Source organism: Bufo bufo, chromosome 11 (assembly GCF_905171765.1).
Source record: "Bufo bufo chromosome 11, aBufBuf1.1, whole genome shotgun sequence".
In the NCBI taxonomy this organism is placed as follows: Eukaryota; Metazoa; Chordata; class Amphibia; order Anura; family Bufonidae; genus Bufo; species Bufo bufo.
In genome coordinates, this window is record NC_053399.1 from 85,025,308 (window position 1) to 85,097,396 (window position 72,089).

The following is a 72,089-nucleotide window of genomic DNA, read 5'->3' on the forward strand; positions in this document are numbered from 1 at the left end:
TCAGGTGATCTCGTTAACTTATCCTGGATCTCCTGCAGGTACTTTAGTAGCTCAGCCCTCTACCCAGATGCCTTAGAGTCAAGGTCCTTATCTTGTGCTAAAGAGCTTGCTTACCACTCGTGTTCCTGACTTCGTGCTTTGTTCCTTGACTTTGTTTATCTCCTATCCCAGCCTGCTTGCATCGCCTCTCCTGTTACCGACCCGGATTGTCTGACCTTTCTCCTGTGCCACCTTCCCTGACCCTTTGCTCGTCCTGACTACGTCTCTGCATCATCCTCCGGTTCCTGTCTTGTTCCTCCTGGTAACGACCCTGTCTGGCTTACTAAGTCTGTACTGGTAGTACCTTTGCAGGTACCTCCTGGTCTGTCTGGACCAGCTGTCACTGACTGGTTTACGCTCGAGAGTAGCCCCTGGCAACTACCAACGGTCAAGCCTATCCTCACCATCAGGGGCCCTAGTGAAATCCTGGTAGTCGCTTAGTCATGCCCCTCTGGAGTATTGCTAGTCAGTGGCACAGTGGGTCCACATCCGTTGTTCCGTGATAATAACTGCACCGCTGAATGGCAAATAGCCCTTATTTTTTCCCACCTATACATGCCACAATAGGCTTTAGAACATATAACTGCACCACTGAACGGCAAATATATTTTTCTTTTGGCACTAATATACGACAAAAAGGGCCGTAATTTTCACACTTTACCACACAACGGCTAACAAGCCTTTTTTTCCCCACTAATACAAGCCAAAAAAATGCTTTAGAACATAACTGCACAGCACAAGAGCAAAATTTCCTTGTAATAAACCCTGTTAATGGCTGTATCAAACAGCACTAGCCCCCCAATAACAAGTACGGTACTGTTTGCTGGAATTACAGAGCTGTATAATGTTAAGTCAGTGCAGCAATGCAGCAAGTTGTGATAGGATTGTTCCTATTACCAAGGCTGTAACCTCCCCTTCTGAACCCTTTTCAACATAAATGCTGTGGAATGATTCCTCCCAGTCCCTATCCTTTCACTGCACTTGTAAATAGTTTTTTTTAGCACAATGACATTTTTCCTAGCACTGTCCCTAGCGCCTGCTGATGTCTCTCCCTGCACTAAGTACACTGGAAAATGTCAGAATCCAAGATGGCTGAGGCTGTTTATAGGGCTGTGACATCACAGGGCTGGCTGGCTGCTGATTGGCTGCATGCATGGCATTATGGGTGATCCCGCCTTCCCAGAGTTCCTTTCTCCAAGTCCTCACATGTGCAGCAGCCATTTTAGGAAAAAAAGTGATTCATTACTACAATGCGTGAGGAAATTCGGCTTCGGTGCAAAATCAAATTTTTCCTGAAATTCGAATCAAATTCCACTTCGATTCGCTCATCTCTAATAATGACCTATCCTCAGAAAAGTCTATCCCTGGCCATACTGCAAAAGTCTGACACCCCACACACCCAGCCATTCAAGCACCAGAAGTAGACAGCTCTGTCTAATTTGTAGTGGACTCTGCTTATTATTCTAGCGCAACTCCCTTTTGACATCAATGGGAGGAGCACTGCAGTGACCAGCTCAGTCCACTGCAAAGTAGGCAGAGGCATTTTATCCTATAAGAAGAACTTTTCATTTAAAATGAAATAATTATTGCTATTTTTCAAACTGAGGTATGTATGAAACTCATCATATAATATAAAATAAGCATATCTACAGGGAATCTAGGGCGATTTGCTAATCAGAGATATTACATTTCTCCAGAAGCTAGTCACTGCAATTATATTTACGGTACTGTGATAATATACTTTACAATTCTGCCATATTAATGGTTGTACACTTGCTCCTATGGGCTTTTTAAGGGTACTTTCACACTAGCGTTTTTCTTTTCCGGCGCCGAGTTCCGTCCTAGGGGCTCAAATCCGGAAAATAATTATCAGTTTTATCCTAATGCATTCTGAATGGAGAGTAATCCGTTCAGGATATCTTCAGTTCAGTCTTTTGGACTGATCAGGCTTTTCAGAAAAACATAGCATGTTGTATTTTTACCTCCGGCCAAAAGTCCTGAACACTTTGACTGAACGACGGATCCGGTCTTTTTCCCATTGACTTGCATTAACGCCGGATCCAGCGCTGTGTGTTCAGTCAAACCGGATCCGGCTTTTGCATGTTAAACCCGAAAAATGTGAAAAAGAAAGTTAAAGTCCATAAATGGCGGATCCGTTTTTTCCAATGCATTTTTTCATTGTGATCAAAATCCTGATCAGGATTCAAATGTAATCCGTTTTCACATGTTTTTCCGGATCCGGCGGGCAGTTCCGGTGTCGGAATTGAACGCCAGATTAAAACAACGCTAGTGTGAAAGTAGCCTAACTGAAAGTTTTTGTCCTCTGGGAAAAGAAATTGGCAAATAAAAAAACCTGAGGAGTGCCAGGTGCAAAATATGTGCATTGCAAAATTCAGCTTCGTACGGAAAAACATGAAAACAACTAAAGTAGACTATGGAAGCGTATTGTAGTCATATAAGACTGTAATTTATTTACAGTTCATTATGATATACTGTATAATATATCCATGATGATATAATAATAGTACAAAATAAAATTACTGTATATGTATGATATATTAAAATGATTTTGAGTAGGGATGAGGGAACTTCTGTTTTAGAGGTCCGCATTCCGGTTGCTACAGAATTGCATTATGGATCCCGTGACCATGGACCATAACTTATGGTCTTTACTCACGGGATCCATAGCGCGATTCTGCTGTAACCGGAACCTGAACGTGAACTTCTAAAATAGAAGTTCGCTCATCCCTAGCCATGAGACAAACACTTTAAATCCAAAAGCTTTTAATTCAGAGGATTAGTCTTCAAGGAGCATTATCTTGCTGAAAAATGCCAGTTGGAAGCCCTGCCATGAAAAACACTTGGGGTGGCAGGATGTGTCATTCCACGACAATGGTAAGATTGAAGCACTCACCATGAGGACTCCATACTCAAGCCCAACCATAAAATGATCCCAAACAGAACCTGGATTCCTCGCAAAAGACTGTGGTGGAGATTTATCAATATGGTGTAAAGAAAAAGTGGCTTAGTTGTCCATAGCAACCAATCAGATTTCACCTTTCATTTTCCAGAGAAGCTCTGTAAAATGAAAGGTGGAATCTGGTTGGTCACTATGGGCAACTAAGCCAGTTTTCCTTTACACCAATTTTGATAACTCTACCCCTACAGGTTTCCAGTTCGCAGCAGTCCGGGTTTATCGTTCAAAACACCATTGCAAACAAAGGTGATAGTGGCTGTTTGTCAACAGCAGGACACATAATGGGCTACATCACACCAAATGTCCTACAACTAAGCACCTGAAAATGGTCTGGGCAGAGATTAGAGTGTGTAATGAAAGTGCCACCTGTTTATGGATGATGTACCAATGAAACTGTGGTAGCTGTAGCTAACTTGGGATTGATTAAGTTGGAAGTGTCTGGACACTGTTAGAAATGAGCACCTGCCCTTGGGCTCTTTTCAACTAATTTGCATACAAATCAAACAAAGTTTTCTGGGGCTTAGAATATCAAGAAGGTATTTTTGAGTATGCCAACTGCAGGGCACCAGGATCAGTTCAATTTGTAAATTTAGGGGCGTAGCTATAGGGAGTGCAGTCGCTACCAGGCCCAGGAGCCTGAATGGCTCTAAAGACCTTTGTGCCACAAGAAGGCACCAGTATTATAAAAAGTGCATGCTGGGAAGGCTCTGTCATAGATTTTTCACTGGGGCCCGGAATCTTCAAGTTACACCTTTGGCTGGAAGGAGGGGTTAGGTCTAGAATTTAGCACTTGGAAGGTGTCGTTTCAATTTTTGCCTCAGGCAGAAGGTAGGGTCAAAGCCACAAAGCACTGCGGGATGGGGCCCAAGGTGAACTCTTGCACCAGGGCCCATGAGCCTTTAGCTAAGCCCCATGTGTAAATTGATGGTTACCGACTCCTTGTAATGCATTTTATTTAGGGGTAGAAAGAAAACAGGAATTCTACTATTATTTTTTGCAGTTTTTATTTTATTTGTACACCATCAACCATGCAAATTACATGTTAACTTTACTCTGCTGATTCACCTTGATACTAAATTGATATAATTTTTTTTTTATGTTTTAGAATTTTTGATGAATGAAATAATTTTTTTCCTGGACTACTCATGCACAGTGTTTATCAGGGAGTCTGAGAAGTTATGTGGCCATCTTGGATGCCAGGATAGAAGCTCGGGGATTAGAAACTAATAAGATGAAAATGAGGCCACCAGGCAAATATTCTGTTACCCGGTTAATTTGACTTTTTCCTTGAATTGGAGGGTTGATTTAGGCTTCATTCACACGTCCGCAAAATGGGCCCGCATCCGTTCCGCAATTTTGCGGAACGGTTGCGGACCCATTCACTCTCTATGGGGACGAAATGGATGCGGACAGCACACAGTGTGCTGTCCGCATCCGCATTTGCGGTGCGCGGCCCCGATCTTTAGGTCCGCAACTCCGCAAAAAGATAGAGCATGTCCTATTCTTGTCCGCAGCTTGCGGACAAGAATAGGCATTTCTATGGGGGTGCCGGGCTGGTGTGTTGCGGACCCGCAATTTGCGGGTCCACAACACACCACGGACGTGTGAATGCAGCCTTAGGGTAATTGAAAAAAAAATGCTTGATGGACATGTAAATGACAACAAATTGCAAAGACGCTCATCCATGCTTCTAAAGTGAAAAAAAAAAACTCATGTACATGATGATGATGATAATGATTTTGGTCAATAATTTATGGATTTTTTAAATGTAATTTTTAGCTTACCTCCATATTTCTCAGCATTTGTAATTGATTTCAGTCATTCACAATGGTAGGGCCAGACGTTTATCAGTATACTATTCCTGCATGTTGCTTTGTAATTCTCAAAGGAAAAAATAAAATAAAATAGCCTGATTGGTGTTAAATGCTGGCTTAGGGTCAGACCACTTTCCCTAGCTCTGTGTGGTCATGACCATATGTTCTATGTCAGGCATACTCAACCTTCGGTCCTCCAGCTGTTGCAAAACTAGAACTCCCAGCATGCCCTAATAGCTGTAGGCTTTCAAGGCATGCTGTGAAATAGAGAAACCGATTATAAAATCATTGAGATTTAAAAGGGGTTTTAATGGAGATAATTTTTGAGGACTAAAAAATAAATAATAATAGATAAAAATAAATAAAAGGATTAAAAATAAAAACAAAGCATTATTCACTTCACCAATCCCCCGTCACTGCCTTACAGCTCTGGCCCCACTGCCCTCCCGTTAACAGTCCCAGCTCAATACAAAGGAAATTGCTTCAAATATGTGCTCCACCAGTCACTGTATGCAGCAGTGATTCTCCTCAGCCAGTGATTGGCTGAGCAAGTACGTAAAGCAATTTCCTGCATGTTGATCTGGGACCAAGAAGCGAACACCAGGAAGATGTGGAGCATGATTGGAATGGTAGCAGTGGAAGTTTAGTGAGAGGAGTAATGCCTGTTTTGTTTTTTTGTTTTTTTTTAACCTTTTTGGCTCTAGAAATAGCTCTAATGCAATATTAAAATAATGTGGATTTAACCCTAAAGAGAGATAAATGAATTAGAAATCAAGAAAAAAGTGAGAACCTAGAGAAAAAAATCTGAGACCTAGGAGACCTCAGAGTGTCATCTAAAATTTTTCTGAACAATTGGAGTGCTATCGATACAGGTAGAATCAATTTAGACCCAAATCAAAATCGGTCGACAGATTCAGGCTCATCGAACCTGAATGAAATTTGTGTACTCATTACCATTGGCGATAACCAATCACATGACATATATTTGGGTGTGGCTTATCTTGGACTTCTAACAGTGTCCATACACCTTCAATAGCTGTCAGTCAAATGCTCATTTGGCCATCAACCTTCTCTTCCAAATCCCCACAAGCAAACATCTTCAAGTATTTGTGTTTCAAATGAGAAGAGAGGAAAAGGCCACTGCTAGTTACCTCCGATGGTGGCTCATCTCACAGAAATAAAATGGATCAGGCGCTGAAATTCAGTGAACTTATTAATTATCTCCTAACTATATCATCTGTGTAGAGGGGAATAAGGAACTCTGCATACACATTTGATTGTCCTTTGATTGGATTCAGTCAGTAATAGTATAATGTGTATGGAGGCCTTCCATTTTTTGTCCAGGGTTTTTATTTTTAAATTTTTTCCATAGCCAATACTACCTGTGAAGAAATCCATACTTATCTGCTTCCCACCCCTCAGTTTTGGCTGCCTGGCTCTTGGGCTGTTTTCACTGGAACTTTTGGTCCTCCATCTGCCAACTTCCTGTAGGGTTATGTCTGCCAGTTCAGGAAATTAGTGACCTCAGCAGTGATGTATCCCCAAAAAGCATTTCAAGGACTGGCAGTGGAATTTTTAGTAAAGACAGTTCAGAAGCCAAAAGAGGGAGTGCAGGTAAGTATGGATTTTTTTTTTACAGGTACCGCGGCGGAGGGATTTAAAAAATAAACTTGTACAACCTTTGAGACTGAACTGTTTATAAACATTCAGTACAGAAGAAAAACAAATATTTTAAACACACTAAAAACCTGTCATTATAACATCACTATATGATCATCTGTCCATAGAAACAATAAGCCTTGAATCAAAAACAGGTTTATTATTTTAAAAAAATCTACAATGTAAATTGAAATTTGTATGCCAAGGTCATACATGTCATGATGGTTTCATTATAGCAGTTTTATTGGAGGCATAAATATCGTATTAAATCTTTTCAGAAGCTTTTTAAAGGTGCGTTTAATTTCTTTGTTTCGGAAACTGTAGATTATGGGGTTCAAGAACGGGATGATCACAGAATAATTTATTGCCACTAATTTATCATACTCTTGGGTATATTCTACTTTGGGCCTGATATAAATAAAAGCTAGACTGCCATAGAAGAGAAGAACCATGGTAAGATGAGAAGCACATGTAGAAAAGGCCTTCTGACGTCCATCCGTCGAGCTCATCCTCAGAATAGTGAATATTATCTTTATGTATGTGACAATAATAAAGAAAAAGGTGGAACTTATAATACAGAGACTAATCAAGAAGTTCAGGATGAAGGTGAAATGAATATCTGTACAAGCCATCTTCAAAAGCGGAGCTAAATCACAAAATACATGGTTGATTGTGTTAGGACCACAGAAGGGCAACTGTAAGACTGATAGAAGATGGACGATAGGACTTGTGAACCCAAGAAGACAACAACTGGAAAGCAAAATTGTGCAACGCTTAGGAGTCATTATGGTGTGATACCGAAGTGGGTTGCAGATAGCTACCATACGATCATAAGCCATGACATTCAGCAAATAGTTCTGTGTAATGCCCAACGAGTGCAAAAGGTACATTTGTAGCACACAATGATTGAACAGGATTTGTACCTGGCCCCTCCACAGGCACGTTAGCATAAAAGGAATGGTGACAGTGGTGTAAAATATTTCAAGGAAGGACAACATAGAGATGAACAGATACATTGGTGTGTGGAGATGTCTATCAGCCAGAATTAATATTGATATGGACACATTTCCAGAAATGGTAAGAAAATAAATCATTAACAAGAAAAAGAAGAACAAAGGCCAAAAATGGCCCACCTTAGAAAAACCTATCATTGTTAATTCAAATACAGTTGTATTAACAGTCATACTTTCCATTCGACTGGTAAATATCAAACATACAGTGGACGTAGAATGATTAGATTACTGCTGGATACTACCTGTTTGGTATTTTATGAAATAATGGATGTTTTGCTTACTGAGTTTCCAAAATTCCAACAAGTCTTGAAGAAGTTTACTGGTCCATCATATCATCAGTCAATACATATCCTGGATATGTTTAATTATTTTTGGATCTATCTAGATACTTCATGTGATACCTTCTGAAGACAGGTCTTCTTAATAAGCTTTAGAAAATATGTGTAGACCTTACCATATCTGAAACAAATAAATGGTATAAAATGCATGAAATATAGTAATTACTGGTATAAAAAACGAAAGCAAAGCAAATAAAATATACGGTAGTTAGAGAAGATGAGCGAATCGAAGTTGACATAGTGGAATTCAATCCGAATTTCAGGAAAAATTTGATTCGCACCGAATCAAAATTTCCTCATGCTTCGTGGTAATAAATCGCATTTTTTCCTAAAATGTCTGCTGCATGTGTGAGGACATGGAGCAAAGAACTCTGGGAAGGCGGGATAATCCATAATGCCATGAATGCAGCCAATCAGCAGCCAGCCAGCCCTGTGATGTCACAGCCCTTCAAATAGCCTCAGCCATCTTGGATTCTGCCATTTTCCAGTGTACTTAGTGCAGGGAGAGACATCTGCAGGCGCTAGGGACAGTGAAAGAAAAAAACTTCATTGTGCTAAAAAAACGATTTACACGTGCAGGGAAAGATTATTCAAGTTGTAGGGAAAAGATAGGGAGGAATCATTCCACAGCATTTATGTAGAACAGGGTTCAGTAGGGGAGGTTACAGCCTGGGTAAGGCTCCATTCACACGTCCGCAAAATGGGTCTGCATCCTTTCCGCAATTTTGCGGAATGGGTGCGGACCCATTCATTCTCCATGGGGACGGAATGGATGCGGACAGCACACAGTGTGCTGTCTGCAGCCGCAATTGCGGAGCGCAGCCCCGATTTTGGGTCCGCAGCTCCGCAAAAAGATAGAGCATGTCCTATTCTTGTCCGCAGCTTGCGGACAAGAATAGGCATTTCAATGGGGGTGCCGGGCTGGTGTGTTGCGGACCCGCAATTTGCGGGTCCGCAACACACCACGGACGTGTGAATGCAGCCTAATAGGAACAATCCTATTACACCTTGTTGAACTGACTGGGGATCCAAATTGCCATTATACAGCTCTGTAATTCCAGCCAACCGTTCTTGTTATTGGGGTGCAAGTGTTGTGTGATACAGCCATTAACAGGGTTTATTATAAGGAAATATTATCTTATTTGCCCTTATGCGGTGCAGTTATATGTTCTACAGCATTTTTTGGCTTGTATTAGTGGGGAAAAAAGGGCTTATTAGCCATTGTGTGGTGAAGTGTGGAAATTACAGCCCTTTTTGTCGTGTATTAGTGGCAAAAGTAAAATATATTTGCCGTTCAGTGGTGCAGTTATATGTTCTAAAGTCTTCTGTGGCGTGTATAAGTGGAAAAAAATAAGGGCCCATTTGCCATTCAGCAGTGTAGTTATATGTTCTAAAGCCCTTTTTGTCGTGTATTAGTGGCAAAGGAAAAATATATTTGCCGTTCAGCAGTGCAGTTATATATTCTAAAGCCATTTTTGCCGTGTATTAGTAGCAAAAAAAATATATTATTTGCCGTTCAGCGGTGCAGTTATATGTTCTAAAGCCCTTTTTGGCATATATTAGTGCCACAAAAAAAGTATTTGTCATTGTGTGGTAAAGTGAGAAAATTACAGCCTTTTTTGGTGTGTATTAGTGGCAAAAAAATATATATTTGCCATTCAGCGGTGCAGTTATATGTTCTAAAGCTCTTTTTGCCGTGTATTAGTGGCAAAAGTAAAATATATTTGCCGTTTAGCGGTGCAGTTATATGTTCAGTGACGTCAGCACAAACTTACTGCTGACACCCTTTCCACTCTGTTGGGGTGTTGGGGGGCTCTACTTGTATAAGCGTTTAATAGAACAGATTCATTGACCTGTAAGGCTGAGTTCAGACTTAGAGATGGCCTTGAGGTTCGCCCGGCGGTCGTTTAGCGGCGAACTTTGAGCGTTCGCAATTCGTCGAACATGCGAACATATGGTGATGTCCATCGATGCCATATTATTTTGCATTGCGCCGAACTTTGACCCATGACACATCCATCAGGTGGGACAGGACAGCCAATTGATACATTTCAGCAGATGGACACACCCCCACCCTATAACAGAACCCGATCTGGCAGCCATTTTACATTCTGTGTTTTGCCAGTGAAGGGAGAGGTTGCTTTGTGGAGCAGGACAGGAACAGGCTGTTAGGGACACCAATCGCTAGCTAAGAGGGAGACAAAAGTCCTTTTAAGGACTGGTATAGGTGTGCTATTGATAGGTGTGATATACTGAGGGGTGTGATATACTTATAATATACTTTATAACATGGAAAGTATATTATAGTGCATTTGAATTGTGCAGCAGTTGTGTGCGGTTCTGCTGCGATACCGCTGCTATAAAGAGGGACAAGCACTATTGGAATAACTAATTGCAACAGGTGTGATATACCTGTTGCCACCAAAAAAACTGATTGAGGGGTGCGATATACCTATAATATATTTTCTAACATAGAAAGTATATAGAGCATTTTTATTGTGCAGCAGTTGTATGCGGTTCTGCTTTGATACCGCAGCTATATAGAAGAACAAGTGCTATTGGAACAACTATTTGCAACATGCGTGATATACCTGTTGCCCCCAAAAAAACGGATTGAGGGGTGTGATATACCTTCTTCCACAAAACACTGATTGAGGGCTGCGATATACATGTTACCCCAAATAAACAGGGTGGTGGCAAAAAAATAATTGAGGGGTGTGACACACCTGCTTCCACAAAATACTGATTAAGAGATTCTATATACCTGCTTACAACAAATATTGATTGAGGGGTGTGATATACCTGCTTCCACAAAATACTGATTAAGGGGATTGATATACCTGCTTTCACAAAATACTGATTAACGGGATTTATATACCTTTTTCCAGCAAATATTGATTGAGGCCTACGATATACCTGCTTCCTCAAAATACTGATTAAGGGGATTGATATCCCTGATTCCACAAAATATTTATTGAGGCCTACAAGATACCTGCTTCCACAAAATACTGATTAAGGGGTTTGATATACCTGTTTTCACCAAATATTGATTGAGGCCTGTGATATACCTGCTTCCACAAAATACTGATTAAAGGGTGTTATGCAAGTGGGTCCGGACCCACTGCGCCACTGACTGGGTGTACTCCGGTGGGGCGTAGCTAAGCAGCTACCTGGTATTCACTAGAGCCCCTGATGGTGTGGATAAGCTTGGGCCATAGGGTAGCTGCGAGGTGCCACTCCAGAGTAGTCCCCAAGTCAGTGGCAGCTGACCAGGGGGTCAGAGTGCTCAGTGCAAGCACCAAGGGGACTTACAAGGCCTGGAGGTACGGGTCAGGACAGGCGGCAATCAAGCGAAGTCAGCAAACAAGATCCGAGGTCAGGGGCAGGCGGCAAACAGGCAAAGTCCATAAACGAAGTCCGAGGTCAGAGGCAGGTGGCAGAAAGCGAAGTCCAGGAGTACAATAGCAGGATTCGGTACACAGGAAGGCAGACAAGATAAACACCTTTGCACAGGAACTAGGCAGGCTAGACACTGAGGTTGCTCAGGCAACTTCCTGTAGTAGGAAGTGCCTTTAAATACCTGCTGCAATCCAGCCATTGGCTGCTGAGACAGAGGGCGTGTATGTGTTGCCACATAGGAAGGAGAGATACACCCAAGCAAGATTCAGCACCAGTGCAAGTCTCCAGCAGCAAGGAAACACTGGCATGGATCACATGTAGCAGAGTTAAGTTAGTTGCTGCCCGTGTTTGTCAGTTGAGCGGCAGGAGGGAAAAGAGGGAGCCCGATGCCCGTGCCTACTGATAGGGGCAGCGGCGCCGGAACAGGCCGCTGGGCTAACAAAGGGATTGATATACCTGCTTCCACAAACTATTGATTGAGGCCTGCGATATACCTGCTTCCACAAAATACTGATTAAGGGGATTGATATACCAGCTACTAACAGATATTGATTAAAGCCTGCGATATACCTGCTTCCACAAATGCTGCTCTTCTATCGGGACTTTGTCAAAGGGTCATTTTGAAAATGACAGGCAGAGGAAAAGGCAGGCCATTCTGCAGGGGTGGTAGGGGTCGGGCAGGTGCACCAGGCCGGAGCCTAAGTGGGAAGTTGGAGAAGGCGCGTGCGATTACTTCAAAGGACGCACCAGAGTTGGTTGAGTGGCTCATTCAGCCTTCTGCTTCTGCACCCTCCTCATCCTTCATATCTGCACCCTTCTCACTCTCTGCTGTGTGCATCCCCAAAGACACCACCACCACCATAGCCCCTCCAGTCGAATCAGAGGAATTATTTTCCCATCCATTCCCAGACCTTACGGATGCGCAGCCATTCTTGACATCGGATGAGGAAGAGGAGGTAGGAATGGCCGCCACCCAGCAGTCTGACGACAGTACCCAGATCAGCCCAAGGAGAGAGGTCCCAGCTGTTGCTGCCTACTCCGAGATCTCAAATGTCAGTGGTGGTGAAGGTGACGATTAGTGTTGATCGAGCACCATAGTGCTCAGATGCTCGGCGGCTCGGACCGAACACATCTACCGAGCACCCGAGTATAATGGACGTCACTGGGAGAACCCGAGCATTGAACCAGGAACCCCCTGCTCTGAAGAGGGGAGGGTGCCTGGTTCATAGGAAAAGGTCAGAAATTTATGGAAACACCACCAAAATGGTTCGGGAACAGCATGGGGATGATGTTGTCCGAGTAGTACGCCACTTTTACAGACTGACAATAATACGCACAAAACCAAAGATAAAATCGTTTTTAGAGGAAGCATTGTTAGGAAACATTCTTTCCTATATATTTACTTGTATATAAGTGCAAGTGCTGCCAAAAATTACAAGGAAGAGGCACTCCGATACAACCTGTATATCACATAAAGGAGGGTCTCATTCACATTGTGGTACAATTGTTCATGTAGTGGGACTCCTACACTCATAAAGCCTATGCACTAAGTGAAAGGAATTGCAAGGAACTGCCACTCCAATACATCCTTCGTTACACATAAAGGAGGGCATCATACACAGCCTTGAAAAATTATGATTGATGGCCTGATGGGGACCCTCAAAAACATTTGGAGCAAGTGCCTTCTGAACTGACCATCTAAAACATTATGGGTGAGGGCCTGCTGCCACTTTAGTGACTCTAGATAAACTGGGGCCGATCGCACGTCCCCGAGACGGCGACGATCCATTCGAATGTCTGCTCTATCAACTTTCGATATTATTTTCAGCGCCAACCACGGTGACCTCGGGTAAGGGGGAATCAGTGTTCAATTCCGGAGAGGGAGCCTGAGAAAGGGCTACGGCTACCACATTCAGGCAAGGCAGCATGCGCGCAAATTACCTATTAGGAATAATTAGGTGAGGGCCTGCAGGTGAGCTGACCCTGTTAAAGATTGTAGGTTAGTGCATTCTGGTGAGCTGACCCTCTAAAAGATTGTAGGTGAGGGCCTGCTACTGAGCTGACTATTTAAAAAATTATGGGAGAGTGCCTGCTGCTTAGCTGACCATTCCCGTTATTCCCATGACCTGCCGAGCTGCTTCCGGGAAACTAAAGTCTTTGGGTTCCGGGGGGAGCATGGTTTCAAAGCTGACAAAGTACACTGTATATCAAAGATACATTTTTGAAGCGCACACGTTACACTGTAGATGTTGTTCTGGTAAGGTCACTGTCAGAAGCGGACACCGTCTATGGAAAAAGTACAATGTATGTCACAGAAAAATATTTGAAGTGCACACGTTACACTGCAGATGTGGCCCTGGTATGGTCACTGTAAGAAGTGGACACCGTCTACGGAAAAATTACACATGTATGTCACAGATAAATTTTTCAGGCGCACACGTTACACTACAGATGTTGCCCTGGTAAGGTCCCTGTCAGAAGCGGACACCGTCTACGGAAAAAGTACACTGGATTTTAACTGATATTTTAGGGATGCGCACACTTTACACAGGAGATGTGGCGCAACTAATCTCACTGTCCGCAGCGGACACTGTCTATTGAAAAAGTAGACTGGATGTCACAGACATTTTTTGGATGCACACACTTTACACTGGAGATGTGGCGCAGCTAATCTTGCTGTCTGCAGCGGACACCATCTACTGAAAAAGTACACTGGATTTCACAGATATTTTAGGGATGCGCACACTTTACACAGGAGATGTGGCGCGAATGATTTAACTGTCCGCAGCGGCCTATTACACGGTTTTTAGCGCAGGTTGCGCTAAAAATATATATTTCTGGTGTCACACACACAATAGTCCTTAAAAGGACTTTTGGGTCTCTGAAAAGTTTTTGTATACAAATCTTCCTATTACACTCCCTATACTGTCTGTCCCTTCCTATGCACAGCTCTCCCTAACACTGAGCAATTTAGCACAGGTTGAGCTACAAACATATATTGCTGCTGTCCTCACAAGGACTTTTGGGTCTCCGAAACGTTTTTGTACAAAAAAAATATTCAATTACACATCCTACACTTAATGTCCCTTCCTATGCTCAGCTCTCCCTGACTACGAATTTTTATCCAGTAACCGCCTAATGTACCTCCAGCCACATTATCACAAGTTCTTTTCTGTCAGGTGAATGCCTAATTTTGTGGCCTGTACTCCCATGGCCTAAAATAAAAAATTTCTAGGCTCCAGCAGGGCACATTTTTGAGAGTTTACCTTTAAGACGCATAAAAATGGCCCCTGATTAAAATGTCACTGTCCATGTTGTGGGACTATTTGTGTACTTCTAGTAAGTATTTGGTGGCTGCAAATATGACCTGAAGGTTTTTCAGGTACGCCAGCAATTAAAGTCAATGAGGCCCGCTACGAATGCGCGGTTTGCGAACATTTAATCGCAAACGCGCATTCGCGAAATGCCCTGGCCGATGTTCGGCCATCACTATTCATACATGAGTTATTTGGTCAGTTTTGGCCCCATGACTGCCCAAATAAGTGAAGTGTGCAGTGATTCTAAGAGCGACGCCTGTCATCTGCAAGGCACAGTCTTCTACGCCACTATAAAGGCTCTCTGCACCCAGAAATTTGACGTTTTTTTAAATCGATTTGCCGTGAATAAATTTGGATTGAACCAGCCGAATCGAATTTTTGAAAAATTTGCTTATCTCTAAATATAGTATTTTATGGTCTAATACTTGGCTTGAAAATGTACATGCCTTTGACTACTTTCAGAATTTAATATAGTCCATTGAGCTTTTATATTAGAAACACAATATGTGGGATTTGTAACTTGTGTTTTTCTTTATAGTAAAACTATAGCCTTAAGAAACCACATACAACACAAGCCTAAATACGTGTAAAAAAGTATCTCCCAAGTAGGAAAAAAATCTTGCTAATGCCACCTTGTGGAAGTGGCTCTCTATGAGTTGAAATCTAACTTTTTAGCAAGCCTTGGAATTTGACAAAGGAATATACCGAAGCCAGATATCCATCTGTAGACAGCTATGTCGGGGTGCTTAGCTCGCGTCAGGGTAGAGTAGGATTCTGACTGGCTGGAGGTGATGCCTTAATTGTGGCTTAGGTGGGGTGATGTAAGGAGATCTAGCACCATGCCTAAGTCTAAATACAGTATGTTAACAAATCTGAGATAATGTTCACATATTAAAAAATGTCCATTAGAACCTAAGACATGATAGGAATCCCTATCTTTGACAAGGCTATTGTAGTGGATCCCATGTTTGCATGCCAAGGTGGAAAAGATTATCTGCAGGGGTTTTTCTTGGACTGAGATATTCATGACCTATTCTCAGGATAAGTAAGCAATATCATATAAGTGGGTATCCAACACCCAGCACCCCAACCGATTAGCTGTTTTAGAAAGCCACAGGCTCCAAAATCTATATGTTCATAGGAAACATATACTGTGCATTAACTGTGCTGTCCTACTGCAACTCAGCTCCCATTCAAATGAATCAGAGCTGGCCCATAGTAGACTATCACTGGAAATTACACAGAACCTTCTGTACACTGTATAGTTTCCAGGAGTGGCGACTGCCAAAACAGCTGATCTGTGGTGGTGCTAGCTGTCGTACCTCATTGATCTGTTATTGAGGAACTTTCCTGAGGAAGATCATAAAAAACTAAGTCCTAGAGAATGCCTAGTAAACATGACTGTAGTTTTTTTTGTTGTTGCAGGATATGCTTTCTGTTCCCCCACTCACGTCTCCACTTTTTACGCCTAGTTCACATGACGAATTTAGATAATGTCAACAATCTGTTGCAGTTTTTCAATTTCAATACTACGGACCATCTCAGAGTTTAGCACCACTGAATGGAGCTAAACCACAAATCACCATCAAAGTTCTGCCAGGAAAAAAACCTTGTGTGAAAGGGGCCTTAGAATTTTCTCAGTTCTATTTCTAATAATACTTTCATGTTAAGACCTCATGCACACAACCATAGTTTTGGTCTGTGTCCGATCTGTATATTCTTTTTCCCATCGCACTTGGACCAATTCATTTCTATGGGTCCGCAAAAATGAGCAAATGCAGGATATCATAGAACATGTCCTATTCTTGTCCATTACACAAACACAAATAGACAGCTCTAGTGAAGAGGGTGAGGAAAATCTGGCATGCTCATGGCCGGTAACAGTATTTTGAGGGTCCATGGTTTGCAGACTGTACAATGTATAAGGTCATGTGCATGAGGCCTTAAAAGGACAATTATTACTGTGCTTACCTTTTAGTATTATGTTTTTATTGAAGTTTTGTAAACCAGTCAATGTCCACGAAGAAGCAGAAGCACCAGTAGTTATATAGATTCCAATAAGTCTTGCATTGAATTTCTGGAGGTGGATCTTCTCCTGAAACAAAGAACTCCAGATATTAGTGATGCAGAGCACTTCAGTAATACATGGGCCATATCCTAGAGTCTCTTTTAATAATCTCTGAAGCAAACTCCTTAACCCCCTAGAGAAGAGAAGAAATGAGAAAAGAAATCTCTTGAGATAGCGACAGGTGCTGAAAGTTTGTATCTTTCTTATTAATAGCATAATTAGTGAGGACAATACAAAAAAAACATACAAACAAGGTAAATCTGTATACAGGTCCTTCTCAAAAAATTAGCATATTGTGATAAAGTTCATTAATTTCTGTAATGTACTGATAAACATTAGACTTTCATATATTTTAGATTCATTACACACAACTGAAGTAGTTCAAGCCTTTTCTTGTTTTAATATTGATGATTTTGGCATACAGCTCATGAAAACCCAAAATTCCTATCTCAAAAAATTAGCATATTTCATCCGACCAATAAAAGAAAAGTGTTTTTAATACAAAAAAAGTCAACCTTCAAATAATTAAGTTCAGTTATGCACTCAATACTTGGTCGGGAATCCTTTTGCAGAAATGACTGCTTCAATGCGGCGTGGCATAGAGGCAATCAGCCTGTGGCACTGCTGAGGTGTTATGGAGGCCCAGGATGCTTTGATAGTGGCCTTAAGCTCATCCAGAGTGTTGGGTCTTGCGTCTCTCAACTTTCTCTTCCCAATATTCCACAGATTCTCTATGGGGTTCAGGTCAGGAGAGTTGGCAGGCCAATTGAGCACAGTAATACCATGGTCAGTAAACCATTTACCAGTGGTTTAGGCACTGTGAGCAGGTGCCAGGTCGTGCTGAAAAATGAAATCTTCATCTCTATAAAGCTTTTCAGCAGATGGAAGCATGAAATGCTCCAAAATCTCCTGATAGATAGCTGCATTGACCCTGCCCTTGATAAAACACAGTGGACCAACACCAGCAGCTGACATGGCACCCCAGACCATCACTGACTGTGGGTACTTGACACTGGACTTCAGGAATTTTGGCATTTCCCTCTCCCCAGTCTTCCTCCAGACTCTGGCACCTTGATTTCCGAATGACATGCAAAATTTGCTTTCATCCGAAAAAAGTACTTTGGACCACTGAGCACAGTCCAGTGCTGCTTCTCTGTAGCCCAGGTCAGGCGCTTCTGCCGCTGTTTCTGGTTCAAAAGTGGCTTGACCTGGGGAATGCGGCACCTGTAGCCCATTTCCTGCACATGCCTGTACACGGTGGCTCTGGATGTTTCTACTCCAGACTCAGTCCACTGCTTCCGTAGGTCCCCCAAGGTCTGGAATTGGTCCTTCTCCACAATCTTCCTCAGGGTCCGGTCACCTCTTCTCGTTGTGCAGCGTTTTCTGCCACACTTTTTCCTTCCCACAGACTTCCCACTGAGGTGCCTTGATACAGAACTCTGGAAAAGCCTATTCGTTCAGAAATTTCTTTCTGTGTCTTACCCTCTTGCTTGAGGGTGTCAATGATGGCCTTCTGGACAGCAGTCAGGTCGGCAGTCTTACCCATGATTTTGAGTAATGAATCAGGCTGGGAGTTTTTAAAAGCCTCAGGAATCTTTTGCAGGTGTTTAGAGTTAATTAGTTGATTCAGATGATTAGGTTAATAGCTCGTTTAGAGAACCTTTTCATGATATGCTAATTTTTTGAGATAGGAATTTGGGGTTTTCATGAGCTGTATGCCAAAATCATCAATATTAAAACAAGAAAAGGCTTGAACTACTTCAGTTGTGTGTAATGAATCTAAAATATATGAAAGTCTAATGTTTATCAGTACATTACAGAAAATAATGAACTTTATCACAATATGCTAATTTTTTTAGAAGGACCTGTATGTCTATTTATAGTAGATTTCAAAAAGGTTGCAATGAGTTCAATTTATGAGAAATGAAAGGGATTGTCTGAGATTATGATATCTGATCAGTCAGGTCTGACTCATGGCAACCCTCTGATCAGCTGTTTGAAGAGGTTGTGGAGCTCTGGACTGCACTGTGTACTCTTCCTAGGCCGGTGACATCATGTTCATCGGTCACATGTGCAGCATCCTGCTCCATCCCGACACAGGATACTGCAAAAGAAAGTGCATGAATATGTTTCTGTGTGATGTATACCTTTACTGTATATGTATGCACGTGGTTCTAATAGCTCATATTCATAGCCACCACTAGGTGGGGCTGATGTCACCCTATATAAAAACAGAGCAGTTGGAACATCGTGAGGATAAGTAATCAATATCATAATCTTGGAAAACCCTTTTAATTCTTAATTATAGTGGCCAGTTGTTTTATATAAGTTAAGCTGCCCATACACATTAAATGTGTATTGTCCAAGCCACCGATTTCGGCTGACCATCCAATGTGTATGGAGGTCTGCCAATTGTACCTCAGTGGCTGATGTCAGGGGAGATAAGGATTGGGTAAAGGTTCCCATACACATGTGTATTGTCAGCCGAATCGACTAACTAGTTCAGAGTGATGTGTATGGGGAGCTCCCGACTCTCCCCAACAGATGATATCAGTGGAAAGAAGGATTGGGTGAAGCAAATATTTTCGCCTGATCGTTTTTTCTCCTTAGAAATAAGCTGCCACGGGAGCTGTCTGGCAACGTCTTCTTCTCCCATCTTCCTATTGCATACATATACACGTGTAGCTAAACCTAACGTGAATGTGTAGGGGAGAGCCAGGCGGGAGTCAGGAGACATAGTTGTTTGCCGAATGACCCATTGAATGTGTGTGGCCTCCCTAAGTTGGACTCAATTGCTCAATATTTTTGTTAAATAAGATAAGCCTCTGCCAGAGGTGTCTCCCTTCTCCCCCTTCCCTAAATATTCATGCTTGAGTGAGCCAAGTCAACATCGGAGATGAGTGTTTGGCCAGCAGCTATCTAATGCCTGTGGTCTGCTTTATATGACTTATCCTTATGTTTATTCTTGAAAATTTTGCTTAGCTGTGGTACCGTTGGACAGGGAGGGAACATTCACGCTGTGGTATGGTTCTATTGGGCACTGTGCACAGTTGACATTACAAGCATACTGAGTGAAGCTAAGGCCTAGTTCACACATCAGTGTTTGGTCAGTGATTTTCAATCATTTCAACTCTATGGCAGGGCACCTGTCATTCAAAATATGGAACAGACATGCAGTAGTCTGGTGAGGAAGATAGTGTGCCAATAGATGACTTTTCAGTAACATGTCTGTGACTCTTATATTTCCCCGCTTACTGTAAAATTGGTTATGTCTCCATTTAAAGTTTACAGTTGTCCGGCTTGTTGTGCCTCCATTGTTGACTGTACGTATGTACCAAACACTAATGGCAGGTGGTTCTCATGAGCTTATCTTCTGCCACAGTTCTGGTGATGCTAGTGGAGCATCTGTAACACTTGCACAGTTGTGTTGCTACATGATTTTTATGGCCCATTGTACTCCACTGTTCTTCCCTTGCTATAGAGACTCTGCTGTGTCGTCACACACAGTGTCATGAGGGAGGACGCATGCCAGTAATTGACTTTTCAAGTCTGAAATTTCAATCCTTACATTAAAATTGTATGTGTTCCCCTTGAATTTTTATATTTGCCCTGTTTGTTGTGTCTCCATTGCTGCCCAGATGTTCTTTCTACAATGTACTGTTTACTGTATTACTTTGTGTAACTAATGGATGGTGGGTATCTTCCTCCACTGCTCTGGCAATACTGGTGGAATGTCTGCGAAAGTTGCTACTCCATTGTTCCTCCCTCACTGTCATCTGCTGTTGCTGCTATGTAAAGCTATCTGCATTTTAGCATTACGGTACTCTGTTCTGAGCAGAATTGCACCAAATTTGAAACAGAATTTCCAGACATCTCCTGAGACCTGGTGTCACTATAATGGGATTTAGCTGGTGCCAGGAAAAAAATACTAGATTTTTGAGGGGAGAAAAAAAATTGCTGCAGGAGATTGCCCCATCATTTTGTACTTTTATTACTCTTATTTTCATGATTGTCTTGGGCAGAACTTGAACCCAGGACCTGCTGTACAGAAGGCAGAAACCTTACCAGTTAAACCACAGGTTTAATCACAGCCAGTTAAAGGATTTTCCCTGACTAAAAACCTAAATAGTATTTTTTCCATGAATAATGTACTCCTATCTACAGTACAGACCAAAAGTTTGGACACACCTTCTCATTCAAAGAGTTTTCTTTATTTTCATGACTATGAAAATTGTAGATTCACACTGAAGGCATCAAAACTATGAATTAACACATGTGGAATTATATACATAACAAACAAGTGTGAAACAACTGAAAATATGTCATATTCTAGGTTGTTCAAAGTAGCCACCTTTTGCTTTGATTGGCATTCTCTTGATGACCTTCAAGAGGTAGTCCCCTGAAATGGTCTTCCAACAGTCTTGAAAGAGTTCCCAGAGATGCTTAGCACTTGTTGGCCCTTTTGCCTTCACTCTGCGGTCCAGCTCACCCCAAACCATCTCGATTGGGTTCAGGTCCGGTGACTGTGGAGGCCAGGTCATCTGGCGCAGCACCCCATCCCTCTCCTTCATGGTCAAATAGCCCTTACTTTCAAAGTTTTCCCAATTTTTCGGCTGACTGACTGACCTTCATTTCTTAAAGTAATGATGGCCACTCATTTTTCTTTACTTAGATGCTTTTTTTCTTGCCATAATACAAATTCTAACAGTCTATTCAGTAGGACTATCAGCTGTGTATCCACCTGACTTCTCCTCAACGCCACTGATGGTCACAACCCCATTTATAAGGCAAGAAATCCCACTTATTAAACCTGACAGGGCACACCTGTGAAGTGAAAACCATTTCAGGGGACTACCTCTTGAAGCTCATCAAGAGAATGCCAAGAGTGTGCAAAGCAGTAATCAAAGCAAAAGGTGGCTACTTTGAAGAACCTAGAATATGACATATTTTCAGTTGTTTCACACTTGTTTGTTATGTATATAATTCCACATGTGTTAATTCATAGTTTTGATGCCTTCATAGTCATGAAAATAAAGAAAACTCTTTGAATGAGAAGGTGTGTCCAAACTTTTGGTCTGTACTGTATATATATATATATATATATATATATATATATTATTTTTATTTATTTTTTAAAGGAAAACAGCTAAAGTAAAATTTTGTAATTATAACAAAATGGATGGTGCAAACACATATATATATATATATATATATATATATATATATATATATATAGCATTTGTGATGTGTGTTGCTTATGTCTGTGGGGTGGTCATATGTGGCCCCTGACATCAGAATAACCTTTATTTGTGTTTCCCTGGTCATATTGTTTCACCTTGTCCTACAGTCAGCCTCTCTCCAGCCTCAAATGGCTGATTACAGCTAGCAATAGCTTGCGTCCCCCTGTCCGGGTTAAGTATGTTGAGGTCTCCTTGCACCCCTTCTCCACTCCTGCAGGATCCCTGTGTACAGATCACATTACTCTCTGCACTTCATTCCTCCCTTGAGGCTGTGGCCCCAGTCATGGAATTATGTGATTGGCTTCAGGACCCCAATGTCTCTGTATAATGAGGAGGGAGGACAGAGCTAACAGAGGAAGGAAAATGAAACTCTTCAGCCTCTGACCTACAAAACGGCTCTATCCCCCTCCTGTGCTCGCGGTATGCAGCTCCCCATGCTGGTCGCTGTAAGGGGGAAACTAAGACCGGTGTAAAAAGCTGGTATTAGTAAATCTGCCCCACTTTTTTTGGTGCAGCACACTTGATAAATTTCCATTAAAGACTGGTGTACAAGATACTTATGGCACTATTATGGTACCCCTTTTGGAATGTGGTCAGGTCCCCTGGCTGCCATGGTTGGACCCAGCAAGGATATTTACTGTATTTAGCTAAGCCTCTATGGCACTACTATTTGGACATGTTACATTTCACTGTTTTATAGTACTATATGAACATGACTGGCACTATGTGGCACTGTTATATGGACACAGATTATAGCTGTATATTAGGAAATTTTTGCGCTTGTTTTCTGCATGGGTTCATGTGCCGCTTATCAAATACCAAACAGAGGAAGATTCAGGATCCTGGAGTGTCAGCCCCAATTCCCACTAGCTTCTGGAGATTCTACATCTTTAATCTGCTCTAATCCTCTCGGTTTGATGTGTTGCTCGGAAAATATCTTCCTACCGAATGCTGCAAGATGTTCATATATGAAACCTAACAGGAAGGTTCCCTTTTCAAGGTGTCATCAATTCAATTCTTAGTGATATCTGTTCCTGGAAAAACTGAGTGACAACCAGTAAGGTTGTCCGTTTGGTGCCACTGGAGTCCTGAATAGCACAAGTGTCTATCTATAAATGCTGGTTGACCATCACTGTGATCTTGTCTGACATTGAAGTTTTCACTCAGCTTTTCTACAGTCCTGAACATCAAAAGGTCATGTTCTGCAGTGATAGGGGGTGTACAGGTACTGTATATAACAAGCAGAATTGCTTGTCTGGGCTGTAGAAAATCTGGGTGAATGCTCATTAGCAGCTCCCATAGTAGGGGTTTCACCCATCTTTTCTAGAACCCTGAATGATGAATCTATCTTATGTATCAATACATCTCCTGTATCACTGCATAACTAGGACCTCTATGCTGTAGAAAAGTTGGGTGAAAATCTCTGTGGGAGCTGTTGTCACCCAGCTTTTCTAGAGCCCTGAATGATAAATATGCCTCATTATATATCAGTACATCCCTGTCACGGTAGGGAGTAGTGAGCCCTAGAAACCACCTACACCACCACCACTATCTACTTGGTGGACCATGACTGGACAGCAGTCTCTGCTTAACTAAGTGCTGGGGCTTAGAGGGAGACACCAAGGAGAAAACAATAAACGTACTGAAAGGCAGGCACAAGGGGTAAACAAGATCCAAGAACCAGGGAACACAATCCAATACGCCAGCTAATGAGGTATAATGGCTTTATTCAGAGGCAACTGTGGCCAGCAGTTCAAATAGGCCACACTTGCTGGTCTCATGGAGAGTCTAAACGCCATCACCTATTGGCTGGAGCCAATGGGTTGCCGGCTGTGATGCCTGCTGCCGCATGTACCCACCGGTGTCCTGATCCTGACAATACCCATCACAACATAACTAGGTCCTTTTCTAAATCAGTGCTCTATAAAAAGCAGAGTAAAAAAAAAAACAATGCCAGTCAGGACCATATTGGTAGTCACACAACTTTCATGGAGCCCAGAATGGCAAATCTGCCTAATTGTGTAGTTATAGGGGTGGATGATTGATAACAAGGAAGCTTGGTCAATCAAAACTGTAAGAAATTTAGGCAGTCAATTTAAAATGAGGAAATGTCTTCAGAATTCAGCCATGTCATTCAGGAGTCCTGGAAAGTTAATTAACTCAAATTAAAGTAAATTTCTCCCATTGTTCTCTAAAGCCAGAATATCATAGGGGAAGAGTGGAACTAAGCATCAATATCCCATTCCAGGGATCAGCAATATCCGGTGCTTCAGTTATTCCAAATCCCAGTATTCTTTTATTTCTATGGGAGTTACAGGAACAGGTCGAGCAATCTCAATATCTATAATATCCAATGACTTTTAAATACCTTAAAATATCATCTCTGCTGAGCTTTTTTGACTATTGCAGTAGAAGGTGTAGCCCACAAGAGATTTTCCGATATGTGTTCACCTAAGAACTTGCCATGTATCCCAAAGAAGAAACCACAGGTTTTCATTTTAAATGGTGCAGTCCTACTCCTGGTTTAGCTCCAGTGAAAAGAGCTAAACCACAAGCAGGCTCTCACTGCGGCTTTTAGTGTTGAACGAAGAGAGCTTTGGATGCTTTATCTGAAGTCGCTTCGTTCAAAATTTCTGAATAATACTGTACTAGGGTTTCCACTTTAAAAATCAACTGCCGAAGCTATTCACGACTTTGCGAATACCTTTCTTCGGCTCATTGGAGCCCATACATTCTAATACTGTATGGAGACGAATTTCCATACAGTAATTTTCTGAAGTTTTGAATGAAGCAACTTCAGATGCTTCATCCGAAGCTCGCTTCGCTCAACACTAGCGGCTTTTTAAGGAGTCAGAGCAGTTGCAGCTCCTAAGAATGGATAGGCACATCTTTAGCACAATAAAAAAAAAAAAAAAAAGCCTTCCACCAACTTTTTTTTTTCCATCTAAAATAAGGGATCTCGGAATGTAGTGTCTGAGGGCTAGTTCACGTGGATGTCAGGACTGAGTAGAAATCAATAGATATCAGTACTCTATTGATAGTTTAGTTTCTATGCTATCAGGGTTCTTTATAGTTGGGTAGATTGATCACATTGCACTGGAAATAATATACTTTATTGGTAGGGTGGCATAGTATGGAGACTGGTATGGTAGAGTCAGAATTCATCTGTATTCATGAGTGCATGCTCCTCATGCCCAACACACCATTGATTTATGGCTGTTATGTATACATTCACGGCACCCAGAAGCAGATGTAGGAAGAGGAGGAAGTAGAAGCAATCCCCTCTTAAGTGTTGGAGTTTTTTTTTTGGTTCCCACTAGAGGAAAATCTTTAATTATCCAAGTTTTGATAAAAAAATGTAAAATAAAATAAACCCTACAAGCAAGTGATTGGTTCCAAAGATAGTTCCAAATGGGGATTTTTTTGTTTTTTTTAATCCTGGACCTTTTGGGCACACTATGGTATCAGAGGCTTGGTCTAACAGTTTCCTCTGGTACCCTTGTGGGACAGTCGTTTAGTCAAACATTCCAATATTTCTTGTTTTGCTCTGACTCAAGGATCACAGGACCTGACTTCTTACCACAATGGCCTTGAATGATGGATTCACTTAAAGACATGCATTTTTTGGGTCTCTTTCTTAAGCATAAGTTTGAACCTTGACTTGGCCGGTTTAATCATAAGTAGACTTAAAATAAATATGTCACCAGTTTTATGCTACTAGGTTCTAACAGCTCCAGCATCCCAATGGGTCCCCATATTTATGAGCTTTCAGCTCTCCCCGCCCACCTGCCTCTGATTGACAGTTTTTCTTCCATATGAATCAGGAGCAGGTGGTCGGGGAATGCCAGGAGCTCATGTTCAGCACAATATTTTAGCAAAATGGCTTAGTCAATTAAAGAAAGTGACCCAGCATTTTGCTTAGTGGATCTGTCATGTTTATATTGTCCTTGGTTAGGACACCATAAAACTGGTTACAGATACCCTTTAAAGGGATTGGTCATCTAGGACATTTACAGTATAGCACAGTGATAGGATAAACCATAAATGTCACATAGGTGCAAGTCCACCTTTGGGTCTTACTTGTACCTCTAGAACGGGCCTTAAAGTCAACAGAAAGCACACCATGCATGTTCACGATACATTCCCTTCACTGCTATGGGACTGGCTACTTTTGGAAGTTCCATAGCAGTGAACCAAAAACAAAGTATTGCATTTGTGGCCATCCCTCTATTCATGACTGTGGAACTTCTGAGCTACAGTTAAGCTATTTTTAGAAGTTCCGTAGCAGTGTAGCAGGGTAGCAATGCATGCCCATGATGCTTTCTGTTCACTGCAGTGCCCCATTTTAGAAATAGGTGCAAGATTGAGAGGTGAAACCCTCATCTAGCAGACATTTTGGCATATCCTATCAGTATTGCATAAATATCCCATATGAGAATATTTTTTTTAATTTTGTGTATTGGATCAATGTCCTTACTTTATAAACTTCTTCATGCGGGCATATGGCTAAATATTGTACTTTAAACATTTTAATGCTTCGGCACATGATTTATACTTCCTTCTAGAGATGAGCGAATTTCTAAAAAATTCTATTTGGTCGGTTCGCCGAATTTACCAAAAAGTTTAGATTCAAATATATTAGTGGCGAATCTCGTTAAAAAACAGCTATTTTATGGCTATAGGGAGCCTGCATAGTAGTGTAGAACACTGTACCTTGCAGAAACACGCATAGGGAGTCTGCTGTGGTAGTAAAACAATACTGTGAGTCAGTATAGTTTGGTGCTCTCATTAAGAGAACCAAAAAAAGAGTATTGCAGGTTTGATACTTTTTAATGATTAACAAAAATAGAAGTAATGATGTTACATAGCGAGCTTTCGAGACATCACCAGTCCCTTCATCAGGCGTACTACACGAATATATGAAGAAACAGCAATATACAGTATATACAATAAGAACAGAGACATGGGGGAATAAATGGACATTTCAAAAATAGCAGAACAACATATCAAAGATCTTGAGAATGAGTCCTTAATTATCTTACAGATGAGGGGTGTGAAAGTTTTATTGTCTCTAAATTAATGTTATCTCAGAGACCTGGTGCCCGGACTATGTCTATAGAAGACTCTTTAGATCTTGTAGTGTGTCATAAATCCTGGGTATAAATTCAGTCCAGTATTTAAAGTGTCAAGCAGTGTTAGAAATTTGTATTCACAAATTCTTCTAGCTCTTTGGGATTTGAAGTTACTTTTTAATAGGAGAACTTTCATGTGTTCCTCATTGTGTTACAGAAATGCTTAGCCACAGGAAAGTGTAGCTTCTCTTTAATTTTATGGCGGTGGGACCTCATCCTTGCATTGAGTTTCTGTCCTGTTTCTCCAACGTAGAGGCCTCAAACAGGACTTTTACTGCAGAGAATCAGATAAACATTAGATGTAGAATATGTGAATGTCCCAGGGATCTTATAGTCCTGCTGTGTGTTGGGGATCCGGATCTTATCTGTTGTCATTATATGGGAACAGATTTTGCATCTTCTTATATTACAGGGATGGGTTCCTTTTTCTGTGGTGCATGGCCTTGAACTTGTTATGATCAGAATATTCCTTAGATTTGGAGGTTGTCGGTAAGTTAGTAAGGGGGGATCTGGGAAGATTGTTTTTAGTCGATCATCCTTTCGTAGGACATGATGTAATTGTTTGGCAGTTTTCCTTAATACATCTAGTTGTGGGTTGTAGGTCACAACTAGGAGGTACATGCTGGTTCTGTTTCTTTTCATTGTATTGGAGAAGTTTACTTCTGGGGATCTTGGTGGCTCTTGTGATCTGATCTTCAATTGAAGCAAAATGATAGTCCTGGTGGAAAAATTTCCTTTTCAGATATTGTAAATGCTTATTCCTATCTGATGGGCTGGAACAGATTCGGTTATATCTGATGGCTTGACTATAGATGATGGACTTTTTAATGTTTGGGGTGGAAGCTGTCCCATTTGAGGCATGTAGGCCGATCAATAGGTTTTTAATACAGGGATGTCTGTATTGAGCTGTCTTGAAGTTTTATGATGGTGTCCTGTCCAGAAAGCGGACTTCTGTGTGTGAATAGTTGAGGGTCAGGTTTATGGTGGGATGGAATTTGTTGAAATGTTCATGAAATGTTATCAGTTCATTTTCAGAGTCGGTCCAGATTATTATAATGTTATCAATGAAATGGAAGTAGGCCAATAGGCAGGATACCAAAAAGTCAATTTCCCGTTTTGCCATGAAGAGATTTGCATATTGCGGTGCCATTTTAGAGCCCATGGCAGTCCCAGTGCACTGTAAATATATCTTCTTGTCAAAAGAGGAATAGGTATGGGTGAGGATGAATTTGGTCAGTTGTAGTACAGACTCTGAGGCGATCCCATTTGCCTCCAGGTATATTCGGCAAGCAGTTATTCCATCATCGTGTGGGATATTCGAATACAAGGATTCCACATCCATGGTGGCCAAGGTTGTGCCTTTAAGGAGGGAACCTATGGTTGACAGTTTGTTCAATAAGTCAGTGGTGTCCTGTATATAACTTCTTGTGTTCCTCAGTAATGGTTTGAGGATGCCCTCTATCCAACCTGAGATTTTTTCAGTGAGGGTTCCCAAACCTGAAATGATAGGCCTCCCTGGATTGCCTGCTTCGTGTATTTTGGGAAGCATGTAAAATACTCTGATCATGGGATTCTCAGGTACCAAGTCTAAAAGTTGATTGGATCCTGCAGAAAGGCCCCTGATGACCATTTTTAACTTTCTCAAATATTTCTGAGTTGGGTCTCCCTCCATTTTGATACAGTATTGTGTCTGTGAGTTGTCGGTGTGCTTCTTCTACATAGTGCAAAGTGTTCGAAAGGACTATAGCGCCACCTTTATCTACAGGTTTTATAGTGATTCATTTGTTTTTTAAGGTTTGAATCACCCTCCTTTTCTTTATGTTAATGTCGAATGTTTCTTTTATATGTTTGTCCATGTATTTGTATATGTTGTTCTGATATTTTTCAAATGTCCATTCATTCCCCCATGTCTCTGTTCATATATATATTCTTATAGTACGCCTGATGAAGGGACTGATGATGTCTCGAAAGGTCGCTATGTAACATCATTACTTCTATTTTTGTTAGCCATTAAAAGGTATCAAACCTGAAATACTCTTATTTTGTTTCTCTTAATGAGAGCACTAAACTAGTTTTTTATTGGCTAACACAATACCAGACTTTTTCCTTTTTCTTGTGAGTCAGTATGACACGCAGATGACAAGCTTCGCTCTTAGAATCACTGCACACTTCATGGGGCCAAAACTGACCAAATAACTCAAGTGTGAAGTCAGCCTTACAGGTCAATGTTAGCATCAGGTCTAAAGAACCGCGCAGAGGCCCAAGATCCTACTATAGTGTGAAAGAAAGCACTCCTTTTACCCCGTCGTCAGCTGATTCCACATAGATTTCTACAGAACCTGTTCTATTACACGCTTATACAAATAGAGCCCCCCTGACAGAGTGGAGAGGGTGTCAGCAATAAGTTTGTGTTGATGTCACTGTTTATTTTGCCCTTCCTTTAATTCTTCAGAGCGATAACCCCTTAAAAAACGGATTCTGTCTGTTGGGCATCTGCCTTCACTCAGTCAGCATTTGGTCAGTAATCCATCAGTATTGCTAAAGCCAAAAAGAAAACAGGCGTGGATCCAAAACAGAGATGACACATGAATGGAATATTTGCATGACCTCTGTGTTTTGTACCCACTCCTGCTTTTGGCTACCAAATCGCAAGCCAATTCTGATGCAAATAGAGACCATGTCATACAGGCATTACAGATGCTACATAGAAAGGATCCGTTGTGGGTCTCATTTTTCCTTCCGAGAGATCAGAAGAAGGGTCAAATAAATACAGGGAGTGCAGAATTATTAGGCAAGTTGTATTTTTGAGGATTAATTTTATTATTGAACAACAACCATGTTCTCAATGAACCCAAAAAACTCATTAATATCAAAGCTGAATATTTTTGGAAGTAGTTTTTAGTTTGTTTTTAGTTTTAGCTATTTTAGGGGGATATCTGTGTGTGCAGGTGACTATTACTGTGCATAATTATTAGGCAACTTAACAAAAAACTAATATATACCCATTTCAATTATTTATTTTTACCAGTGAAACCAATATAACATCTCAACATTCACAAATATACATTTCTGACATTCAAAAACAAAACAAAAACAAATCAGTGACCAATATAGCCACCTTTCTTTGCAAGGACACTCAAAAGACTGCCATCCATGGATTCTGTCAGTGTTTTGATCTGTTCACCATCAACATTGCGTGCAGCAGCAACCACAGCCTCCCAGACACTGTTCAGAGAGGTGTACTGTTTTCCCTCCTTGTAAATCTCACATTTGATGATGGACCACAGGTTCTCAATGGGGTTCAGATCAGGTGAACAAGGAGGCCATGTCATTAGATTTTCTTCTTTTATACCCTTTCTTGCCAGCCACGCTGTGGAGTACTTGGACGCGTGTGATGGAGCATTGTCCTGCATGAAAATCATGTTTTTCTTGAAGGATGCAGACTTCTTCCTGTACCACTGCTTGAAGAAGGAGTCTTCCAGAAACTGGCAGTAGGACTGGGAGTTGAGCTTGACTCCATCCTCAACCCGAAAAGGCCCCACAAGCTCATCTTTGATGATACCAGCCCAAACCAGTACTCCACCTCCACCTTGCTGAGTCGGACTGGAGCTCTCTGCCCTTTTCCAATCCAGCCACGGGCCCATCCATCTGGCCCATCAAGACTCACTCTCATTTCATCAGTCCATAAAACCTTAGAAAAATCAGTCTTGAGATATTTCTTGGCCCAGTCTTGACGTTTCAGCTTGTGTGTCTTGTTCAGTGGTGGTCGTCTTTCAGCCTTTCTTACCTTGGCCATGTCTCTGAGTATTGCACACCTTGTGCTTTTGGGCACTCCAGTGATGTTGCAGCTCTGAAATATGGCCAAACTGGTGGCAAGTGGCATCTTGGCAGCTGCACGCTTGACTTTTCTCAGTTCATGGGCAGTTATTTTGCGCCTTGGTTTTTCCACACGATTCTTGCGACCCTGTTGACTATTTTGAATGAAACGCTTGATTGTTCGATGATCACGCTTCAGAAGCTTTGCAATTTTAAGAGTGCTGCATCCCTCTGCAAGATATCTCACTATTTTTGACTTTTCTGAGCCTGTCATGTCCTTCTTTTGACCCATTTTGCCAAAGGAAAGGAAGTTGCCTAATAATTATGCACACCTAATATAGGGTGTTGATGTCATTAGACCACACCCCTTCTCATTACAGAGATGCACATCACCTAATATGCTTAATTGGTAGTAGGCTTTCGAGCCTATACAGCTTGGAGTAAGACAACATGCATAAAGAGGATGATGTGGTCAAAATACTCATTTGCCTAATAATTCTGCACTCCCTGTAGTGATGCCACCCAGGCCAAAACAGCAAAATAATGGCCCAGTGATGGAGTGGGGAGAGTGGGAACATCATGAGAAGTCCACAGAGTGGCCTAGTGACAGAGTGGTGAGGTAGAGGTAGCATGAGGAGACCTCAGAGTGGCCCAGTGACATAGTAGTGAATAGTGTTGAGTGTGAATATTCGAATAGCAAATTTTAATCGCAAATACAGCCACTTCACGAATATTTACAATATAGTGCTAGATATTCGTATTCGTGAATAGTTTTGATCGCAAATATTTTAATTGTGAATTTATCGCAAATTTATCGTAAATTTCGGCACTCAGCAACATCCCTAGCAACCAATAGGAAAGTTGCCTACCCCTTAGTGTTGATTGCGAATATTCTAATCACAAATTAGTGTTGATTGAGAATATTTTAATCACAAATATATTACATTGCCGATTTTCGCAATCTAGTAAATAATTACTGTAGATCACGAATTCTCGAATTTGCTAATTTATGGTGAATATTCGGCCAAAACTTTGCAAAATATCGCAAATTCGAATGTTGCATATGCTGCTCATCTCTAGTGGTGAGCTGCAGCAGCATGAGGAGACCACAGAGTGGTGAAGTAGCAGCAGCATGAGGAGACTACAGAGTGGCACAGTAACATAGTGGTGAGCTGGCAGCAACATGAGGAGACCACAGAGTGGCCCAGTGACATAGTGGTGAACTGGAAGCAGCATGAGGAGACCACAGAGTGGTGAGTTGGCAGCAGCATGAGAAGTCCACAGAGTGGCCCAGTGACAGAGTGGTGAGGTGGCAGTAGCATGAGGAGACCACAGAGTGGCCAGTGATAGAGTGTTGAAGTGACACCAGCATGAGGAGACCACAGAGTGGTGAGGTGGCAGCAGCATGAGGAGACCACAGAGTGGCCCAGTGACATAGTGTCACATCTCTCACTGCACCAAGTACACTGGAAAATGGCAGAATCCAAGATGGCTGAGGCTATTTATAGGGCTCTGACATCACAGGGGCTGGCTGCTGATTGGCTGCATGCCTGGCATTGTTGGTGATCCCTCATTCCCAGCGTTTTTTGCTCCATGTCCTAACATGTGCAGCAGCCATTTTAGGAAAAAATGTGATTCGTTACTGCGAAGTGTGCGGAAATTTGGGTTCGCTGCAAATTAATTTTTTCCTGAAATTCGATTGAATTTCACTTTGTCAACTTCGATTCGCCCATCTTTAGTTCCTTCAGAAATGTCAAGCTGCTAAACAGATGTTCCAGTACTTTAATAGTAGTCACCTTTGCTTAGGATAGGTCATCAATATAAGATTGGTGTGGATCTGACTTGTGGCATCCTCACTGAACAGCTGATTGCAGAGAACAATGCATATCTGAACTAGGTACGGCTCAGAACATCTCATAGTGATCATGCCTGGTTCCTTCAGCTCAGCCACATCCATCTGAATGGGGAAAGAGAGCTGATTGATGATCTGATATAAATGACCAATCCTAAAGCTAAATTATCAATATAAAAGTCCCCAAAAACCCTTTAAGTTCAAACAGCTAAGCATCCCAATCACAATACCACTGTTTTGTTTGACGGTTGGTATTGCGTTCATAATGTTGAACTCTGCATTTAGCTCACCACATCACATTTGCTTACGCTAATCCATTACTTGCTTTCCTATCATATACACTAGAAATGTTCATAGTTCTGAAAAAAGTTATTTTTGGATAAAATGACCTTTTTAGAAAATTCAAAATTTCCCTATTGCGGAAGCTGTAGATGAGGGGACTTAAAAATGGTGTCAATAAAGACTGGTGGATTGCTGTGGCCAAGTCATATTCCGAGGAGTAGCTGGTTTGAAGCTGTATGTACATGAAAGCAATGCTTCCATAGAAAAAAAAAGCCATTATGAGATGAGAGGCACAAATGGATAAAGCCTTTTTCCGCTCTTCTGATGTCTTCATCTTCAGTATTAATGCCAATATTTTGATGTACGTTGCAAAAATGAACAATGAGGTCAATGTGATGGTCAATGAACTTATCATGAAGTCCAATATGATGGTGGAATCATAGTTAGAACAAGCTAATGATAGCACTGGAGAAGAGTCACAAAATAAGTGTTTTATTGTGTTTGGTCCACAAAAAGACAATCTAGAAACCATAATGAGCAAAGATAAGGGGGTGATGAAGCCAAGGATACAGCAAAGAGCTATCAACAGCTTGCATATTCTGACGGTCATTATGGTATGATACTGAAGAGCCTTGCAGATTGCAATATAACGATCAAAGGCCATTGCACTTAAAAGAAAATTCTCAGTTATGACAAGGGAGTGGAAAACATACATTTGTGCAAAGCAACAGTTTAAAGAAATGTATGCATGCCCCTTTAAGACAAGAGTCAATAATGTAGGGTAAACAGTGGTGACGATACCAAACTCTGTCACAGATAAAGCAATGATAAAATAGTACATGGGTTTATGGAGGTTAAAGTCAAAAACAACAGCAAATACTGTAACCCAATTGCTAACTGTAATGATGACAAAAAGTAAAAGCAAACTTGTAAAACTGAGATACTGCAAATGGGTCATTTTAGTAAAACCGACTATTATAAATTCACTGATAGACTGGTTGTGATCCATTTCCTCACCTCCTATATTTTAGTTTGAACTCTTTTTTTATGATTTGTCCATAAGTCGTATTTATCATAGCTTCCAAAGTTAGGTTGTATTTTTTAGTATCTATTTATACATTTATTTTATATACATTTTATTTTATACAAGATAGTAGTGATGAGTTGTTTTCTCGATGAGTTTAGTTAGATCTTGAATCCAGCTGTAATAGAAATGGTAAAGAAAAATCAGCTCAATGATAAGTTATCCTTGTACAATTTTTCACAAATACTTTCTCCATTTTTATGTTTTTATAGACACAATGCAAAATGAAATGTGTACATCTGTGCCCTACTACAAAATCTATAACAGGACCACAACTTACTAGATATAGTACTTGTCCAAACATTTTTGAGCAGAAGGACCTTCTACACTATCTCTGACTTCGGGGTCGCCATCATTACATCCCTATGCTTTACTTGTTTTGTATTGATCCCAAGTTACTGTACATGATGCATTATTTAGACATTCTCAGTCTTCAGAGCTGAATACTTCTCAAAGTTGTTTTCCTTTCAAAGTGGTCCTTTATATTCTTTAGGCACTGTCCAGAAATCTAAAATTGAAAAATGAACTGTTTCATTCTGAGCTAGATGTAAGCATGTGTTTCCTTGGGCAACAGAGTCAATGTGAGCCCTTTATATTAGGTATATCACTCTAATCTTGGGCCCTCCCAAAATTTCTTGTACCATGGAAGATGTTTGCTTGATTCTAGTCCATGATAGGAGATTAGCTAAGATATGATCATAGGGACCTTCGCTAATTATGAGAATGCCCAAGACCCCATTTATGCTGCATAGTTTTGGGATTCAATTGTAGTATCTGCATTGAACCTTAATGGAAACGTTCAGAAGCTTTGGTGCTCCACAAAGAACTGCATCCTTTATTCTGCCATTTGTGGGTCATATTAGTTGGAACACCCCTAGTCAGAAAGTAACAGCATCTTCCAATGATATGTTGTCAACTGCTATGACTGGAATGTGACATTAAATGGTAATTACCAGTATATTATATTTTTATTAGCGTTTGGAGCGTCTTTTAGTTTTTTTCTTGAGTGAGAAAACGTCTATAACTACAGCATGTAAGTATTAATGCATTCTAACAAAAATTACACGCAATACCAAGTGTTGAATTACCCTAACTTTATTTTTTCCTCATCTTACTCCTAATACAGTAGGCATCAATATGAATTTACCATCTAAGGCACTTGCTTATGATATTGTAAAGATTCTGGTAGCTCAGAAGACAGCAGAATTAGACTCCAATGATAGCAGTCGGCCAATTTCCCAAGTACTAACAGTGTCTTCTGGTGCTCAGATACCCCCATGACTTACAGTAGAGCTGAACTGTGTAACAACCCGATGATTGCAAAGAACATTATGAAGCATATATCAGCACTGAAAGGCAAAAAATATACAGAAGAAACTCACTGTTATGGATCAGTGAGTGTGGAACAACTGTGCCAACTAACCGGTTTGACTTAGGGCATTATCCTGGCACTTCCGTGGTATTCATCTGTTAACCCCTATACAGGGATTTGAACATTGCAGTGGGGAAACAACCAGGCCACTACCAGTGTGTCTGGCAGCTGACCACTGAAGTTAGGTACTCCAGTACCAGCAGCTCAGGATGCAGAAAATGCACCAAAACCACAGATATGTGTGAACAAGCACTTAGACAGGTTTTTGGTAATTTGGGGTTCTGGCTGTAAAAAAAAAAAAAAAAAAAAGACAAAGGGAGAAGCTTGCATGCAGTGAATTGAGCAGATTCAGGCAAACAGGCTAGATACTGGGTAGAAGCATGGACAATACAGATGAACTAGCTAAACAGAACTTGACACTGAAAGTTAGATGTACTGGAACATATGGGTGGAGCATGTAACACTGGAGAATTCACGGGAAAACTAGTGGGGGACAATGCAGAGATAATGCAGTTAAGATGCAAGAGAATAGCAGAAGCGACAAGGGAATAAACAGGGTGTAGTCTGAAGACAAGCCAAGGTCAAGGCAGGCTGAGCACATGCGTAGTCCAGGTAGGTCAGAGCAGGTGGCAAGGAGCAGAATTGGTAGACGGGTAAGTACGGTACACAGGTCATCAAACAAAATATCACTCTTTCGCCAGCAAAGATAGATTAGAAAACTTCAAAGCTCTGATACCCTCCCTTTGAGAAGGCTGCCTTAAATACCAAGGGAACTTCAGCCATTGGCCCTATAAGATGCTACAAGTAAGCGTGCTCATGACCTTAGGAAACATAGACTGGAGCAATGGAGAAAGCAGCGTGCAGAGGTTGCCAAGTGTGATGGTAAATAGCAGGGCAGCGGTGGGCACGGACCGCTGACCTAACACTCATGGATAGATGACAGGAACTAAATTATGACAACATATAGATGGAAGAAGGAGAAAGCAGGCTCACAATAGTACAGGTGGGAGCTGGTGATGGTACACAGACTGAAAACAGATGAATGATGTTGAACAGAAATTATACCAAACTCACAAAATAGGGAATAAAGGCTAAACAACACATATCAATAATGTCACCAATAAAGGGACTAGAAGGACTAAAGGTACCAAGTTACACTGACAAGACACAAATGTACTGTAGATTAGAAATAGGAATACTGATTCTCGATACAGAGCACATGCTATACAGGCATCTAAAAAGCACAATACATGGACATTTAAAGGACAGGTCGGGACCAGTGTAGACCAAGTCTCACCCGGCCGCTGTCCTTACAATCTGTTCTAAATGACAGCATCCAACTGGTCAGCAGTCCCTATGCTAAGTGCAGGGGCAAAGTCCAAGCACCTGCAGTAAGAACTGCAGGAACCTGTTCACGCAGTCAGAACCCGAGTATACTAAACAGACAAGAACAGACCAAAGACACATAATCAGGGTCAGAGCATAAACCAGAACCCATGCAGACCAGAGTATACACAGGAATCATGGTGTTCACAGGCAGACCAGGAAATAACCAAAGACGTATCAGAAATTGCAGAACTATGCAATATCATGAACAATCTGGCTGCCCACACAAGTCAGAACAGCAAGCAGTCTGCACACAACTTTCCTTCAGACAGAAGAGAGACTGCTTCACAGGCACACAGCCCACAGATTAAGATGCCTAACCACCTGTTCAGTAATTAAGATGCCTAACCACCTGTTCAGACACAGACCAGGGAAAGATTAACTCTTACATGGACCAACCCAGAGAGCAGACAAGTCACATGGAACGGTTCACATATACAGTCTACTGACCCAGATCAGGTGTAATTCTTTAGAGTATAGACGTGCCTAGAGCTCGATAACAGAGGTGCACAATAGGGTAGTACGTTTTGAGACGTATGTGTAAAATGAACAATGAATAATGGAGGCACACCTTTTGGGGTTGTAATATATGCACAACCCTATTGTAGACTTATTAGACAAGAACTTGTCTTCGGGTGTGCTGCCGCAGGTCGGGGTTCCTTTGCAGAGGGATGTCCAGTCCTTCCAGAAAGGTGCTTTGACGAAGAATTCAGAATCCTGCTTCGGCGCTTCAAAACCCGGTCAAGAGGGTCTTGTCTTATAAAATCTTTGTTCCTGAGATATTACCAAAAAATGACCTGCAGTAGCCAATACAAGCCTGCAAGTGTTTCTCTTCATATGCCAACTCCGAAGCAGGATTCTGAATTCTTCGCCAGATCAGGTATAAGACAGTTGCTTAGCACCTTCCCCAACCAATGTTCGTAAACAGAAGACAAGACAATAGGGAAATCCCTGCTGCTTGTAATAGATATACACATTGGCACCATAAAAGCTAAACAACCAGACTGGCAGTAAATGGGGAAGATTTACTATACACAATGTGACAAAAAGAAGTACTTGATGCACTGTATGCCGCATTAGTTTTTTTTAAAACTTTTTATCTCTACTTCATAGTTTTGAAAAGTGTTGAAAAAATGGTGCATCACTACGAAATGTGCCAAATTCTTAATTCCTTCCAACTCAATAATGAAATGGTTCATGAGAAAATGTAGTACTATTACATCATGGTGCTATATCAAGGGGTCCAAACGATAATGAGCAAGTGTTACAGCTGACATGCCAAAGTAATGGCGAGGATCAGAGATAACTTTGATCCCAGACATTTAAAGTGTTTTTTCTAGGGATTACTTGTTGGTGATCTAGTCTTAGAGAGAATATGAATGAGAAGACAGGGATTTCTGGAAGAAGAAAAGGGATAAGTTTTAGCAGTGTTAGGGTCATTCTTGTGAGAATAGGTGTCAATAAGAATGGCTAGGGACATCTGCAATAGAGGAGCATTATTAATAAAGTTATAGCATACACAGAAACAGATAACCCTAATCGGTATTAACCCCAGAAGCAACCCATAGTAAAAAAGTGGAACTTTTGGCTGAAAGATCTGTGTAGTTCTGGCATCTGATTCTGATACTTAACAAAACAGCTGCCCAGAATGGGCGTTGGGAGTCAGGCTTTTGCTGATCTGATATTGGTTGCATATTCTACTGATAGGTCATCAGTAAGTCCTGGAAAACTCCTTTCACCCCTTTGATGCTGCAATCAATAGTGACTGGGTCATATAAAGTGTTTATAAGAGGGAAGGGTCCTCTCTGCTAGCACATCGGTGCGCTCGTAATGCTGCCGGGGCTTAATAAATGATTCCATGTCTGTCCTATGCATTTGCAGTATTAAGGGAATTCCTAAAATACAGGGATAAAAAATTATAATAATAAAAAAACTAAGAACATAAAAAATATAAAAGTTTGATTCCTTAAATAAAGATGAGTACCATGGTGGAACAGTAGACAAGCCAGAGATGTATCCAGTGAGTTAATGTACAATACAATATATCATGCTGCGTCAACCATTTATGTACCAATTATGATTTATGTGAATAAAATATCACATAAACTATAATCATCTCCTTTCTTCCAATTTTTGAAGACTCCAGAGGTGTCCTATGTGTCCCATATTGCATATAAACAAATAATATACCCACTGATTTTAAGTACTACAATAAGGACTAACCTGAATGTTCTTCTCTAGATAAGAACATATTGAGGGGGATCAAAATTTCTACTGAATGGCTATATATATATATATGCTGTATATATACTGTATTAAACACTAAGTCCTATGGGATGTATGTTGACGTCTAATCATATTTTAAGCCGCTAGGTACCGTATCATGCACATAAAAGTCGTTCAATTAAGCACCAATTAGGCATCAACAACATAAAAACTAATTTTTCATTTCAGAAAAATATATAATTAGTCCCTTAGGACAAATACCTATTGGTGTGCTGGATATAAGCTTAAACTGCCTTATTAGTAATGATAAATCATTAACTCCTTAGTACCAAGCCTGTTTTGGCACTAAGGTACCCAGGATTTTTTTCATTTCTGCATCACTGCATTGAGAGAGCCATACAGTATTTATTTGTCTTTTGTTAACATAGGAGGGCTTGTTTTGAGCATTGTTACATTTTTCAATGGCTCCATTTTGCTTTACCTGTAACTTATTGATCACTTGGATATGCCATCAATGTCAAAGAGGTGTGGGTCCCACCTCTGAGGCCCACTCTTATCTTCAGAACAGCTGTGCATGCACAGCGACAATCTAATGTTTTTGCTATCTCTCTGATGTTTTTTTTTCAGCCTAATGATGGCTTGCTTCACTGATAGTGACAGCTCTTTGGATCTCATCTTGAGTGTTGACAGCACATATGAAAACTGTTGTAATTCCTACAACGTTCACCTGATTTGGATGTAAATACCCTCAAATTAAAGCTGACAGTCTGCAGTTAAAGCACAACTTGTTTGTTTCATGTCAAACCCATTGTGGTGGTGTATAAAGCCAAAAATGTTAGAATTGCATCGATATCCCAATATTTATGGACCTGACTATATATATATATATATATATATATATATATATATATATATATATATGTCAGTGGAGTTGCTAGAGGGCCATATGAGGGCCATTAAAATGGTGTATCTCAACTAGAGGAAGCTGGGCGAGAACAAGTAAGTCTGGGAAAATAGCGTTTTTCCTCTGTGTGTATCAGCCAGGCTGTTAATGGGAGGTAACTAGCAGCCAGCTGATGAGCACAGGTAAAGGTGGTCTAGGCTTCTCTATCAGAGCTCCCGTCTGGGGAGGAGCGGGCTGCACCAAGGCCTGTGGGAGCCAGGACCCTCTCCTGAGAGCTAAGTGACCCCCTGAGTTGTCACAATATATATATATATATTTGTATTTTTCTGACTATAATATGCATGTTAGCCCAGCGGTCGTTCATCCTGAATCGTTTTTTCTAGAAACCTGTCTCTGCTCCTGTTGCGGTCAGTGATGAGCACATCTTTGAGGTAAAGGCCATTCTAGGGATGAAGAAGAATAGAGAGAAAACCCTATTTCTGGTGGATTGAAAGGGGTTTGGCTCTGAGGAGAGATCTTGGGAACCCAGAGAGAACATCAATGCCCCTCTTATGCAAAATTATTGTCCAGGACCAGGCCTGAGGAAAGGGGGCGTAAGGAAGGGGGTACTGTTAGTCCAGCGGTCCCTGCCAGCGCCGCTGCCCCTATTCGTGGGCACGGGCGCCGGGCTCCCTCTTTTTCCTTCTAAAACCATGCTGACAAACGCGGGCAGTAGGTAGCTTAACTATGCTATCTGTGTTCCATGCCAGAGTTTCCTTTCTGCTGGAGACTTGCACTAGTGTTTGAGCTTGCGTGGGTGTGTCTCTCTTCACCTATGAGGCAACACAAACACACCCTCTGTCTCACCAGCCTATGGCTTAATTGCAGCAGGTATGTATTTAAAGGCGCTTCCTACTACAGGAAGATGCCTGAGCAACCTCATGGTTTTAGCTTGTCTATCTCCAAGTGCTAAGGCGTCTCTCTTGTCTGCTTTGCTTTGTACCGGACCCTGCTTATTGAACTCCTGGACTTTGCCTGTTTGCCGGCTGCCCATGACCTCGGATCTCGTTTATGGACTTTATTTGTTTACTGCCTGCCTCTGAACTCAGACTTCGCTTACTGACTCCTATTGTTTGCCGCCTGTCCAGTCCCGGAACCTCCTGGCCATGCAAGTCCGCTCGATGCTTGCACCTAGTACTCTGACCCCCTGGTCAGCTGCCACTGATTCAGGGACTGCTCTGGAGTAGCCCTTGGCAACTACCCTAAAGGCCCAAGCCTATCCTCACCATCAGAAGCTCTAGTGAAGATCATGTAGTGGCTTAGTTACGCCCCTCCAGAGTATACCCAGTCAGTGGCGCAGTGGGTCCACACCCGCTTGCATAACAGTTTGCTCAGGCCATGGACCCCGCTGATCCAAACCCTGCCAGTACCACTGAGTTACACCAGGAGTTGGCCCAGCAGCGTGAGCATCAGGATCAAATTCTGTCCTACCTATGCAATGTGAATATGCGTCTAAATGACCTGATATCTGCTAACCCAGTGTCATCAAGCTTCTTTGCCGAGGGTTAATTGGGCTCCTGCTCCGTCCCCCTCCCACGTACCTGGATCTGGACCTAGTCTCTCATCTCCTCCACATTTCAACAGTGACCCTAAGCAGTACCGGAGGTTCATAAATCAATGCATCCGTCATTTTGAACTTTAGAACAAATACCCCCTTCCCCTTATTTCAGAGCTGTTTGACCACCTCAGAGGAGCTAAGATCTTCTCCAAATTAGATCTGCATGGGGCCTACAACTTGATCCAAATTAGTCAAGGGGACGAGTGGAAGTCCGCCTTCAACACCCGTGATGGTCACTAGAAATATCTGGTGATGTCCTTTGGACTAAGCAATGCTCCTGTTCCAAGAATTTGTGAATGAGATTTGCAGAGACTTGTTATACTCTTGTGTTGTGATTTATCTAGATGATATCCTTGTATTTTCTCCAGATTTAGCTACTCACCAGAAGCAGGTTCGTCTGGTCCTTCAAAGGTTAAAAAAAAGTTGTCTGTATACCAAGTTTGAAATAGGTCTCTTCGAAGAAACCTCACTTCCATTTTTGGGGTACATAATATCTGATACTGGCCTACAGATGGATACTGAAAAGCTGTCTGTGATTTTAAAGTGGCCTCATCCTTAAAGTCTATTCAACGTTTCCTGGGGTTCGCCAACTACTACCGCCAAGTTTGTACCACACTTCTCTTCTTGACAGATCCTATCTCAGCCTTGACATGTAAAAGGGCGATTCCCAAAAATTGGACTGCTGAGGCTGAATCAGCCTTACAAGCCTTGAAGCAGGCCTTCTCTGCGTCTCCAGTGCTCAATCATCCTGATGCCAGTGAGCAATTTTTCTTGGAGGTGGATGCATCGTCTATTGGAGGTGGGGCAGTGCTTTCACAAAGTTCTCCCTCAGGTAAGAGGACAATATATGACTTCTTCTCCAGGGCCTTCTCCGCTCCTGAGCACAACTACTCGATTGGGGACAGAGAGGAATGGCGATACCTTCTGGAAGGAGCCAGATCTATACTGACCACAAGAATCTCACCTACCTACAGTATGCACAGAGGCTTAATCCACGACAAGCTCAATAGTCCCTGTTCTTTGTTCGTTTTGATTTTGTTCTTTACTTTCGTACTGCAGATAAGAACATCAAAGCAGATGGTCTTTCAATATCCTTTGATTCCACTGACCAAGAGGAGAATCCCCAATTCATCATTGATCCCGCTAAAATCTCGGCCTGTCCAGTCAAGCTATCCGAAATTCCTCCTGGAAAAACCTTTGTTGCAGAATCTCTCAGAGAGCGAATCTTACTATAGGGTCATTCATCTAAAGTTGCGGGTCATGCTGGTCAGAGAAATTCCTTCAGGTTCATTGCATAGCGGTACTAGTGTCCATCCATGTGACAAGCCATCCAAGAATTTGGAGTTGCTTGTCCGTCCTGTGTGTAAAATAAAACTTCCAAACAGCATCCAGACGGCATTCTGCTTCCTCTTCCTGTTCCTGAGGTTCCCTGACAACAAATAGCCATGGACTTTATCACGGATCTACACACGTCCTTTCGGTTGTTCTGTAATTTGGGTAGTGGTTGACCGCTTCTCCAAAATAGCACATTCCATCTCTCTGCCTGGACTTCTTTCTGCTCCCTAACTGGCCAAGAAATTTATCGAACACATTCGTCTCCATTGCTTTCCACCCCGTATTGTGTCCGATAGAGGCGTATTGTTTACATCAAAGTTGTGGAGAGCTCTCTGCAAGCTATTAAATGTATCTCTGGACTTCTCATCAGCATATCATTCTCAGTCCAACGGTTAGGTGGAGCGTGTTAACCAAATTCTGACTAACTTTTTGCGCCACTTCACTAACAGTCATCACGACAACTGGGTCGAACTATTGCCTTGGGATGAGTTCTCATAGAACAATCATGTCAGTGAGTCTTCCAAGAAATCTAAATTTTTGGGGGGTTTATTGCCAACAGCTGAATATACCACTCCCGGTGTCTCCTTCTTCCAGTATCCCTGCTGCAGATGCCACCTCAAGAGAGTTATATAAAATCTGGGAGGAGACTAGGGGAGCTCTGAAAGAGACTTCTTTGCGCATGAAGGAGTCCAAGGATAAAAAATGTAGAAATTCTCCTAAATTCTGTCCTGGTTATAAAGCCTGGATCGCTTCCAAATACATCCGGCTCAAAATACTCTCCTACAAATTGGATCCAGCGCTTCATCGGTCCATTTTCCTTTTGCCGCCATGCTGACAAATGCGGGCAGCAGGTAGCTTAACTATGCTATCTGTGTTCCATGCCAGAGTTTCCTTCCTGCTAGAGACTTGCACTGGTGTGTCTCTCTTCACCTATGAGGCAACACATACACGCCCTCTGTCTCACCAGCCTATGGCTGGATTGCAGGAAGTATTTAAAGGAGCTTCCTACTACAGGAAGATGCCTGAGCAACCTCATGGTTTTAGTTTGTCTATCTCCAAGTGCTATGGTGTCTCTCTTGTCTGCTTTGCTGTGTACCGGACCCTACTTATTGAACTCCTGGACTTTGCCTGTTTGCCGCCTGCCCATGACCTTGGATCTCGTTTATGGACTTTGTTTGACCTCAGACTTCGCTTACTGACTCCTATTGATTGCAGCCTGTCCAGACCCGGAACCTCTTGGCCATGCAAGTCCCCTCGGTGCTTGCACAGAGTACTCTGACCCCCTGGTCAGCTGCCACTGACTTGGGGACTGCTCTGGAGTAGCGCCTGGCAACTACCCTAACCGCCCAAGCCTATCCTCACCATCAGAGGCTCTAGTGAAGACCAGGTAGTGGCTTAGTTACACCCCGCCAGAGTACACCTAGTCAGTTGTGCAGTGGGTCCACACCCACTTGCATAACTATGCACCTAGTATATTTTTCATCAGACCTCAGATCAGATCCCCAATTCTCATCAGACACCCAAATCAGATCACCATTCATCATCAGAACTCAGATCAGACCCCCAATTCAGCAGATCCTCAAACGCCCAAGCTCCATCAGACCTCATCAGACCCTCAAGCTACATTAGCCATCAGATCAGTAGTGATGAGCGGCAGGGGCTATATTTGAATTTGCAATATTTCATGAATATTTTGTAGAATATTCATCATATATTCGCGAATGCGAGATTATTTTATTGAATGCGAAAAATTGGCAATTTAACAATCGCGTAATGCTAATTCGTAACACGAAATACAGGCGTTGGTCACTTTGGCTACATTTTTCAAGCTGCTAGAAGTTTCATGAGTTTCTCCTGAGACTGGAGAAAATGGTTGGAACGGCAGAACACTACAATAGCTTTATATGCAGATTGAGTCAAGGTCTTTAATATATTCGCGATTGCGCTAATCTGCAGTGATTAGAATATTTTTTCGTACTACGTGCAACTTCACATTTTAGCAAGTCTGATTAAAGATTACTGATTGGTGCACTAAGTATTGTTGTGAACTTGACATTGCTTCCTTCTCATTGGCCCACAAGCAAGAAGCAGAGAGGAATCGTATTCAGATGGAAAAAAATGCTGAATATTCGATATATCGAATATATAGCACTATATTCAAAATATTCGTGAATTCTCAAAGTGGCGATATTCTCGATAAAAATTTGCAATTCGAATATTTGCGCTCAACACAGATCAGACCCCCCAACCTCCATCAGCATCAGATTGGACCCCCATTAAACCTCAGATCAGACGTTAAAAAAAATAAACTTACCTTTCTTGCTCCGGACTACGCTGGAACTCACTCATCTCTCCCTGGTCTTCTTCCAGCCCGTGCCAGCATCAGGTCATAGTGCGCCCTATGTGCGCCACGTCCTGACACTGTATTCAATCAATACTGGAAGAAGTCTGGAAGAACACCAGGAAGATAAGATGCACTGCCACTTTTCCATCACTTTTGGGGGGAAAAGGTAAATCTTGAAAAATTGATAGATATATATATATATATATATATATATATATATATATATATACACACACACACACACACCAGTATGTATACAGATATATACAGTACAGACCAAAAGTTTGGACACACCTTCTCATTCAAAGAGTTTTCTTTATTTTCATGACTATGAAGGCATCAAAACTATGAATTAACACATGTGGAATTATATACATAAACAAGTGTGAAACGACTGAAAATATGTCATATTCTAGGTTCTTCAAAGTAGCCACCTTTTGCTTTGATTACTGCTTTGCACACTCTTGGCATTCTCTTGATGAGCTTCAAGAGGTAGTCACCTGAAATGGTCTTCCAACAGTCTTGAAGGAGTTCCCAGAGATGCTTAGCACTTGTTGGCCCTTTTGCCTTCACTCTGCGGTCCGGCTCACCCCAAACCATCTCGATTGGGTTCAGGTCCGGTGACTGTGAAGGCCAGGTCATCTGGCGCAGCACCCCATCACTTTCCTTCATGGTCAAATAGCCCTTACTTTCAAAGTTTTCCCAATTTTTTGGCTGACTGACTGACCTTCATTTCTTAAAGTAATGATGGCCACTCGTTTTTCTTTACTTAGCTGCTTTTTTCTTGCCATAATACAAATTCTAACAGTCTATTCAGTAGGACTATCAGCTGTGCATCCACCTGACTTCTCCTCAACGCAACTGATGGTCCCAACCCCATTTATAAGGCAAGAAATACCACTTATTAAACCTGACAGGGCACACCTGTGAAGTGAAAACAATTTCAGGGGACTACCTCTTGAAGCTCATCAAGAAAATGCCAAGAGTGTGCAAAGCAGTAATCAAAGCAAAAGATGGCTACTTTGAAGAACCTAGAACATGACATATTTTCAGTTGTTTCACACTTGTTTGTTATGTATATAATTCCACATGTGTTAATTCATAGTTTTGATGCCTTCAGTGTGAATCTACAATTTTCATAGTCATGAAAATAAAGAAAACTCTTTGAATGAGAAGGTGTGTCCAAACTTTTGGTCTGTACTGTATATATATATATATATATATATATATATATATATATATATACACACACATATACACACACACACACACACACACACACACACACATACAACTAAAGAGTTTTTTAAATCAATACTAGAGCAAAACGATACTTTATTGGGGAAAACTGAAAACTGTAAAATTGAAAGGAGGCTCTTGTACCCAGTTTGGCTGCCTCTAGCCTGAATATAAGATGAGATATGGTTGGGCTCACCACAAGGTCTCCATGCTTGATCCTGAATGTTGGATCCTAAACACACTGTGGATTTGTTGGTAAAGGTGATATGGTTCCAGGCCGTTGCAGTCCAGGGCATAGCAGGGTTAATTATTTCTAGATGGCGGAATCACAAAACTGTGGGAGCTTCTTGTGCTTTTCAGTAGATCAAGCAATCTACTATACTGATGGTCTGACTGGGCCACACTGAGCCTGTTTGCCAAGTGTCTGTGCCCTCAAGTAACCACTGCCCCCAAAACCTCCTAACAGAAGCAGGAAGGTCATTTTGACCAGTTACCCACCATACTGTCAGTCCAGTGATGCACCCCATCTCAAAGTCTGTCTTGAGCAAGCCCCCAAAGGACAGGTGCAGAAATATTGGCCCTGATGAGATGTTAAAGTGTTGTGTCACAGTGTCTTACCTTGCAGTGAATACGTGAAGTGAAGGAACCAGGGAAAGATTCTAGAATAAAGAACATCTTTCATTACTGGATGCAAAGACAAATTACAGCTCATCCAGCAGCAATACGTACAAAGTGCAATTTCTTCTCCCAGATAATGGGGTATGGTTGCTGACAATGTTGCATAAGATAACATTCAGAGGTTTTCTAACTGACAATGTCTCTTTCCTGACATCCTTCCCTATGGCTGTACTGTGGCACCTGTGGCTGTAGGTGTCCATGGTATGATGAACCCTTCTAGCTAAGCCTGTCCTGATCTGCGGTGGTGGTGTCTTAACATGTTTTCCCACACCTTATAAAGGAGTCTGTGTAGCATGAATGCTGGAGTATTCTGCTGACACAAACATGCATTTTACAAATCTTCTGTAGCCTAAGGCCCTGCAGACTCTCTGGGGCAGTGATCATCCTAGATAGACTGCTTCTGTGGTCCTCATGGTCCAGGAGCAGGAGCTGGATCTCAAGTTCCCTTACTCCTCAATCTCTTCTAACTAGCTCTGCCCTTCCCTTATCAGGAATTTAGACCAGCTCAAAAATACCAAGAGGGGAGGAATGGGAGGGTAAGTCTCATTCCTGTTGCTGACCACTGCCAACCATACCCCATCTGCTAGTGTACAAAGTATATAGTACGACATTACATTACAAACCATTTACAATAGCAGTACAGGTCTACAGTACAATATGTCAACTGGGCAAAATGTATTTGAGTATGTCAAGGAGGCATGTCTAGAAGTCAATGATCTCTCACTAGAAGGTACACTACCCAAAGATATCATCTGAGAGCTTTTTTATAGGACAGATGAGGAAAACTCTCTCTTGTGGCAAGACCCAGTATCTAATTAGACCACACCTGTAATTTTTTAAAGGGATCCTGTCACCTTGAAAATACAATATAAGCTAATAAGCTACAGATAACATGTTATAGAGCTGGAGGAGCTGAACATTTCATATTATATTTTCTTATGGGAAAAGATGCAGTTAAACTTGCAATTTATTCATTTATATTCCTGCTCATTCTGGGCTTTGGAGTCAAGTTGGTGGTCATATCACTGACTGACATATTTCTGCATGCACAATCATGGGAAGGATGTCTGCACGATCACCGCATGGAGATTGTATGTTCTTCCATTGTTTGTGTGGGTGTCCTCCCATAATCCAAAGACATATTGATAGGGAACTTAGATTGTGAACCTTATTGGAGAAAGCGAAAAATGCTAATTTGTGTAAAGCACTGCTAATATGTGTCAGTGATACATAAATACATAAGAATAATATGAACAAACTTAAAGGGGTTCTGCACTTTGTTTAAACTGATGATCTATCCTCTGGATTGATCATCAGCTTCTGATTGGGAGGGTCCGACACCTGGGACCCCCGCCGATCAGCTGTTTGAGAAGGCAGCAGCGCTCCAGCAGCGCCGTGGCCTTCTCACTGTTTACCACTGGCTCAGTGACTTCTGAAAAAAAAAAAACATCTGTTTCATATAGTGCACATATAGGATTATAGGTGCATAAGTGAGTGTCACATTTAGGTCAGAAATACGGCTTTAGCATACTGGGGCATACTGGGTGGGAAAAAAAACAAAACTCTGTTTCATATAGTGCACATCTAGGATTATAGGTGCATAAGTTACTGTGAAATTTAGGCCACAAATACCGCTGTCATATAGATTCATAAAAATTTGAGTGCAATACCCTACATCAGGGTTTTTATTGGCGGATAATTATTTTTAACAGACTCAGCCACTTTTTACTTTGCTTGGTGAACGCTAACTATGAGGCAAACATCTAATAACATCATGGTCGTGGTGTTGGTGGAGCCTCTGGTGCAGGGAGAGGACGTGGCCGTTCTGCCACAGCTACACGTTTGGTCGAGCCTAATGCCGTTCTAAGGATGGCAGTGTGCTCTCTGAACGTGTATTTAGCACGGCAGGAGGTGTCATTACAGACAGACGCAGCCACCTGTCCACAGCCAACGTGGACAAGCTTACGTTCATTAAAATGAACCAGGCTTGGATCCCACAAGACTTGTCTGTACCTTGTGCAGAATAGAAAGTTCTAACAGCCTCAACCATCCATTCTTGTACTCAAGTGCACTTATTCCTTTTTTTATTTTTTTATTTGTCCCAATATTTTGGGGGATACCCCTATGTCAAAATGCAAAATAACACACATCTGTGTTGGCTACCTATTCCTCCTTCGCCGCCTCTTCCACCTAGACCGCCACGTAAGCCTACACCGCCACATCCACCCATTCACCGCCTCCTCAACCTCTTGCTCCTACATCATTCCTAATTTTTATTTTTTTTAAGATCTTTTATGTTTTTTTAATTCATTTCCCTATCCACATTTGTTTGCAGAGCATTTGCCATGCTCTTAAGCACATTTTGCTGCCTTTTGCAGCCCTCCAGCTCTTTCCAGGGCTATTTTAGAGCCATTTTAGTGGCCAAAAGTTCGGGTCCCCATTGACTTCAATGGGGTTCGGGTTCAAGTTCGGGTCAAGTTCGGGTCCCGAACCCGAACTTTTTTTTCAAGTTCGGCCGAACCTGCCGAATCCGAACATCCAGGTGTCCGCTCAACTCTAATCATCAGTTTAAACAAAGTACAGAACCCCTTTATGCTCTTCCCACAAAATTATATATCAGTCTGTTCAGTAGAGATGGCCTTGCGGTTCGCCCGGCGCTCGTTTCGCGGTGAACTTTGCGTGTTCGCGATTCGCCGAACATGCGAACATATGGAGATATTCGCGCTCGCCATATTCTTTTAAATTGTGAAGAACTTTGACCCATGACACATCCATCAGGTGGTACAGGACAGCCAATTGAGACGTTTCAGCACATGGACATACCCCCTACTTTATAAATAAACCTGATCTGGCCGCGATTTTACATTCAGTGTTTTGCCAGTGTAGGGAGAGGTTGCTGTGTGGAGCAGGGACAGACTGTTATGGACACCAAACGCTAGATAATAGGGCCACAAAAGTCTTTTTAAGGACTAGTATAGGTGTGCTATCGATATGTGTGATACAGAGAGGGATGTGATATACTTATAATATACTTTTATAATGAGTCAAAAACACATAGATCTATATAGTGATCACCTAGAAGTCAGGTGCCTAGAGGCTAGGGGCTTACTAGGGCCATTTTTATATAGGGTAAGGTTTCAGACCGGGTCGCTCTTATCAGGGCGGGTGGTCTGTGGATAGGCTATCTATTGGGACTCTGGCGCACATGGCTGACTTTATGTTATGCTACCTTTCCCGTGACCCTTGCGTTAAACACATTTTGGCCAACACTGATTACTGGTTGTTTACCCTTCTCGACACCAGCTACAAAGATAACTTTTCATCTCTCAATCCTTAGGTGGAGAGGACTAGCCAAATGGTGCAATACCAGAAGGTCCTTGTTGAACAATTGCTCCAAAAATTACAGCTGACAACGCTGGCAGCAGAGTACGTAGTTCCTTGAGCAACCGAGGAGGGGAGATGAGAGGAACACACAGCAGTTCCAACAGAGGCAAGGTAACACTTTACAAGGCCTGGGACAGTATCATGACAACCCGACAGCAGCCTTACCCTATTGCGCGGCCTTGTGTCACAAGGAGAGGGATGATGGTGAAGGAGTACATAGGAGACCTCAATGATCCCTCTGTGCCTTACAACAATTGGGTGTCCAAGCTGGATATGTGGCACAAACTTTACGCTTTGGAGATGCTGGCCTGCCCTGCCGCCAGCGTTTTGTCAAAGCGGATATTTAGTGCTTCTGGGGGCATAATAACTGATAAGCGCATCCGACTGTCATCTGAAAATGCTGACAGGTTGACTCTTATCAAAATGAACAAGGCTTGGATTGCCCCTGACTTCTCTACTTCACCAGAGGAAAGTGGCTGAACATGAAGGCACTTTGAATGTGATTTTATGGTGTATTGAATAAACTGTATTCCTATGCACCCCTTCAACCACAAAAAAGGGTATATGGTTCAATCTTCCTTTTCTCTTCCTCCATAATAATATCAACATGCTTTTTAGGCTGCCCTCACTCCTAATGTTTTAGAGGGTCAGCTCAGCAGCAGGCCCTGAACCATCATTTTTTCGATGTCAGCTCAGCAGCAGGCCCTCGCCCCTAAATTTTTTCCATGGTCAGATCAGCAGCAGGTCTCAGCAGCAGGTCCTCACCCCTAATGTTTTAGAGAGTCAGCTCACCAGCAGACCCTCAACCATAATTTTTTTCATGGTCAGATCAGCAGCAGGCACTCGCCCCTAATATTTTAGATGGTCAGCTCAGCAGCAAGCTCATAGAAACATAGAATGTGTCTTCAGATAAGAACCATTTGGCCCATCTAGTCTGCCCAATATACTGAATACTATGAATAGCCCCCGGACCTATCTTATATGAAGGATGGCCTTATGCCTATCCCATTCATGCTTAACCCTTTAGGGACCGGGCTCATTTTCACCTTAAGGACCAGGCCATTTTTTGCAAATCTAACCAGTGTCACTTTATGTGGTGATAACTTTAAAACGCTTTGACTTATCCAGGCCATTCTGAGACAGTTTTTTCATCACATATTGTACTTCATGACACTGGTAAAATGGAGTAAAAAAAAATATTTTTTTATTTAGAAAAAAATACCAAATTTAATATACATTTTGAAAAATTTGCAAATTTGCAAATTTCCAAGTTTCAATTTCTCTACTTCTATAATACATAGTAATACCTACAAAAATAGTTATTACTTTACATTCCCCATATGTCTACTTTATGTTTGGATCATTTTGGGAATGACATTTTATTTTTTGGAAATGTTACAAGGCTTAGAGGTTTTGAAACAAAAAATCATGTTTTAGTGTCTCCATAGTCTGAGAGCCATAGTTTTTTCAGTTTTTGGGCGATTTTCTTGGGTAGGGTATGATTTTTGTGGGATGAGATGACGGTTTGATTGGCACTATTTTGGGGGTGCGTATGACTTTTTGATTTCTTGCTATTACAATTTTTGATATGTAAGGTGACAAAAAATTGCTTTTTTTTTTACACCGTTTTTATTTTTTTACGATAGTCACCTGAGGGGTTAGGTCTTGTAAAACTTTTATAGAGCAGGTTATTACGGATGCGGCGATACCTAATATGTATACTTTTTATTTATTTATGTAAGTTGTACACAATAATATCATTTTTGAAACAAAAAAAAAAATCATGTTTTAGTGTCTCATGTTCTGAGAGCCATAGTTTTTTCGTTTTTTTGGGGATTATCTTAGGTAGGGTCTCATTTTATGCGGGATGATATGACGCTTTGATTGGCACTATTTTGGGGTGCAAATGACTTTTTGATCGCTTGCTATTACACTTTTTGTGATGTAAGGTGACAAAAAAAGGCTTTTTACACCGTTTTTATTTTTTATTTTTTACGGTGTTCATCTGAGGGGTTAGGTCATGTGATATTTTTATAGAGCAGGTTATTATGGATGCGGCGATACCTAATATGTATATTTTTTTAATTTACTTAATTAAGTTTTGCACAATAACAGCTTTTTTAAAACAAAAAAAAAAGATGTTTGAGTGTCTCCATATTCTAAGCCATAGTTTTTATTTATTTTTTGGGCGATTGTCTTAGCTAGGGGCTCATTTTTTGCGGAATGAGATGATGGTTAGATTGGTACTATTTTGGTGGGCATACGACTTTTTGATCGCTTGCTGTTGTACTTTTAGTGATGTAAGGTGACAAAAAAATTGTTTATTTATCAGTTTTTATTTTTTATGGTGTTCATCTGAGGGGTTAGCTCATGTGATATATTTATAGAGCCGGTCGATACGGATGCGGCGATACCTAATATGTCTACTTTTTTTCCCCTATTTTTTACCAATTTTTTTTTTCTTTATTTGGGGGAAATTACAATTTTTTTTTTTTACTTGAAGCTTTTACATTTTTTAAACTTTTTTTCACTTTATTTTTTGTCCCACTTCTGTATTGGAATGCATTGGCTGTATGAGTAAAACAGTGTGTATTACTCATACAGCTTCCTGCCTGTGAGATCCAGGGGGGTGGATCTCAGTCTCTTCACCGAAAGGCATTCCGCCTTCTATGCCATCAGGGTCCCCATTACAGCAGCACGGGGACCCGATGGAACCGCAAATCTCCGCCGCAATGACCCGTAAATGCCGCAAACCGCAGGTCTGAATTGACCTGCTGTTTGCGGCGATCACTGATATGGCGGGGTCACGGGATTCCCCCGCGCATTGTCCCAGGGTGCCTGCTGATTGATTTAAGCAGGCACCCAGTTCCGATCACCACCCACAGGTACGTCATGTGTCCTTAAGTACCAGGACATCATGACGTACCGGTACGTCATATGTACCCAAGAGGTTAAACTCCTTCACTGTATTTGCAGCTACCACTTCTGCAGGAAGGCTATTCCATACATCCACTACTCTCTCAGTAAAGTAATACTTCCTGATATTACTTTTAAACCTTTGCCTCTCTAATTTAAAACTATGTCCTCTTGTAGCAGTTTTTCTTCTTCTAAATATTCTCTCCTCTTTTACCGTGTTGATTCCCTTTATGTATTTAAAAGTTTCTATCATATCCCCTCTGTCTTATCTTTCTTCCAAGCTATACATGTTAAGGTCCTTTAATCTTTCCTGGTAAGTTTTATCCTGCAATCCATGTACTAGTTTAGTAGCTCTTCAAAGCCCTCGCCCCTATTGTTTTAGATGGTCAGCTCAGCAGCAGGCCCTCGCCCATAATGTTTTAGATGGTCAGATTGTCACAGCCGTGACAGATGGTAGAAGATCTGAAAGACTGGCTGCACATGAGTGATCTGACAACTTCTTTTGGTTTCACTTTGTCTATGTGTTGCTGGTATGTGCACACCTCCTTTTCAGGTGTAGGTCATGTGACCAATACTACTCCCTACTTAGTCTGGCTTTACCCATCACTCCTTGTGGTTGATAGCTCATTCTGGTTGTGGATCGTTTGGTGTCTGGATCTTGACCGAGTTCATGCTTTCCATTTACCCGGAGTTAAGTGTCTTTCCTTGTTGTATTGTGTTTATTTCCCTGTCTCTTGGTACCAGACCTGAGGCAGATTCTTGTTCCTTCAGCTGGGAACAGGTCGTCTGTGTCCCAATCCCTATCTTCAGGGCCTTCGAGGGTAAGCTGGGCTTAGGTTCCTGTGGATGAACAGTCCTACCATCGGGATCTGTTCATTCTGTTATCAGTCAGGGCTCGGTTTGGGATTTATAAGGTGGTGACCTTTCACCTTTCTCTAGTTTGCAGGCCTGGTACCTTATCCCTCCATTTTGTGTTTGGTGTGGAGTTCCCCTCCCACACCATGTCATGACACAGATCAGCAGCAGGCACTCACCCCTAATGTTTTAGATGGTAGGATCACCAGCAGGCCCTCGCTCCTAATGTTTTTGAGGCTCACGAGCAGGCCATCAATCATAATTTTTCAAGGGTGTGTATGATGCCCTCCTTTATGTGTAATAAAGGGTGTATTGGAGTGCCGGTTCATTTTCATTTTTGGCAGCCCTTTTTTACTTAGTGTATAGGCTTTTTGAGTCCCACTACCTGAACAATTGTACCATAATGTGAATGAGGCCCTCCTTTATGTGATAGACAGGTTGTATCGGAGTGCCTCTTCCTTGTAATTTTTGGCAGCACTTGCACTTCATATACAAGGAAATATAAAGGAAATAATGTTTCCTAACAATTTTTCCTCTAAAATCGATTTTATCTTCGGTTTTGTGTGTATTATTGTCAGTAAAATTGGCGTACTACTCAGACAACATCGTTCCCAGCAGCGACCTGGGAGTCCAAGATGCATCCAGACATCCTCCCCATGCTGTTCCCGAACCCTTTCAGTGGTGTTTCCATCAATTTCTGACCTTTTCATGTGAACCAGACTCCCTCCCGTCTTCAGAGCAGGGGTTGCCTGGTTTAATGCTCGGGTTCTCCCATTGACTTCCATTGTGCTCGGGTGCTCGGGTAGAGCACCCGAACATCCCGAGGTGTTCTACTCGATCGCCCGAGCACTTTGGTGCTCGATCAACACTAGTGGTAAGATTTCTGCCTCTCATACAGCAGGTCCTGAATTCAAGAATCGAGAATATAAAGGACTATATGCTTCTCTTCTCTTTGATTTAATAGCCTGCTGGAAAATATACCTCAAAATCTCCTCTGAATGCTGAAGGCCCATCCCCCTTCATATCAGAGTGCCTACTCTGGGACTCCATAGAGGGGAAAGGGACTCCCTGCATTTATCCCCCCTGTCAGGCGACCTAGTAACCAAGTGGCCTGCCTTCATTGATGTTACTCAATTACCGTGGTGGATAGGCAACCAGTGAAGTGACTGCACAGGATAGTGTAGCGGTTGGACAGAAAGATAAGTCTGGCTAATGATTTCAGAATAGATTAAAGGGTAGAAAGTTTAATGAGGTGGGTACTTGACAACTGTAACTCATTACAACTGTGATAAGATGAGAATAAATCAGAGCATATGTGTTTTGGTATTTGAAAAAGGTCATACTTCAGCCCAAAACGTTTTGTATTAATGATGTGAACCACTTATAGGTAGCTAGTGGCTGCTCTCCACAGGCTGAACCTCATGAAAGTATGTCTATAGAGGTTAAGATGTCTATGCTGCCTGTTAACAAAAAGCTCCGTATGCCCCTTAGCTGAGCACTGTTTTTTGCTTTCTCCAGAGGTCGCATAGAGAATAAGTAAAGTGACAGTGTGCATGCACTACTTGCTGCGCCATCAGATGGGGGAACGTGACCCCCATTCTCTGAATCAGTGGAGTCTTCGATGGTCGTACCCCCAGTGATCAGCTGGATCTTCCTGTGAAGGGGGCACATATCTGGGCATAATTACAGTGAAAGGGGTACATATCTGGACATAACTACTGTGAAGGGCACACATGTGAGCATGACTACTGTGAAGGGCACAGCACATATTTGGGCATAACTAATGCGAAGGGCACATATGTGAGCATAACTACTGTGAAGAGCACATATTTGGGCATAACTACTGTGAAGGGCACACATGAGAGAATAACTACTGTGAAGGGCACACATGTGGGTATAACTACTGTAAGGGGGCACATGTTGGCATAATTACTCAAAAGGGGGACATCTGGGCATTAATGCTATGAAGGGGCACATGTGGGCATCACTACAGTGAAGGATGCCTAATATAGGCACTGCTACAGTGAGGGGGCCCCATATGGATGCTGCTTCTGTGAGGAGGTAAAATGTGGGAATTACTGCTGGGAAGGGCCCCATGTGGGCATTACTATTGTGATGGGGCACAATGTGGCTATTGCTGCTGCGAGGGTGCACAGTGTGGACATAACTACTGTGTGGGTGCACAAATAGGGAATAATTACAGTGTGGGGGCATTATGGGGACTGGTGAGAGTGGCTTTGTACAGTTATGTTCTGGCTTATATTGTCCCTCTTTGTCCTTTTCAAAACTTGGGAGGTATGTAGCACTGTGTAGGGCTGGGGGTCACATCACGTTTTTTGCCTTCTGTTTAACGTGTACAAGAATCGTAGATATGTTACTGGATGCCTCAGATAGAGGTCATACAGTGGCATCCAGTTCACCATAGAGTTCCATTCTAAAAAAGATGTATACGTTAACATATGCGTTTTTTTCTTTTTTACCAGACTTTGCAGGATACAAAAGCGTAGTATGTTGCACTTTTGTATCCCCTTTTTTTTTTTTGTAATCTGTCTGTTAGGGCTCATGCACATGACCGTAGGGTGTTTTGCGGGACACAAATTGCAGATCTACAAAATATGGATACTGGTCATGTGTATTTGCAGAACGGAACAGCCACGGAACGGAACACTCCTATCTTTTTCCATAATGCGGACAATAATAAGATATGTTCTATTTTTTTGAGGAACGGCCATGCCGACCTATGGGCACGGCATGCACACGGAGTCATTTTGGATTTTTTTTGGAGCCCAGTTGAAGTAATTGGTTCTGTGAAAAAAAAATACGGACCACGGAAAAAAAATGTTTGTGTGCATGAGCCCTTAAACAGATTGCAAAAACGTCATGTGAACCCTCCCGTTCTGTCCACTGGGGTCATACAGAGACACATAGCATTTTAATCCAGCATAATGCTCTGCTCTCCTGCAAGGCGAGGATCACGCACTACACACGCTTGTCTGAAAGAGGCCTAAACCCTTGTAGGAATTCATTTTCTAGTGACATACTATTAGTATAATTGCTTGCAGGATGTAGCCAGGGCCAGCGTTAGGGGAGGCAAAAAATTGCCCAGGGCCCACTTTCTGAAAGGTGCCACCTGCAGTTTTTATACTTAGTTGTGCTGACGGTGGGAGCCTTTTTTTGCATTCAACTGCGTTATTTTTCTCCTCCACATGCTCCCCAGGTGCCCCTCTAATATTCTGCAGCGAGTCCAGCCCCCCGACTCCCCTCATATCCCCATCTCACCAGACGTCTGCACAGCATTATTCACAATCCTGTTGCCACAGACCAACATCAGGACGTTCCTTGTGGGCGGAGATAACATAGCTCCGCACCCTATTATTTGCCTGCACTTGCTCCTGGCTGCAAGGCCCAAACCAGACTGGGATGACTGGGTCTTCTGCTCCATTCGACGACCCCTAGACTCTGACCTCAGCTGTTGGACTGCAGGGGCTCCCAGGACCCTCTTATCAAAGCAAGTGGCCTTCTCCCTCTCCAGCTGGTAAGTCCATCCAGTCAAAAACACGCAGCAGTGTCTGTGGAGGAGGGGGGGTGCAGGGCTGCTGGGGGTCACACTTTCATTGTAGCAGCCCTGCACTGCCCTCAAGTACTGATGGTCACTGACCTGTGAGTTCTAATTGTGAGCTCCATGTTTCCCCTGTGCCCCCTCAGTGAGTTTCCCTTGCCACCTATGCCCCCTCTGTGTAGGCTCCCTGTGCCCCCTCTCTCTGGGCTCCATGTGTGCGCTCCCTGTGCCTCCTGTGTGCCCCCTCGTGTGTGCTCCCTGTGCCCCCTATGTGTGCTCTCCGTGTGTGCAGTCCCTGTACCTCCTGTGTGCGCTCCCTGTGTTAGTTGTATGTGCCCTGTGCCCCGTGCCCTATATGCGAGCTCCCTCTGCCCCCTGTGCTCCCAACGTGAGCCCCCTGTGTGAGCTGTGTGTGTTGTCTATGTCCCCTATATAAGCTCCTTGTTCCCTCTATGGGAGCTACCTGTGCCCACTGTGCGAGCTTCTTGTGTCCTGTGGGCTCCATATGACTCCAGTATGAGCTAGGTCTGCAGCACTTTTATGGCACAACCAAACGGCATGCTCGTGTGGTGCTTGTGAGTCCAGCAGTGAGCCCAGTGATGTCACCGGCACTGATGGGCGGGCTTTATTTGTAATTCTTTAGCGCTGCCCTAGCCTGTAAAGTGGCTAGGGCAGCACTAATCCTGGCCCATCAGAGCCGGTAACATCACTGAACACACTGCTGGGTGAAAGCCTCTACCTAGCAGTGTGCGGAGGTGAATAAACAAGCCCTTGCCCTGCGTGATTTAGCACAGGGCAAGGGAGCGCATTGGAGCATGGAATGCTCCGATGCTTATATAATAGGGGCCGGAGGTGTAAAGATGGGGATATATTCCAGGTTCAGCTCTGAACCCGGACAACCCCTGGAAACTAACGAAGACGGCATTGTTTAGGTGGTCTGCATTGTTAATGGAGGCATAGGCGTGTGCACTGGGTGTGCCTGGGCACACCCTAATCAGGCCCGGCCACCCCAGTTCCATTGCCTAGAGTGGATCCCGTCCTCGTCCGCCATCTTTACAGTGACCAGGAGGAGCTAAGCTAGCGGGACTCACGGGCAGCATCCAGTCTCTGCCTTCAGCCCCTGGGGTGAGTGACACTACAGACAGAGCCGGCAACATGGGCGCCCGGCAAACTTTCTAGTTGTGGAGTGAGAGGGAGCCCGCAGTAGTTGTGTCCCCAGCAGGTAAGTGCGCAGCGTGCACCCCTCTGACTGCAATGAGTGGGAGTTGAAACAGAGCTGAGTGGGAGCGGAGTGAGCGCTGAAGTTGGGGTTCACCTTGCAGCCAGGCTGTTCTTATAGTCTGGAGGGTAGTCATGTGGAGATGGTGACTTGCTTTGCTGAAGTGGGTGACCCCGACCCTCTGATAAAGAGGCAGTGATAGAGGGGCTTTGTGGGTATCTGCACCCCCTGATAGAGAGGCTTTGTGGGGACCCCTACCCTCTGATTGAGGGGCTTTGTGGGTACCTGCACCCCATGATAGAGGGGCATTGTGGGGACCTGCACCCCATGATAGAGGGGCATTGTGTGCACATATATATATATATATATATATATACGCATGCGCTCGTGATATAGGGTGCACACCCTAATGCAATAGGCTGCGCACGCCTATGAATGGGGGCGGGGTTTTGGCCTATAGATTAAGAATCTGAGGTCTACATCTGAATACAAATTAGCAGTGTCTTTTTTTTCAGTACTTGGGGAAGGGGGGGGACAGAACAGGGCTGCTAATAAATAATAAAGGCATCTGTAAAGCCAAGTCACACATTGCGGCAATATTACACACTGTTATGGGGGATCTGTGTCTCATCCACAGATCCCCATAACAGTGTGTCATCCACAGGTCCCCCATAACAGTGTGTCATCCACAGATCCCCCATAACAGTGTGTAATCCACAGGTCCCCCATAACAGTGTGTCATCCACAGGTCCCCCATAACAGTGTGTCATCCACAGATCCCCCATAACAGTGTGTCATCCACAGATCCCCCATAACAGTGTGTCATCCACAGATCCTCCATAACAGTGTGTCATCCACAGATCCCCCAAAACAGTGTGTCATCCACAGATCCCCCATAACAGTGTGTCATCCACAGATCCCCCATAACAGTGTGTCATCCACAGATCCCCCATAACAGTGTGTCATCCACAGATCCCCCAAAACAGTGTGTCATCCACAGATCCCCCATAACAGTGTGTCATCCACAGATCCCCCATAACAGTGTGTCATCCACAGATCCCCCATAACAGTGTGTCATCCACAGATCCCCCATAACAGTGTGTCATCCACAGATCCCCCATAACAGTGTGTCATCCACAGATCTCACATAACAGTGTGTCATCCACAGATCCACCATAACAGTGTGTCTTCCGCAGATCCCCCATAACAGTGTGTCATCCACAGATCCCCCATAACAGTGTGTCATCCACAGATCCCCCATAACAGTGTGTCATCCACAGATCTCACATAACAGTGTGTCATCCACAGATCTCACATAACAGTGTGTCATCCACAGATCTCACATAACAGTGTGTCATCCACAGATCCCCCCATAACAGTGTGCATGTGCAGCATTATCTCCATTCACTGCTGTGGAATTGCCAGTGGTCAGCAATTTACAGAGCCAGGCATGCACATTGTGCTCTCCCTTCACTTCAGGGGCCCGGATGAGACAACCCCCTTTTTTTAACTTGTGGTATTATAAACTGCACCATGGAAAAAAATAAGTGGCCTGGCCATTCTTCCTGCTGCTTCTATGTCCAGAATTCCCATTGAAAATAGGCAGGAATGAAAATCCACAGAAAAACTGCATTAAAAATTGTGTTATAAAATGCGTTAGAAAAAAAACACATCCCAAAAAAACTGATGCAGATTCTGCATTAGGTTTTTTTAAGCACAGAAAATACTCTGTGTGAACATACCCAAAGAGGCTGCAGGATCAGCAGCTTACATTGGAAAAGATAAAGAGAGATAATGTGGCATTCTACACTCAGCTGCTGTGGTTGCAACCGCTGTCTATGCCTACAAAGTCCTGTCAGACTTAGGCCCCTTTCACACGGGCGAGTATTCCGCGCGGATGCGATGCGTGAGGTGAACTCATTGCACCCGCACTGAATCCGGACCCATTCATTTCTATGGGGCTGTGCACATGAGCAGTGATTTTCACGCATCACTTGTGCGTTGCGTGAAAATCGGAGCATGCTCCTCTTTGTGTGTTTTTCACGTAACGCAGGCCCCATAGAACTGAATGGGTTTGCGTGAAAATCGCACCACATCCGCAAGAAAGTTGCTAGGTGACGATCGGGATGGGGACCCGATCATTATTATTTTCCCTTATAACATGGTTATAAGGGAAAATAATAGCATTCTGAATACAGAATGCATAGAACAATAGCGCTGGAGGGGTTAAAAAATAATAAAAAATTATTTAACTCACCCTAATCCACTTGTTCGCACAGCCCGGCTTCTCTTCTGTCTTCTTTTGTGAAGAATAGGACCTTTGATGATGTCACTACGTTCATCACATGGTCCGTCACATGAGCCATCACCATAGTGATGGATCATGTGACGGACCGTGTGATGAGCGTAGTGATGTCATCAAAGGTCCTATTCCTCACAGAACAAAACAGAAGAAATGCCGGCTGCGCGAACAAGTGGATTAAGGTGAGTTAAATAATTTTTTTTAACCCCTCCAGCGCTGTTTTACTATGCATTCTGTATTCAGAATGCTATTATTTTCCCTTATAACCATGTTATATGGGGAAATAATACAATCTACACTACAACTAACCCAAACCTGAACTTCTGTGAAGAAGTTCGGGTCTGGGTACCACAGTCAGTTTTTTTATCACGCGCGTGCAAAACACATTGCACCCGCGTGATAAAAACTGAACATCGGAACGCAATCGCAGTCAAAACTGAAATTGCGTTCCTACTCGCGCGGGTTTGCCGCAATGCACCAGGATGCATCCGGACACGCTCGTCTGCAAGGGGCCATAGGCCTCTTGCACACGACCGTATGCCCTCCGAGATATACGGTCCATGAGCGGGCCATATGTCCACCGAACATAAAAACGGGGGCCCCAAACCCCCTGCTGTTCAGATAAAACAACCGAAGCGGGTGGTCGCACACGTGCGTGGCCGCTACATTCATTTCTATGGGAGTTCCGGGGATAACAGAGTAGAGCGCTCACCTATTTACGGAACTCCCATAAAAATTTATGGAGCAGCCACATGAATGTGTGACCAGCCGCTTCTGTGATTTTAGGGAAGCAGCATGGGGCCTTCAGGGGGTATGGGGCCCCCATTCTCGTGATCAGTGGGCGTCCCAGTGGTAAGACCCCCACCAATCTGATAGTTATCCCCTATTCTGTGGATAGGGCATAACTTGTACCTACCAGAATACCCCTTTAATCACTGACCAAATACTGATGCATGAAAGTGGCCTTAAAACCCTGCACAGTTTCCCATGCAGAAAAAATGCAGCATATTACAGTACTATCAAAGTGTAGGTGATAAGGAAAATATCCGCAAAGTGTACGTGAGATTTGTGTTATGGAGATTGACTTGTATTGCGGATTTCAAAATCGCCAATATGACAATTATGCTTGTTCTTTTAGCTGCGATTTTCACCCTTTTCAAAGGAAGGACGAGATCTGAGACGAAATCGGATCTAATCCGCCAAAAAAAAGTTAGGAATTGCAGATTTTCGCGGAAATCCGCATGCCAATCTTATGTGCGTTCACCGGCCTAAAAGTTGCATATTTTACCACAGAAATGTTGTACGGTAGGTCATTACGCGCCACACAATGGGCGCTCTGCTTATGATAAAACCTGGTGTATTGACAAGAATTCATGTGGGAATGCATTTTTTGAGGCATTTGAAGAAAAGTGCAACAAGAAAATCCTTAAAAGGGTCGCCAGCAAATAAAATTTACTTTAAAATAAGGTCATAATGGGACACATAAAAAATAAAAAAAGCCTACCTTACCATACGGCTCCTGTTTCGCTGGCTGCGCTCCCCACTCCTGTTTTTTAAAATTTTCTCTAAACATGCAGGAAATAGGGTCACCTGATGGTCCACAGCATCAGCTACGCATTTGCACTCCAGGATCAGGACATTTTGGACATTTCAGGATCAGGACATTTTGGACATTTCTGCTATAGGACTGTATCCAGAGCTCTGCTGCAGGCAGTGGGTAGAAGAACTCCAGGGCCATCACTTTGGACAACCAGATCAGGTGTAGGGCATTTAGGGATTACTAGGGGCAGCCAGGTTTTGCTTCATTTCGCACAGTAGCCAGATTCTACTAGATCCGGTAAGACCCATTTCTCTTTTGTATACATACAGGTGAAACTCGAAAAATGTGAATATCGTGCAAAGTTCCTTTATTTCATTGATGCAACTTAAAAAGGTGAAACTAACATATGAGACTCATTACATGCAAAGCGAGATGTTTCAAGCCTTTATATTTGTTATAATTTGGATGATTATGGCTTACAGCTTATGAAACCCCAAAGTCACAATTCTGAGGTCCCCTTTGCTCAGGGGGTACGGATTAATTAGCTGACTAGAGTGTGACACTTTGAGCCTAGAATATTGCAACTTTTCACAAAATTCTAATTTTAAGCTGCATTAATGCAGTAATTGCATTCCGTATACAGAACCATTCATTTCAATGGTTCAGCAAAAAAAACGGAATGTACTCCGTATGCATTCCGTTTCCGTATTTCCGTTTCGTTAAAGATAGAGCATGTCCTATTATTGCCCGCAAATCACGTTCCGTGGCTCCATTCAAGTCAATGCATCCGTATGTCTTCTGTTTCCGTTCCATTTTTTGCGGAACCATCTATTGAAAATGTTATGCCCAGCCCAATTTTGTCTATGTAATTACGGTATTCTGTATATGCCATACGGAAAAACGGAACAGAAACAAAAATTGGAGCAACACTAGGAGATGTCGCGCTCATCCACAGGAAGCCAGGAGCCCGGACCTCGCCCTGAACCTTAGGCGCACAACGGATCCCAATAAAAAGAAAGACGGTCCAGCTTCACTGAAAAATACTTGAGGCTTTATTTGATCCCGTGCAGATAAAAACCAACATACAGCAATGCAGAAAATCGACCGGTTTCGGATCACTATAGATGTGGATCCTTAGTCACGATGAAACAAAAATTGGAACAACGGATCCGTGAAAAATGGAACGCAAAACACTGAAAAAGCCATACGGTCGTGTGCAGGAGGCCTTACTGAAATAAATGGACTTTTGCACGATATTCTAATTTTTCGAGTTTCACCTGTATATTTTTTTTCTTTTATTTCAAAAAGGTGTTTCGTTTTTGTTTTTTTTGTCTTGTATTATATCTACACTAATTATCAAACTGGGGTAAAGTAGAACTGGCTTAGTTGCCCATAGCAACCAGTCCGATTCCACCTTTAATTTTTGACAGCTCCTTTGGAAAATGAAAGGTGGAATCTGATTGGTTGCTATGGGCAACTAAGCCAGTTCTACTTTACCCCAGTTTGATAAATCTCCCCCATTGTCCTTCCCAGTAGAGATATGCTCCTGGTTATACATTCAATAGGGCACATTTACTAAGCTCGCCTTTTTCTCCCGCCACCCCCATCATGTGCGCGCATTTAGGGTTGGATTTACTATTTGGTGCACTGCTGTTCTTAAGTGAGGTGTATTTTGTCTGTAGCATAGGCGTTTTATGGCAATAGTAGATGCAATGGTGGTGCTAGACTATTGCGCCAAAATTTATGATTGTAGCTAGAGACGAGCAACGTTTTTGAAAATTAAATTCGGCTGCTTTGTCCAATTTTACCAAAAAATTAGCTCTGTCACAAAGCGCATTTCTTTGTAAGCAGTGGGTTCAATGACCGGGAACGCCCTGATCCCCATCATTGTACCCCTCCGATGCCGTGTTCACCACTGATCGCAGGATCTGACAATAATTAAGGTCTATAATTAAAAAAAAAAATATAAATTGTACTTACCTCATCCATTTGAACGCGAAGAGCCCTCTGTCGCCATCTTGATTGAAGATCCAGCGCAAAATCTCATATGATTATTTTAGTTTTTTTACCCCATTTCAGCCAAAATCAATTCGTTAACGTAAAGCGCGAGGAAATTCGGCTTTGCGACAATTCAAATTTTCCCTGAAATTCGGATTCAAGTCCACTTCGGACACTTCAATTTGCTCAGCTCTAGTGTTGAGCGAACTTCTGGTTTCAAGTTCGGCATGCAAGGTTCGAGTTATCAAAATATTCCGTTATGGATTCCGCTACCACGGACCATAAGTTCTGTAGCTGTCAAGACGCATTCGCACACAGCACACACGCTGCTAAGCGCTCCACCTAGCTCAAAATACCTTGCTATATTGAATGAAATGTCCTACACAAGGACTTCTAAGCTAATAAGCAACATTGGAGTGGACAACAATTGTTTAAAACAATCAACTGCCCCCCCCCCCCCCCCCCTTATTTTTAACCAAGTGCTCATGCATCGGCTGCCGGCATCGGACATGTTTTCATTTCCCTTACTTTTTAGTTGGTGCGCACGGGTAAAGGCACTCAGTGTCTCGGCTACTAGAGACAGAACGCTCACGCACGCGCGGCCTGCGCAGGACATGCGCTTTGGACAGCATCATCTCGCTGATTTTCTAAGTTGGAGCGCAGTGATGTCATAAGGAGACCTCCTCTGCCCTGCTTTCATTTGTCAACAACAAAATAGGGAGGGCAGCTATTCCCAATCTCTTGCGTTCTCATTTGTCACTTGGTGCAGCTTGCTTAACAGTAATTGGCTACCACACCAATCAATCACAGAATTGCAGCATATATACCACCATCATGTCTGTTGTCTTCAACTCTGCCCAAACTCCTGAAGAAGCCAGCTATCTGGTGAAACATGTTGGAGGGGCAGTTGATTGTTGTCCACTCCAATGTTGCTTATTAGCTTAGAAGTCCTTGTGTAGGACATTTCATTCACTATAGCAAGCTGTTTTGAGCTAGGTGCAGCGCTTAGCAGCGTGTGTGCATGACGTAGTGTCAGACAAGTGAGCTGTGCTGTGAACGTTGGTGTGTAGGAGCACAGTCACCTATTCCATTTAATCAGTTTTTGCAGGCAACTACAGGTAGTTTGCTTACATTAGTCCGTCCACATATTGCCCCCTGATGTTCAAGCTCTGCAGATATAGTTGTGGTGAATAAGAGAGAGCGCACATCTCCCTCACCCTGGCAGCAACTAAGGCTGCTTTCACACTTGCGTTCGGAGCGGATCCGTCTGGTGTCTGCACAGACGGATCCGCTCCTATAATGCAAACGATGGGATCCGTTCAGAACGGATCTGTCTGCATTATAGTTCACAAAAAAAAACGAAGTCTAAACGTTAGTCAGACGGATCCGTCCTGACTTTGCATTGAAAGTCAATAGGGGACGGATCCGTTTGAAATTGCACCATATTGTGTCAACCTCAAACGGATCCGTCCCCGTTGACTTACATTGTAAGTCTGGACGGATCCGTTTGGCTCCGCACGGCCAGGTGGACACCCGAACGCTGCAAGCAGCATTCAGGTGTCCGCTTGCTGAGAGGAGGCTGAACGCTGCCAGACTGATGCATTCTGAGCGGATCCGCATCCACTCAGAATGCATTGGGGCTGGACGGATCCGTTCGGGGCCGCTTGTGAAAGCCTTCAAACGGATCTCACAAGCGGAACCCCGAACGCAAGTGGGAAAGTAGCCTAAATCGTCAACTCCTTAGGGTGGAAACAAAGTGTTTCAATTGTTTATTATGGCTCACAGCCGTTCTATCATTATGTCGAATTAAAAGTGAAGTTTTAATACACACTTTATACTTGGGTCAAGACAGGTCTACGCTATTCTTGGCATTAATATATATGTGTACATTTTTGTTCACGGCGTCAGTTGCTCCTCCATCTGTAATTGAGTTATTTTAGCCCTCGTTTTCTCCTACAAATCAAGGTTTTCCCTAAATAAAGTATATTAGAAAAATGGTCCCCATCCCTGTCCCTAACCATTAGCAAAAAAAAAAGTATATATATATATAGATTAGTAAAACTTTTATTAGTTTATTAGACAAAAAGCTGTTTGGAAAAGGTCAAAGATTACATTTAGGGATGAGCTAATCGACTTTGGATGAAATATCTGAAGTCGATTCACATAAAACTTTGTTTCAATACTGTACGGAGCGAGCGCTCCCTACAGTATTAGAATGTATTGGCTCCAATAAGCCAAAGTCATTACTTCGCGAAGTCTCGCATAATAACTTCAGAAATTGATTTATGCTGTAAAAAAAACATTTCCCGAACTCGGGATCAGTTCTAAAGTACCACTTGGAACCGAACCCGAGTTCTGGAAATGTTTTTTTTCCAGTATAAATACATTTCTTAAGTTATTATGCAAAGTCTGGCGAGAATTCACAAAGTAAGAATTTCGGCTCATCGGAGCCCATACATTTAAATACTGTGCAGCAGGGGTGCACAACCTTTTTTGGTCTGAGGGCCGCATTGTCACGTCGCTCTATTTCAGGGGGCCGCGAATAAAAAAAAAAGGTGTTGATCGGCACTCATTTGCATTGGCCTATTAAGCAGGCCAATGTAGAGTGACTGGGGAGGAATGATCGCTATAAGGCCTCATGCACACGACCGTTTTTTTTTGCGGTCCGCAAAACGGATTTCTGTTGTTTTGTGATCCGTGACCGTTTTTTCTTCCGTGGGTCTTCCTTGATTTTTGGAGGATCCACGGACATGAAGGAAAAAGTCATTTTGGTGTCCACCTGGCCGTGCGGAGCCAAACGGATCCGTTTGACGTTGACACAATATGGTGCAATTGCAAACGGATCCGTCCCCCATTGACTTTCAATGTAAAGTCAGGAGTTAATATACCATAGGATCGGAGTTTTCTCCAATCCGATGGTATATTTTAACTTGAAGCGTCCACATCACCACGGGAACGCCTCTATGTTAGAATATACCATCGGATTTGAGTTACATTGTGAAACTCAGATTCGACAGTATATTCTAACACAGAGGCGTTTCCATAGTGATGGGGACTCTTCAAGTTAGAATATACTACGAACTGTGTACATGACTGCCCCCTGCTGCCTGGCAGCACCCGATCTCTTACAGGGGGCTGTGATCCGCACAATTAACCCCTCAGGTGCCGCACCTGAGGGGTTAATTGTGCGTATCATAGCCCCTTGTAAGAGATCAGGTGCTTCCAGGCAGGAGGGGGCAGACCCCCTTCCTCCCCAGTTTTAAATTCATTGGTGGCCAGTGTGCGGCCCCCCTCCCTCCCTCCCCTGTATTTAACTCATTGGTGGCCAGTGCGGCCCCCCTCCCTTCCTCCTCAGTATTATATTCATTGGTGGCCAGTGCGGCCTCCCCTCCCCCCCCTAATTAAAATCACCTTCCCCCATCATTGGTGGCCAGTGCGGCCTCCCCTCTCCCCACCCTAATTAAAATCTCCTTCCCCCATCACAGAGAAAATCACGGAAAACGGAACAACGGACACGGATGCACACAACGGTCGTGTGCATGAGGCCTAACAGTCATTCCTCCTTCATTTAGTTATATTGATTATCAGCAGCACATCCCTGATTACACAGCGAGATGTGCGGCACGATTATACCGGCCAGTTATCATGAATAAGCGCTCTTATGAACACTTGTTCCCAATAATTGACCTGAATATCTCACAGTGTATTAGGGGCTTAAAGGGAACCTGTCACCTCCAAAACACATTTTAAACTGACATTATTACCTTACAGTAGCCCCCAGTGTGTTCCTAATCATGTTTTTCATTCCTCCACTGGTTGTTGTATACTTAATAAAAACACAGTTTTAATCAGTTTTTTCGCTATCCTCAGAGTGCGCTTGAAGTCAAGGGGGCAGCGGCATGGGAAGTGCAAGTCTCGCGCATGCACGGTGCGCTCCTTTTCACTGCGCGATCCCGTCTCTGGCTCCCGCACTCAGCCGGCCGCTTTCCTCTCTCTGCGCTTGCGCCAGGTTTTTCCATCGTGTGCGCGCGCGCCCAATGCATGCAAAGCGTCTGGCTGAGTGCGGGAGCCAGAGACGGGATCACTCAGTGACAAGGAGCGCACCGCGCTTGCACGATCCCATCCGTCTACAAATGCTATCCGTTTGCACGCGGATTTCCGGATCCGGCAGGCGATTCCGGCGACAGATCTTAACAACGCAAGTGTAAAAGTTCCCTTAGAGCTGGGCACTAGTGGGCAGTGGCAGAGAAGTGCTGTCATTGTGACTGGCAGCACCGCCGCAGCAGTCCGCAGCTGCACACCCATGAAAGTCCCGTCCCATCGCGATTCGCGCTTCTCTGTTCCCGACTAGTTCCCGCCAGGCTCCAGCACGAACCAGAATTAATTGCCCGGTGCAGCTTGACGTGAATCACGTAAGCGCACAGCCAGTCACAGTGTGATCCAAACGTGGCACTGCCTCCTTAAAGTGACCATGTCTGAGTGCCGCGGTCCCGTCCTAAAAAGGAGGACTTCTGGCCTTGCGCCGGACGGAGGACCAGGAGTCTTAAAACCGGACGTCTGGCCACCCTAAGCGTGTCACCACTAAAGCCAGTCATTGACTGGAGCGGTGTATGTGACAATGTCCATTCACTGACTGGTGTAAACTGCACAGGAACCAGAAGATGGAGGCAATGGGAACAGCGCAAAGGACCAGGGCAGCTGGGAGCAGGTAAGTATGAATCTTCTATTTCAGGGGCCATGCTGTAGGAACTTGTTAAAAAAATCTTTTTTACAGGAAAAACCTGGAAAAGTGGTGACATTTCCTTCCTGCCTCATATTCATAAATGAGCACTTTCCTTCACTGCAGAGGACGGCGCTCACTGGTATTACCACCTCCTGCCCCCCCCCCCCAGTTACAGGAGGCGCCATGTAATAACCAGTAAACACTTTCCCTTACTAGCGGGAAAAGCGCTTATTGGTTAACACTTTAATAACCAGGCCTGAACAGACATTTTTTATTTTATTTAGCGCAAGTGGTGGTTCAAACGTTTGGAACTGTTTTATTTGTTGGGACTATAAAAATAATTTTTTAAACCATTTTTTACTTGACACATAGGGTTTTATTTCAGGGAAAAATATATATATTTTTTAAACTATAGCTCCTTATTCTTTAAAGAAAAGTCCAAACTTTTATTTTTCATTTGCAACCAACCTCCAAACCTCCACGTTTTTGTTTGCTGTCTGCATGCTAGCTTTATGGATGTGTCAAAATTTTCTTAGATCATGCCCTGATGTAGTATCAGCTTCTACATCATATATGGGGGTATTATTACCTCACACATCATGTACTGGTGCAGTATCAGCTTCTACATCATATATGGGAGTATTATTACCTCACACTCACACATCATGTACTGGTGCAGTATCAGCTTCTACATCATATATGGGAGTATTATTACCTCACACATTTTGTACTGGTGCAGTATCAGCTTCTACATCATATATGGGGGTATTATTACCTCACACATCATGTACTGGTGCAGTATCAGCTTCTACATCATATATGGGGGTATTATTACCTCACACATCATGTACTGGTGTATTATCAGCTTCTACATCATTTATGGGGGTATTATTACCTCACACATCATGTACTGGTGCAGTATCAGCTTCTACATCATATATGGGGGTATTATTACCTCACACATCATGTACTGGTGCAGTATCAGCTTCTACATCATATATGGGGGTATTATTACCTCACACATCATGTACTGGTGCAGTATCAGCTTCTACATCATATATGGGGGTATTATTACCTCACACGTTTTGTACTAGTGTAGTATCAGCTTCTACATAATTTATGGGGGTATTATTACCTCACACATCATGCACTGGTGCAGTATCAGCTTCTACATCATTTTCTGTGGGTATTATTACCTCACACATCATGTACTGGTGCAGTATCAGCTTCTACATCATTTATGGGGGTATTATTACCTCACACATCACCCTAACCCTAACCCTTCATTCCCTTTTTCTTGATTCTCCATTTGATAAGTGCTAGGAAATTGGTCTCTTGAATAGGTGCCTTATTCTCTAGGCCTTTGCGGCCCATGGCAAAGTGTCATGCCTTCTTCTGTTTCCTCCCTTGTTGAATCAGCCAGCTAAGCGCATCGAGGCCCTAAGGGTAAGACTGTGTGTACACAAGACTATACTTCATCATCATCATGTAATCGTTCATGTGTGCCAGGCTAACCAGAGGCAACGAAAAGCTGTCCTCTGTGGAAGGTGTATCGTCTGTGTCCTCTGTATCCCCCCAGCCCTGCACCAGTGATGGCCATGAGCTGGTGTGGGTGCCACCCTGCTGTGAACATAGTACCTCCTCCTCCATCTCCTCCTCATCCTCTACCTCCTCATCATCCAGAACTGTGCACTGGCTGGACAATTGTGTACCTTGTGTTTGTGGGTGCATGAACCCACCCTCAGAGCCACTTCCTCCTCCTCCTCCTGTGCCACATCCTCTTCCATCATCGCCAGGAGCGTTTTTACAAGAAGACATAGAAGTGGAATAGTAACGGTGAGAACGGCGTTATCGGCACTGGTGCAACAAGGAACACAGGTCTCGCATGGAGGCCCAGTCATTGGTGGTGAAGTGGTGCTGTTCCGCCAAGCGACTTTGGTGCTGTTCCGCCAAGCGACTCACCCGTGCGTGCTGCAGCTGAAACTCCACTATCGCCTGCTGCTGCTCGCACAGTCTGGCCAGCATGTGCAAGGTGGAGTTCCACCTTGTGGGCACGTCGCATATGAAGCGGTGAGCGTGAAGGCCAAAGTTACGCTGCAGCGCTGACAGGCGAGCAGCAGCAGGGTGAGAACGCCGAAAGCGCGCACAGACTGCCCGCACTTTATGCAGCAGCTCTGACATATCGGGGTAAGTTTTAAGGAATCTCTGCACCACCAAATTCAGCACATGCGCCAGGCAAGGGGTGTGCGTCAAACCGGCTCATCCCAGAGCTGCTACGAGATTTCGCCCATTATTGCACACCACCAGGCCGGGCTTGAGGCTGACTGGCACAAACCACTCATCGGTCTGTTGCTCAAGTTTTGTCCCCCAAACAGATAAGTTTTAAAACTGCCTGCTGTCGTTTACCCCTGGCTGTGCTGAAGTTGGTGGTGAAGGTGTTACGCTGACCGGATGAGGAGCTGGTAGAAGATGAGAAAGCAGA

At 42.9% G+C, this 72,089-nt stretch overlaps 1 protein-coding gene across 1 annotated transcript; it reads right to left on the minus strand.

The window, feature by feature from the left end:
* Nucleotides 1-6,719: 6,719 nt before the first annotated feature.
* LOC120981489 (olfactory receptor 6N1-like) lies at nt 6,720-7,673 on the minus strand. Its single transcript, XM_040411027.1, has one exon. The coding sequence runs from the start codon at nt 7,671-7,673 to the stop codon at nt 6,720-6,722; it is 954 nt and encodes a 317-aa protein (XP_040266961.1).
* Nucleotides 7,674-72,089: the final 64,416 nt, after the last annotated feature.

Excerpts from the sequence above, each read along its gene's own strand:
- LOC120981489 (XM_040411027.1), bottom strand. The coding sequence starts at position 7,673 with ATGACTGTTAATACAACTGTATTTGAATTAACAATGATAGGTTTTTCT.